The sequence below is a fragment of the Paramormyrops kingsleyae genome, chromosome 21 (genome assembly GCF_048594095.1).
Source record: "Paramormyrops kingsleyae isolate MSU_618 chromosome 21, PKINGS_0.4, whole genome shotgun sequence".
Lineage (NCBI taxonomy): Eukaryota > Metazoa > Chordata > Actinopteri > Osteoglossiformes > Mormyridae > Paramormyrops > Paramormyrops kingsleyae.
In genome coordinates, this window is record NC_132817.1 from 18,031,202 (window position 1) to 18,092,149 (window position 60,948).

Below are 60,948 nucleotides of genomic sequence, written 5' to 3' on the forward strand. Positions count from 1 at the left end.
TATTTCCTCAGCCATTTAGCAACCGAGAATGCATTCCTTTATGTCTGGGAATAATTCATCGACCCCGGGGTTAGGCGTTCTCGGGATAATCCTTACCCTCTGAATCCTATATATCTACTCATCTTGTCATTTGGGATGGGCTGCTAGTTTATATGAGAAACAGATAACGACTCCATGCACCACAGTAGCTGAAGAGCAACTGGGCCGCTATGAGTTATTTAACTGCTTGGAGGTCAGGCTGTGGAGGGATCCAATCCTCAAGGGCAACTCGGACTGCAGGCATTTGAGACAGATTTCGGCCAGTGAGCGATTTGTACCTGGAACGCCAGGTGACATAAATTCCTGTCCAAAAAAGTTTCGTGAGAAAAACTGGGAGGTAGAGTAAAGCACAATATCCAACATGGGCATCGTTTGGCGTGAACATGTCAACCTTGCTGGCAGGGACCAGACCTCACACCGTAAGCAGGAGCGTGATTGGTCATCGTATTGCTCTTATGCCTGATCATTGGACAGCTTCCCTCTTTGACTTTTGCTCCATCCATTGTGTTCCAGTACTGGCTCAACAGAGCCAATGATGGTGAGTGACTCTGACATCCTGCCCCCCCCCCCCCACACACACACACACACACACACACATACACACACATTGAGAGCATACGAAGACAGTGAGGTCATCCTCACTGAGCTCCCGTTTGGCCTATGAGAACACCATGCCTTTTGTCCAAAGTCAGATCAGAAGAGTGCGGGTGGGGGTGGCATGGGAGAGGAGGCCTTGGGGGGGGGGGGGCGGTTAGGGTAGGGACAGGGCGTCTAAAAGCAGACATGGCTGGCTCCGTCTCCTTCACACCCCCGATGCATGCTCCCGCTTGCGTGCGCATGAAATCAGCCACACTCCCGGAGCAAATGTCACGCAGTCCCAGCGCCACAGGAGCGGCGGCTCCGATAACGAGGGCCGCTGGTCTGCCGCGCGGTCTGTGGGGGGGGGAGCCGTGGCCCCGAAAGACAGCCCATCTACCCACTTGGAATTCCTCCCGCGCTCAGAGATAGATGCTGGGCCTGGCTGGAACGGGCTCAACAAGCAGCACCCGGTGTCACGGAAAAAAACAGGCAGCAGAAAATTCCCAGCGAGAAAAAGGGACTGGCAGAACGAACAGCCCGTCAAAGGGGGAGGCCAGAAACCCTGAGGTCAAAGCCTGAGCGGAGAAGGACACAGAGGGATGAGGACAGGGAAGGTTCAAAACAATCAGCGGGGGAAAATCTCTCGGAATGAAGGCTGATTGAACTCCGGGACTGACGGGTGTCTCCTTGTTATTGCAAATACAATACGCCGCTCGCCCCTGACAGTGGAGATAGGTCATGCACCGCAGAGAGACGGCGGTTATGGTCTGCTGAGCGGCGCTTCCATTAAGGAACGGGGACAACACATGCCCACCAAACAACCCGAATCTTCATCAGTTCTCCCTCACAACCTCCCTGACATGAAAATAATCAAATAAGAGAAGTAACTAAAATAAGATGCGGGCCGTCTTTAACCCTTTTGCCATCCTGCCGGTATTTCCTTCGCTGTCTGATTTCGGTTCTCCTTCTGGCACAGCTGCACCTGTTCCGTGGCTCTCCGTCGCCGTCTCCAGCCCCTACTGGGAGTAATGACAGACCTGTTATCAGCGGGACAGATGGGCTAGCCTCGATTACCTGACCTCACCCCAGTGGAGCTCTGTAGCTCAATGAACCCTGTCTGCTTGGCTATAGACTCATCTCGTACCACGCAGCTCTTGCATTCCGCATCCAGGAAGCTTTCATTTATACATATTTATATTGATTTGCTAAAGTAGCCCTTACCATTACCCTAAGCGTTAGGTCAACAAGTGCGATAAGTGCATATAAATTCCATTTGATGGCCCGACTGCAGCACTCCAGTCATTTGACTAAATTGTTGACAGTTATATCTCTGATTTGTATATGCTGTACATATAAAAATATTTTTGTTGCTCAATCACCTTCAGAAAACAAAGCTTCATTTGCCAGTTGTCCATGTCCGAGTAGAGGTACATTGGGATGTTTATTTTGTGCATATCCCACATGCTCTCCTACAAGACATGCACACATATACAGGTGAGACTGAAGCATAGAGTCATAGCGCAGGGTCAGTGATTTATTCGGTGCGCCTGGAGTAATTTTTCTGAAGGGCCTAATTAGTGTCGTGCTCAAGAGCCCAATAGCAATGTCACTATTTGGTGACCTTCTGATCACAGAGGCCTAACCCCCTCACACATCACTACACCCCTGATACTGGCTATATACGCTTCGCAAACTCCTGGAAATAAAGATCTGTCTGTCCATCTATCATCGACAATTTGCCCCTGGACCAATAAAGTATATCCTATCTGCTAAAAGTTTTGCCCTTCTGAAATCGAGAACATCAGAATCTCTAATTAGTATGGTGGACGTAAGCGGTCGACACTGCTGCAAATTCTGATATACATTTTCATCAGTATTAAATTTTTAGCACAGATATGCAGCTTTTTAACTACGGACATACACGTTTGTTGACGGTCCCTGATAAGGTGAGGAAGCATCAGCTGCACATTGCATGAACATATGCAGAGTTTAACCAGTAATCATGGACTGCCTGCCCGTGTTGAACCTTCTGACATCTATCACATGGTATACTGGGCTCGAATCCTGCTATTTAGGCATGAGTTCGTCTAGTTGACAGATCTACTCCCTGCAATACACAAACCCTGTTTAGGCAGAATAGGATCTCAGCGGCAAGCTGTAGGATTACACTGAACACTGCATATTCACACACACATTGCTTTGGGGGATTGCGGGGGGATTAAACGCTGTATGTACTGATACACATATCCTAACATCTTCAGTATGGTCCAGTAGCCCGCATGGATGCAATGCATTAGGGGTTGACGTTATGGAGACTCACAAATGATACATTCAAGCATGAATATTCAAATTGGTCCCAAAGAGGCATGGCCTGCCGGGCTTAGAGTCCACGTCGGGGACTTTGGGCTTGGGTGTGGGTGTGTGTGCTGTTTGAAGCCCTGGAGCTCAGAGAGAGCCGGCTGTGGGGCGTCTGATTCCCACAGCCAATTCCGACCCTCTTAATCCCTTCTAACACGCATGCAAATCTCAGCTTGGTCTCTTCACAATGGCCGGCCTCTGTGCGCAGTGTGAAGCGCAAGGCAGGCCGTCAAAAGTGACAGAAGAGTGGACCGTAGTTTCCAAGACAGACAAACACTGGCAATCTCTATATACTTCTATTCTCCCAACCCCTAACTTGTTACACTTCCCTTTAAATGCGTGGAAGGCAACAGAATCCCCTACTGTTAGCACCAATACACTGCTTCAGTGATCAGTGATATTATCTTCCAATTGCAAAGAAGGTCTCATTGTCTGATGTCGCGAGAGCTGAACCATGGAAAACTGTCCTTTTCTTTTTTTCCATACAACTGCATCTGCAGTCGTTAAAAAACAAAGCCCGACTTTGCCTAAGTCGCTGACGACACCTGAAACGCTAGAGGTTTTGCACCCTCTGAATAGCCGGTGGACCCCTCTCCCAAATTGAATTTCAAGATTTCCTCGAGACAACTCCTACTGTGAGAGCAAACACTTTCCGGTATCGCGACTGGCCAGAATTCCACTGATAGCAGAGGCCGGGCTACTTAATGTGCATGCCAGGGCTGAAAAATACCCAGAACCTTATCAGAAAGGTTATCAAAACATTATCCGACAGGAGAAGTCGTGAAGCTGAAAAAGCTTATTCACACTGACAGCTAATCTTTCCACTTTCGCACAACAGGAGACAGGCTGTTGTTACAATCGTATTACATATCGTACAAGAAACGCTTCCTGCTGTTTGGCGGAAAAACCAGTCCTCAGAGGTGCCCGTGAACTTCTGCCAGTAACTGAGGGAAGAACGAAGAGACCTGCTGAATGGTGCGTATGCATGCCACAGCCCATGAGCTGACATCGAGATCTGGACGTCTTGGTCTCACCTTGAGATGAATTCTCAATGACAGATGGGCAGAAGCCATTACTGACTATTCCGACATGATGGACCAATCCGGAACAATGCGACTTGCTATGCCACGGGATTCTTATCTCGTCAAAGGGACACGATTGCTACTTTAAGCGTCAGTCAAATGTAATGTGCTTCCCTTCGGCCTTTCTACGGCCCCCGCATAGCTGGCTGATAGTATCCCGACACAAGATCACGGAGGTTTTCAAGGCTAGCTTGGATAATGACTTCCTAATCATCAAGTGCTCAGATAAAGACCCGAATAATCTACTGAACCCCATAATTTTCACTTCGAACCCAGAGCGTTCATAGCAATATGAATTACTACAATAAACAGCACTGCATATACTCTATTGTATCTTTATTATAAGCCATTGGTATTTCCCTTGCTTTTAGAATAACCAGTATGAAACAATTCTCGAATCACAAATACAAATAATGTCGAGTTATACCTTAGAAAACTGAAGTTTTAGAGGACTAGTTTAATTGATAAAATAAACGCTTAAGGTTAGTAAGGGGAGACATTATTGGTGAGGTGTCATAATTAAATTGATCATCTTTTCAATACAAAAATAACTTGAGCCTACATGAGGAAAGTGGCAACAAGATGAGAACATAAATGCTTCTGTTGTGAAAGGGCCTGCTACCCTGACCAAGATAAGTGGTTAGAAGATGTATGGATGGGTGGATGAGTGGGTGGATGGATGGATGGATGGATGGATGGATGGATGAGTGGGTGGATGGGTGGATGTTTTATTAGGGAACATCTTAAGGCAGTTAGAAAACGTGAATTTTGTGGAAAGACATCTTAGAAATATTTTTCATAGAAAAGCTAAAAAAAAACTCTTACAAGTCCTTACAAGCAGTTTTCCACAGCATCCAGTGTGTAGTCCACAGTGAAAAGCTAATGGCTTTCATCTTCTGTGAGGACCATGGATATCATTAGCTATATCTCAGCACTGCCAATAAAGTGTCCCTACATCTAGGGAAGCCATGAGGAGCTACAGATGGATCCGTAATTTATGTTTTTTTTTTTTGGAGAGAGACAGTAATTAGTTTGTACAAAATACACAAACTGCGTATGGGGTCTCGGCCTGTGTGAGATCTGCTGATGTTCATATCACCGCCTTCTGGGACTCCTGGGCCTGTAGCAGGCATGATGTCAGAGGATTCTCATAGTGCTGGCTGTCATTGTCATTCAGGGTGTTGTCTCTTTTGTCTGTCAGTCCCAACGGAGGATGGGAAACTTTTTTTTTTTTTCCTCTTGGTCTTTGAGGCTCTGCTCATGTATCAAGAATGAGACCACACTTTTGTCGACTATGAGAACTTCTGGTAAACTAGTTTCAATTAGTTTGAATCTTTGTGCGACAGCAGGAAATGAATAATAAGAATTATATACATTATACATTGGGAATTGAAGGATACTGGCACTCTTGATGCGCTAGGCAGATGTATGCGTGTGTCTGTGTGTGGAATTGAATTCTTGCGTAAATTCGTGCCATTTTGTGGGGGCTGAAAACAATAGAACAAAAATCACTATGGGAACACTGCCACAAGACTAAAGCAGCAAAAATGTGTATATTTTAATGCCTTTTTTGAGCTCTTTTGGGATAAAGGTATAAGACATTAGTGAAATGCAAATTACTTAAAATGGGAATCAATGGAAACTCAAAATAAAAAACCCAAAATACTTGTGCTGCTTACACTTGCTCCTTCTCTTCTTCTCAAACGGACCAAGCCCTCAATTGTCTGGGATTCGAGGGTCTCAAACACTTCTCAATAATGATTTGACGACAGCAAATAACCAGTAATAAACATTTAGGACAATAACAATTTTTTGGAAATGTAAAAACTATAATTTTAACACATTTCATTTGCGAGTCAAACTGCGGCATGAATTCAGATAATTAAAAATCAGCCTAATTGCACAAAGAGGCTGTCTAGGGAAAGTTTCATGTATACTGATGTGATACACTTATTTGAATGCAAATAGATTGTTAAAACTTAAAATTAAAAAAAGAAAATTATGTACATATAAAGTTTTTTGTACATATACAATTTATTCCATTTATAATTGTTTTATTTGTTATTCTGTGCTGCACCGTCCTTTCTATTATATGTGTACTTCTGTATACTAGAATGACAATAAAGTTGCATTGATTTGAAATATTCCTCATTAAAAATTCTCTTCTGAAACCTCAGTACATTAAGAAAGATTGAAAAAATAAAATCTGCATTTAAAAAGTGATTTTTCTCCATGTGCGGAGGACTTATTTGTTTCAGTGTAATAATTTTGGAGCGCTTCGGCCAGCTCTGAGCAAGGATATGTCGTGCGGTTAATACAGAACAGAGTTTGGGCCTTTCAGACGATCTGGGGCGGTTTGGCCTCTTCTACACTGGGACATATGCCCGCCTGACAGCTGGCACGCACCGGAGTGGCGCAACGGGCCGCCGGGCAGGACGGCAGGCAGAGCAGCTCCCGGGCCATCTGGACCTCGCCGGGCCGCTGCTCGAACCGTTGCCAGGCAAGGCCCTGGGAGGCGCGCGAGTCAATCAGCGGTGCCCCCTTCGCCTACCGTGCCCAGCGTGTGCCTGCCTCCCCGTATCACCCAGTCCAAGGTGCCCTCCCCTAACCACTCCACCCCCCCAGTGATCACCCTTGGCTCCCGATCCTGCTTTTTCTGGAACGCAGACTGCAAGACGCAGCTGTTTATCGGCACAATATGGGCATAACAATGGAATGAATTCCTTGACTAAATTAAATAGTCTGAATCCGGGGGGGGGGGTCGAATCTGGGCCGGAATCAGAACCAGCGGTCTTTCGGCAGCTGGGAAGAGCCGGGTGCGAAGAGGAAGGAGTTTCCACCTGGAACCCATCATAGCCAATCACGTGGGGCGATTAAACAATTACACCCAATCGTTGCTGACTGCCTCTCGGCCGGGAAAACAGGAGGTCGCTGCCCGCTCGAATCCCTTGGTCTTTGCCTCGTCACACGCCAGTGTGATGATTAACCCGGATCATTTGCGATAATCGAACCCCAGGTCACTCACCACCGAGTCATTTGTAGTTCACGCGGCCGGTTAATCAAACGATCTCATTAAGACAGGGGGGCCCGCGCTTAATTTCTTGGATGCATTCGGGATCCGCTGCGTGTGACAAATGACGACGCACTAGCGAATGCTAACAAGCGTGTCGTTCCCGGGATCTGAAACAGGGATGCTCACGATCATGTGGCTTTCCCGGTCATCTGCAAACTGCCAAGGTATAAACACGGCATGCTGTGTCCGGGAATATCCAACCTGACTGGACTGGAATCCCAGTCAGAGAGGGACCCCTCAGGTCCAGCACAGACTGCAATGTGTGTGTTCCAGCAGACAGCGTATAATGCTATACACAATGGCTGATGCAGAGCTGAGAAGGTCGTGTGATTGGCTAGTCTGTGAGTGTGTCGGGTGGGGGTGCACCGCTATTGTTATTTGTGAAAACCCCCTCGACACTAGTGGAACATTCTTCTGGGGCATTCTCGACTTTTCATTATAAACCATTAAAAGCTGAGAAACTGAAATTTCTAAGTTTGTCGCTGTTACTGTTGCTGTTCATTCTAATTAAACTAAACATTTTTTGTCAATGTTAATTAATTTAAATTTAATTTGTTTTTTTTAATTATTATTTTGGGTTTGCAAAGACATTAATAGCATCAAAATGAGACCCCATCCCAGTACAGAGAAGCAAATGTATCTGCTGATGTGTCATTCATCATTGTCTCAAGTTTCTGTTTTTGGTATTTAACTGAACTCATTTAAATTCTGTTCGGAATCCTCTAGACTGGGGACATAAATGTTGCTTGCATTATCAGTGATGACCACATTTTGTTTTGTTTTTTAAATAATCTGCATTGGGAAAAGACCACCGAACACCCGTCTGATCGTCCCGCGTTTCCTCTACCTTCCCTTGATGTACTTTGTTTTTGATTAATTTAAAATGGGCTGATACGAAGTGGACAGATTTTCAGGATTTGGAGCAACTCCATACTAAAGGAACTTCATTACTTAAATAGCAAGAACAATTTTCAGATGGCCGTGCACTATTAGCCAAGGTTATTTAAAAAAAAAAACAAAAAAAACAACACACCTTGTTTTCCAAGAAAATTTCCAGCCTCAAACAACAAACAAGAGTATTGAACTGCCTTGCGTGTACAGAGCAGCCTCACAAAACAATTCCTCTTAATCTAATCCCAAGAACCACTCTGAAGATATAAGAGAAACCAAATTAGTTTGTAAAATCCCAGTGTTTTCTAGGTATATCCGGGAGAGATTTTATTTCCTCCACAGATGACCAGATTGAACACCAAATGAAAATGTTTGAAAATTAGCTTGCAAGAAATTTTACCATCGCAAAATACCACGTTATACGATATTACCATAATATCGCCCAAGCCTTGCCGGCACCTCACTCTCGGTTGTCCCTCATCCGCCTCCCTGAAATCAATATGCCTAATGTAGGGTAGTCTTAGATAGCTGGAACTCACACATGATCGCATGGTTCACAGACCTACTACGCGGGTTGAAAAGTGCTGGTTACTTTGGTATTCTACGCAGACAGTATCTGCACGGTAATATTCTTATAATCCATATAGATTACTTGTGGGCACCTGTGCAAACCTGCCTGGGTTACCAATGAACCAGCATCACCTGTAAAATATCCCAATAGTGCCTTTGAAGGTTCTGGCAAAGTCTGCTCCCTGTTCTATGTACTGGACTGTAAACCAGTGTTTCCCAACCCAGTCCTTGGGGACCACCAGACAGACCACATTTTTGGTCCCTTCCGGCTTCCTACTGGAAAAAAAAAGTGGACTGTTTGGGGTCCCTAAAGACCACTTTGAGAAACATTGCTCTAAACCAGGGGTGGGGAACCTGTTCCTTGGAGGGCCGGTGCGGGTTTTTGTGATGACCTCTCAATCGGCCAATAATAAAGCAGTGGTTCTCAACTCCAGTCCCAGGGACCCACTGTTATTGGCTGATTGAGAGGTCATCCCAAAAACCCGCACCGGCCCTCCATGGATCAGGTTCCCCACCCCTGCTGTAACCTATGGCCACCACCCCCAGACCATCTTCTAACCTGTATGGTTGAAAGCTGACTTGTGTACCTGATGTGTCTAGGGAGGCACATTATAACCCGACTGATATTATAACCCTTTGCATTTCCTGTCTCTTTGTGTGTTTTCAGTAGGCCCGTGTGACAGAGCAAAGGAGAAATACAAAGGGCAACTGCAGAAAGCCATTAAAGCTTTATTATTATTATTATTATTATTATTATTTTCCTAAGGACCTGTATCACAAAGCTGGATGTACGTACTTTACCATACTGTACTGTATCATACTGTATCGCTCGCTGTGGCGCTGAATGAGTGGACCTGAGTTCCTTCTGGGTGTTCTTGGCACGACCCACTCCCCACCACCCCCCCCCCCCCGTGCCACCACAGTACATTCCAGGTAGTCTGAATAAAGATAAAGTCCGTTTAAACTGGGGTACCTTAAATCTGAGAATTTATCTAGCAAACCAACTATTCGGTCATTGTGATGAAGGCCACATGTACTACCAAAATGCATCATTCCTTTCAGTCATCTATCTATCTATCTATCTATCTATCTATCTATCTATCTAATCAATTTTACTCCCAAAGTTGTACATGATGACATAACCACCGTTACAGTTATATTACAAGACACCACAGCACAGTGCTACATGTAACCATAGAAATAGTTCTCCAGCCGTTTCAATCTAACCATATTTCCTCCCCATTATTGCCCCTCCCAAACCAACCCCATTCATTTTCTTAAATCAGCTGCAGTCCTTTAAATCACCAATTATTGTCTCATATGCACAATCCTCAGCGACCCCGGTTTCCTGGTTACCTTAACCCTAATCTCCAGCGCGCCCCCCCCCCCCCCCAACTTCTCATCAGCGATGCCTGCTACATCCATTGTTCAGGAATGACACCACTTTGAGATGGAGCCTGTGTACCAGGCCTGGCCTAAGTGTGTGTAATTAGCACTATTATCAAAGCAATTATGGGTCACAGGTATCATTCTGTCTCTTCTTCCATCGTTTAGGGAGTATCTGTTTCTAAAAAGTCCGCAGTATAGCTATTTAGAACCCCATGACAAAGTACAACTTGACCTCTGAGGGCAAACCCCTTTAAAAACATCTGAAAAGCATAAATTCTAATATTTGTCCTTTTATAGAGGGCTATCTGTCCAAAACTGTGTTGAATTGGACACTAGGCCACCTTGGGGATATAAACTAAAAACCCAGAAACCTGAGAGAGCTACACTCCACTCCCTGCCCAAACCTTTGTTTTTCTTTAGTTATTTTTAAGTAAGAACATTTGCTAAAGCTTAAAAAGACACCAAGGACAACACCAGGCCTCAAATCATTATTATAAAAACTCCCATGTGAGGCGGCCAGTAAAGTCCCAGTTAAACAGCTATGACTGCATATTCAGTTTAAATTACACAATTTGTAGCCCGTGAATGAAAGAACCATAAATGTCGTACTTGGTTGCCATAATTCTGCCCAGAATTGAAAACATTCCCCCAGACATGTTGTTTAAGGGGCAGCAAATTACAAAAAAAAGTGTAATTATAGTGTTATGGTTGTCAGACCCAATATTTAACACAATAAAGCTTGCTCATCTCCACAAAAGACAGCACCAGGAACCTATCAACACTTGCGAACTGCAAGTACTGAGATACGCATGCAGGTTGATGGGATCAGTAATCCCACGGGAAGAGGAAACACCAACTTTGGAACTGCAGAAACATTTTTTACTAAACTGTTTCACCACAGAAATTTGGGCAGAAGGAGGACGGGGGAAGGAATGGGGGTAAGAAAGGTAAAACACAGAGGCTGCTGGGAACAACTGATTTTTTTTTTTGTTCTGGAAGAAAGAGAATCTGAACACCAAGAGGAACATAAATCTGAGAGGAACACTGGAACGGCTTACTCTGTAATCTGCTCAAGGCCAATCCTGGAAGTTCTGTAGTTTGCAGCAAACAACTCAACATGACTTATTATGGGTGAAGAATGCAGATCTCATGCAGCTATTGGGTATGCTAGTCATGTGACGCTAGTTTGCAGCTGTCACATTAAAACGTTTGTTTTTCATTGGCACTGTGAAATCTAAATTAAAACAATTACATCGAAAATAATAATAAATTAAAAGCCTGCTCCCAGAGCTGCTGTGTAAACTGTCCAGGGAAAAAAGGAATCGTGGTGATAAATTCCAGCATTTTGGTTGATTTGACCGCTCGTCCTGTCTGGCGATGAGCGATCGGTGCCGCTTAATACCTTTTGTATCAACTTCAAGAAAAAAAAGACTTGCAGAAAATATGAGCTGCATGAAATATAGCAGTGCTTGAAATGCTTTAATGCTTTACGTCCTTGTTTCGAAATTTCCCCCGATTCATATTGGGATCTACTAGCATTATAGCATTTAGCTTGAGAAGCTTGTGAGAAGAGACAGATCAGAGCGACAGCTAAAGCTACATCTACAGCGTAGGCTTAGCATCAGGTCAGGTTTGGCTCAGATTCATCTGCTAAGACTGGGGATCCACTCGCCCCCCCACCGGTATTTTCCTTAGGAATCATACTGATACATCTGGAGCAGTATACAGCATTGAGTTGGCAGGGACTGAGCTATCGAAAATTTCAGGAGAACATAATGGAAACCATTAGCATAACATTAGGCTGTCCAATGGAGATTGAATCAATGAATTACATGATAATTAAATGTTAGCTTCTGCTCTTGATTGCAATCGTCATACTAAAGAGTCTTGTAGGTCCTGATTTAATGGATCTCTAATCTACAATCAATTTAATTGCAGTGCGCCGTCTAAAACATCTCGAAAACGTTGGCCCTTTTGCCAGTTATTTATTCAATAAACCCCCTTCAGTGACACGACAGAATCATTTCAGCAGTGAGACTGGGTAGTGTATTGAAGAACAAAGCCTGGAGGAGATCGATTGGTTGTCTTCCCCTGAGCAGGCTAAGGAGAGAAAGGGTTCATCTATCTATGTATGTATGCTCACACATGTACATGCAATCATGCAGGCCCTCTGGAATATTCCACTGGACCGAATTCAAAACCTGCCAGTAGTATCAGTGGAAGCTTTTCAGCAAAATGTAGCAATTTTTTACAATAAGCATCTTGAATATCACTGTGCAAAACATTTGTCATTGCAGGGTTGGGCTTTTGCATGTCAAAATACATTCAAAGCATTTTATATCATAAATTTTAAAGAATAAATATACTGTGGAATATACACATACATTGCATCGCAAGTAGACTTCCAAAAATTATGGGCTGAGTCCTTAGGGCTTAACTGTAAGACCCACAGCCAAGAGATAAATTCTGGTTGGCACCCAAGTGTGCAGATGGGTGAAGGATAAGGTACACAAGTCACTTTGGATACCCGAGAGATGTTTTACGTTATAGGTCACGTCTGAAAGAGATCGCACATTCAGAAGAGCGCAGAAATGCCACGGATCCTGTGACTAATCAGCCACAAATGAAGAGTCCGCCTTGGTGGTCAGGGTGATGCTTCTGTGGACAAAGAGCCATTCACATGCGATGGATGCTATTCGAAATGCCGTCCTCCAGAAGGCGTCGTTGCCGTTGTTTGTTTGTTATTATTATTCATTCAGGATAAATTGCGTTGAAAGACTTGACAGGGCGTTAAGTCAACTGCACAGCATGCTAACATGCTCCATTACACAGTACGATAACTTCTGAATAAATTTGTTTTCCTTAGAAATGGACCAAGTTTGATAAATCACCACAATAATCTGAAGCTTCTTACAGCCACGTCGATACTCCAAGGTCAGTTCTGACTGCACCAGAGTTTCCAGGGAAAATTTCATAGTGACATCACAGAGGTCAATCCATTCATTCAAATGGGATGATTCGATACATAATTATGAACAGGCTGAATAGTAACAATCGCAGAACCTCTGCAAACTTTCTGTCAAGCAGTATGTTGGCATTACCGAAAATAATCTCCATCCAGCCTAATAGACTCCTTCTGAGAAGTTAAAAATGGTTAAGGATTTTAATAATTATGTCATGACTGCCTTTGTGAATTAATACATATCCAGCTAATTAGCATTATTAATTTACAACCAGGCTGCTCAGATCCCCAGCTCTAAGTAGACTGAAACTTTTTAATAAGACTGGAATATAGTACTTCATTTATGTAGTTGGGCAGCTTTGGGGACTTGATTCCTCAGCACAGATTACGTTCCAACAGAATCGTCTATAAATGTTTAAGTCTAAGTCACCAGCCACCCTGTTCCAGTGCTTGGCTGAGGTCCACCGAGAGCAAAATAACTCTCCCATAGGAAGAGGGATCTGTCACTTTCTTATTAGCACTGCTTGGCTCCCCATGTTAGTATTGATGTCTGAGATGATGCCCACCCTCCCATTGACACTGATGCTCACAAGGCAGAATCGATGCTGGGAACTCAGAGGCGGACTGGTCATGAGAAGCAGGGGGAATCCTGTCGGTCATTGTTCTCCGGTCTTGTTCCCCCGTCACTGTTCCTTTTTTTTGGGGGGTCCGCAGACTCCATAGGTGGACACAAACTGGGTCAATCAATCCAATTTTCCCCTCGATTTTAAAATCCCTGAGAGATAAATAGGCTGAATGGTTGCAGTCTTGCAAAGAAGAATGTAAGTGCTCCATGTAAGTGGGATGGAGCATGTTAGATTAAATGGTTATGAAAAATATGTTTATTTTCTCTGCGGGACCGTAAGCTCATAGCTCGCAGCAAAGAACCCGATAAATGATTAAACCTGAACATGCCGATGGCTTTCTCATCCTCACCATGAAAAGGCTTGATGTATTTGTAGACTAGGACAAAAGTCTTTTCAGAGCTCTAGTATGTTAGAGGGCTGTCTGCATAACATAAGGCTCCAGGTCATGGAGTCACTCTTAGGGCTGAATGAAAGGCAGGTTAAATTGCACGTTTCTATAGCAATTAATACTTGGTGTTTTGTGTTCTCTTTTAGTCTGACATCACTGTGAATGCATTGAGATTGTCAAAGGAGCCCATCCTCATGTAGAACATGGGGAGATATAGTTGTCTACAGGCGAGAAATTGAAAGGGTACGGAATCAATATCAGCATGGCAGACGTCCAGCACGAACACGTCTGGAGACAGCGGGAAGCAGACACACCTGCCTGCAGCCTGTCTGGGGTCAAGCCGGCTTAGGTGCCACTTATTTAAAAGTATCTCTGCAGAGCTGCAGGGGAGAAACAAAACCAAATCATCAGGGCTTAAGCAAGAAGGAAAAAAACATTTCTAGGCTGAATCTGAAATTGTGTTTTTTTTTAAAAAAAATTACGTTCTTGTTTATTGCTGATATGATCAACTAAATCCTTCAAAGGGATGAAGTTTCTAAGTTTACCGAATCCTAATCCAAGCCAAAACCCTGTGCATCAAAGCCATCTATCTATCTATCTATCTATCTATCTATCTATCTATCTATCTATCTATCTATCTCATTCTGGAACCGAAAGTTCTCGTCATTTGATTTTAATGTGACATAGTGACTTCCCCCTGTGCCAACGTCGTTCAAAAGACACGACCAAACAATGCGCACAAGTAACAGTCGGAGTGTGATGATGGCAAGGAGGCCCAAAAGACATTTTTCCGCAGCTCAAATATGAGATGATACAGCACTTCTCATCTGGGAAGTCAGATTAGTTTCTCATGAAAGTATTTATGACCTCTGTTATTAGGCGAGCGAGGGAAATTAATTGCTGGGGTGAGCTTGCCGCAAAGCTCCGTTATGCGCACGGTTTGCTCCGTGTGAAAAGGGAATATTTAATGAATTGTAAGAACCACAAACCTCATAGTCAACAGCGTAATGGATGTTGGGGGGGGGGGGGGGGGGTAGCAGTGCGTGACCAGAGATTTGGGGAATGCGAGGCCAGATTCTGACTCCAAGAACTGCCAAAAACTAAAAAAACAGGACAGCAAGCATACAGGCCCAACATAACTTAATCCCACTAAAAAGAGAGACTGCCAGATCTGTGACATAATTGCATAGAAAAACATATTACAAGCCATAACAGTTTTCTATCAGGTTAAAACTGTTCTAGACGCAAAACAACTGGTGTCAGTGGGAAATGTGCAAAATGGATCCTTTAAGGCAGATTCATTAAGCCTGGTGTCAAAATATATGAATGATTAAATTTCCCAGGTTTCCAAATCAACACTGAGATAAAGCCGTAGTGCTGTGACTTTTACAAAACACAGCCAATTTAGAACATGTATTAGTAATTGTGCAAATGGATAACAGAGCCTGAAAAGGGATGTGTCTATGAGTTCTGGAATGTCTTTCTGGCACTCTGGGCATGTAGCATAACTGTTGATTTGCTTATTTCACTGAGAGCATAATACCACAGTATGGACGTGTTAGAGACTGGGCCTGCATTAAATCAAAACCGAAATCAAAACAGAAAAGATTCCTGTTTGTTTAGCTGTAGAACCGTAAATCTTTGGCGAAATGAGGTTTCAGGAAGACGTAAACCTAGACGGTGCTTGTTGTGCTGATTGTATATGTCATGTTGGACCAAGATCTGGAAGCAGCAGGGTTGTCGACTTCGTGCGTAAGAATCTGTAAAATCCCATATTTACGATGTAATATTGCTGGGCTATTGGTTGCTTCTCTTGATTTGGTTACAAAAAAAACACACGTACTGGAAAACATCCAACCGAGAAATAAAAAATTGTTATACTGCCTGAATTTTGATTAAAATCTGAAAGCACTATTGACTCATCGCCCGTTTAACTGAAGCTAGCTTTTCTTACAGGAGGAAGAAGTTTATTATGATTTCTTCTTGTTATACCAGCAAAAGTTTCTGACTGGCAGTGAGTGTTTTAAGCATGCTGACAGCCACATCAGTACTTAGTACTTCTAATTCTGACTAATGAAACAAAGCTTACGTATCTCTATGATTATTGTCCCTTAGCAAGCGTGTCTGATGATGGGGGCTCTTGGTCCATCCTCTGCAGTCCTGCTCTCTGCAGGAGGGTAAAGACATTAGATTGGTAGATCGTTTGACCCTAATCTTCCTTCTTAATATTTTCTCTACTGCACCGGTAATAATTTCTTGTTTTTTTTTTTTTTTTTTTAATATATTTCAGTGCTGCTGACAGAGGTAAATTTTAGTAAAATTGAAAGCGCAGATGACCAACCTTTTTCAACTTGGGGAAAAAAAGACAGTATAGAAAATATATATATAAAAAAAAGCTGTCAAAGTCCAAACTCATTGTTTAGATGTTTCAGATCTGGGATGTTGAAAATGTACTGGGTCCCCCAGCAGGGGTCAGGGGGCTGGCTGCTGCGTCAGCGTGGGAGAGATGGAGTAGGAAGGTTGGCTACAGAGCAGTTGGGTGGGGGGGACATGAAGAGAGATTCTGACATGGAGAGAAACACAAACCTGCACCTCCTCCGACTCTCAAAGCCCACGTGCTCCAGGTCAGAGTTCAGGGTAGGGGAGATATAGTTCCTGCCTGCCTACGCTGGGGCACTTTTAATAAGTGTGAAGGTTCCCACAAATCCTATAAATCATAATAAATGCATTTCATCAGCAGCAACATGGAAACGGGTGCTGCGCAGTCCTTATTAGTTTCGGAGAGGCAAGGAAGCGAAAGACGGAGCTCAGAAGTAATTATTTCAACCTGGTCTCGGGTTGATTATTTCATAGTTCAAAGCGCCGATGAGGTGTGAGCAGATGTTGTTCACTACAGCATCTTGTGCCAGCCGCTTACTTGGCCCCGGAGGCAGAATTGGACGTGCTGCTGGAGGACATTTTCTCCTCCCCATACACACACACACACACACACACACACACACACACTCACTCTGAACCATCACATACCTGAAACATAATGGTTCAATAAAACTTGCTGGAAAATTCCAAAAGAAGCAGAAAGTAGAACCCTAATTCTCATTGAGACATCATTTCATTTGCCTTCTTCGGCTTACAGTGGGACTTACTCTGCAAGCTAACTGGACATACTCTGCAAGTTAACTGGATCTACTCTGCAAGTTAACTGGACATACTCCGTAAGCTAACGGGACATACTCTGCAAGCTAATCGGACCTACTCTGCAAGTTAACTGGATCTACTCTGCAAGCTAACCAGATCCACACTGCAAGCTAACTGGATCTACTCTGCAAGCTAACCGGATCCACACTGCAAGCTAACTGGACCTACTCTGCAAACTAATCGGACCTACTCGGCAAGCTAACTGGATCTACTCTGCAAGATAAAGGGACCTACTCTGCAAGCTAACCAGATCCACTCTGCAAGTTAACTGGACCTACTCTGCAAGTTAACTGGACCTACTCTGCAAGCTAACCAGATCCACTCTGCAAGTTAACCGGACCTACTCTGCAAGCTAACCGGACCTACTCTGCAAGCTAACCGGACCTACTCTGCAAGATAAAGGGACTTACTCTGCAAGCCTCATACTTTATTAACCAAACACCAGTTTGGTGAAGCAAATCTGACCCCAGGACAAACCTCAGTCTGTTTCCTCCTTTGAAACTGTCAAGATCAAGAAACATGACAGTTCTGTCAGACAAATTTAAACCGATTTGGAAGGTGCCCAACAGAAGTTTACAGGTTTTAAATTAAGCTGTCATTGGACACAGCTGCAAGTTGTTTTAAAATCGCAAATCACCACTCCCGGTCAAAAGTCAGAGAATTGTTACATGAAAAAAGATACTTATTTTCACTGCTCAGTTAGAATTTCAGAGTGAGTTTTCATATAAGTCTACTCCAATCAAAATTCATTGCAAATATCAGCAAATATGTTTTTCTTGTTGGATTGCAAGTTATTCCTTGTGCTTCACAGCTGTAGCCTGAATTCCTGAACCCTTTGATAAATGCATCAACACATTAAAATCAATTAGCTAGACTCCCCTGGATGACCCAATCTTGCTCATGCTGTATACAAAATGCCTGAAGTGCACAAAATACTCATTGTTAGTTAAGGCCACATTTACACTATTTCAGGCCGAAGCAGGAGGGCACCCCGGAGAGACACGGAGCTGTTGACGGTCTATCCATCAAAGCTCAATGAACGCTCTACTGTCATACTGTTATACTGTCATTAGCTTCACTTAAACTTCGAGGGGTGAAATGCTGTTTATTCAGGCTATCTCCATTTTAGGTAGTGTAACACTGGACCGCAATTGCAACACAATGTGAAGTAGCCCAAAAATATGTGTGTATGTATGTATATAGACACACATACAGTATATGTATATAGACAGTGTGTCTATATATATACACATACACATACAGCTTGGAGAAAATAAGTAAGTTAAACACGCAAAAGGGCTTTAACTTTGACGTAATTAAATCACAATTACAAACGAACCTACAAGCGTGTGTCATATTAAGTTGAATGCAAATGAGCTTTGGAAAGACCCAAAGAGTCGTGTTTTAATTTCCATTGTATCTGTCTCAAAAACTGCTAAATCGTTTAATGTGTCAGTCACAAGGATTGTAGCAGCATATCCCAAATGGGGGGGAAGGGGGGAGGGTGATTTTAATGGCGAAGAGGAACAGTGGTCACAGGTCAAAGCACACTAACATAGACAGACACTTGCTAAACACCACAGAGATGCCGCCTCAAAACTGAACTGAATCAGCACTTCTGTGAAACAGTCTCAACAAAAGCTGTACATCGTAAGCGTCATAAAGCTGGGATTTATGACTCAGCTGCAATTTGGATACCTCTTATAAACAAAGCCAGGGCACAAAGATGTATAATCTATTGTAAGTCGTACAAAACTGTTACCCTTGAGTAATGGAAAGAGCAATATGGTAATATGGGCCACCTTTCACTCTTTTTTCGGAATTTGGGTGGCTTTACCTTTGAGGAAAGCCAGTGGATGCTTCCAATCCGCAATGCGTTTTGAGATCCCGTTTTGTAGGAATCATCAGGGACAATTTATTGCTCAGCGTGGTCGTATAACAGCCAAGGAATATGAGCTCATTTTACAAGACCAGGTGAACCTTACTATACTAGGGATGGTTTTTTTTCTCAAAATGATAAACCCCCCCCATACACTCTACTAAACAAATTCAAGAGAACTTTCATTAACACTGGGATAAACTCAGACACCTCCCGTGGTGGCCCAGATCTAAGCATTGATGCCATCTTTTGGAAAGCAGAGAGCACCAGATATTTCCACTTCCTTCGACCCACAAACAACTGGAAGTTTTTCTTCATGAAGAAAAGTTTTATATCCCACCACTTACGGTTCAGGTCTTACATGCCAAATTCCTGAAGATATTCTGAAGGCATAGTCCTTCTTAGGTATTTGATATTAATATATTTTTAGCAGTTTTACTTGCCAACCGTACAATTTGGGCAATTTAAAGACACCAATATTCTAATTTAGAGACACCAATTTTTGGGCTATGCGAGGAAACCAGAGAACCAGGAGTGAATTCAGGGGAATTAGCGGAAGATGTATCAAGGCCACACGTAGACCTAGATTCAAACCCTTACAATTCTTCTCAGAGGATTCAACATGAAAAAATAGGAAACGCAACATAAACATAATCGTGGAGGTGAAAAATGTAACCGTCTCAAGCAAATGACAAAGTCATGTCGAGCGTTTCAGCTATCCATTATTTATTCAGATTACCAGCACATTTCTTCGCGTTTTCTGCGGGAACAAACACATCTGCTTCTTAATTACCGTGTGATCGCTTGATTACACTAATTTACAGCTATATGAAAACAGGCTGATGAACACAAATGTGAAATCCCCCTCAAATTTCATTTTTTCTGGAACTCGATATCTATTCAAATGAAGGTACAATTTTGAATAACATCCACAGGAAGTTAACGGGAGATTAAATATTGATGTGCATCCTCAAATTAGTGTGACAAAGGATGAACATACTGACTCCAGAAACATTTGACTTTGCGATATGTGTTTACTTGAATGTAGTCAGCGACAGGACATGAGCCTTAATTCATACGTGACCTTATTAAATTGCGATAACATGCTGCATTGATCAAAATAAGCTGGGTCAATCGTTAGATGTTTAATAAGTCATTTCTCCCAAGGTCAGCAATTCAGCTCCCAGGATCCTCTTTGTTCAGTGACATATTCCCTGCAGCAAAACCCCATGCGGCCTTTGTGAGTGTGTGACAGCAGAAATTTACAGCCAGACGTCATTTCCCACCAGACAATTTCACAGCATCTCCGACCGGGTGTTTAGTTAACAGAACATCGACCCCACATCACATGACTTGAGAATTATTCAGCATTGTCATGGTTGATGCTGTTGTTACTGTAGGAACGATCATGAATAGCGAATTGGCATCTCGAAATTGCTAATAGCGTGTGATCGCGCGTGGGAATCTGTGCCCCATGCCTGCCTGGCGTGCCATCCTGAGTGTTCATCTTCCCTCTGCTGTATGATATAAGCTCTAGGCCCGACTCCCACGACAAGCCATTAGGAGACTGATGTAAGGTTGGATGGATGGAAATAATAATGGGATCTATTATAAAATGCGTGTGCAGTCTCTAGGCACGGTGCCTATGCATGTTATCGCAGAGATATTTGCTTAAGGTTTCTTTCAGTTCATATTCTGCTAGTGTACTCTCAGTGTTACGGTAGGTAGTGTTGTGGCCCCAAGCGAGTGTTCAGAGGCTGGTGTCGGCTTTGTGCCAGAGCTCAGGAGCTCGCCCCCCCCCCACCCCCCCCCCCACCCAAATCTGAGTAGGTTTCCTCTAGCTACTCTGCTTCCCTTCCATAGTCTGAGGCAGGTCAGGTGAATCGCCTTCAATGTGTGATTCTGTGTGTGTGTGGATTATGTCTATATTATACTTATACTCATATATATATTTTTTTTTTTTTATTTTTATTTTTTTTCTAATTATTTTATTCTTTCTTTCTTTACTCCTAGCCTATAACTCTCGCTGCCTTTTTTGACAATTGGAATTTCCATTTATTTTAGTTTGATAGTCTGTGCTTATTGTATTGTATTCATTGGTATGTTTGTATGACTTTAGGTGTAAATATTACAAGTGTGTAAGTTGTTTGTTTATGTTGGAACTTTTGTAGCTTATTGCTGCCACCTTGGCCAGGACTCCCTGGAAGAGGAGATAATGTATCTCAATGGGACATTCCTGGTAAAATAAAGGATAAATAAAATAAATAAATTACATAGCGGGGACCGAATGTCCGCCACAATGTGATAAAAACGTGTCGTTCCGACGTTGTGGGGATCATTTTCAGGTCCCCACAAAGATCTGTGAATGCAATGAAAAAACTAAAAATGCCAGAAGTCTTTTGTCTGCTTACTTACGGTTAAGGTTAGAGCTGGGTAGGGGTTAAGGTCGTCATGTTGTGTGTGTGTGTGTGTGTCCAGGTATACGGTACCTTTTGGGGACCAAAACTAAACTAAAACTAAAAATTCCAGTGGTAACCTTACCCATAAGTAACCAAACAAAATATGACACTTTTGGAATTTTTTGTTTTTTGATTGCAGTATAAAATTGAGGTGAACCTTGTGGGGACACACACACACACACTCGCACACACACACACACGCGCGCGCTTTTATACCCACGTGTTGGTATAAGTTAACAGTCTGGCTTACAGCAGCTATCCAACATCATCCACTACATATCTTAAGTGAATCATCAAATGACTTAACTGTTTAAATATGTAAAAATCATAAGTTTAGCAAATATAAACATAAACCTAGGAATAAAAAAAAAAAAAAAACAGTGTGCAATTATTATAGAAATCATTTTTTTTTTTTGGTCTTTCTTGGGTAGGGGATAACCAACTATGCACATACTGCAGGTTATCTGGGGGAAATTTCCAGAAAGCCTGAGATGCTGACTTCCAGTCCTGTCACATCAGCAGCTATATTCCTCTGAGGTCAGACTCTGGCTTGGCGAGATCCCCCCCCCCATCCTCCTTGACATTCCCAGCCCACCAGCCCCCCGACTCTCCTGATCTTTGACCCTGATACCACCACTTTTCCAGATTTAGTGTCTGGCTGGATTCAGCTTTAATGGCTGGATTTGGAGTAAAAAGCTATTTTATAGGTGATATTTACGATACCCAGCACTAAAACAAACAGAAAAAAAAGTGCACGGTTTGAGATTAGGTTAAAAGATATGTGTTCAGTGTCCACTTTGAAAGTAACTTTTAAAGGACAATTAAATTTTATGCATCTAAAAGAAGATCAATATCCAGGTATAAACAAGGTGCAATGAATCTTTAAGTGCCACTGATATCAATTCAAAGGTTGGCCTCGGCCGGGACAGAGACAGGGATTATATATGGCAGTCGTTAAAATTTTAAAGTCTTAATGAATTAATTACATATATGGTGTTACTTAAATAGTTTCAGTGGTGTTATCTGCTCTCAGTGACATGTCCCCTGGTGTTCAGGCAAACTAAGCCGATCGATACGATACAACTCACAGTAAGATGCAATGCAGAATTAACACAGAGTAAACAGCAGATCGGGGGAAGTAAGTCTGTATTTTATAAGATATTTGCCCCTTACTACATTGCTGTCCAAGGGACTTAATTAGAATGCATCTCACCTTTATACATGGCACTGATTCTGAAAACTGCGTCCATCTCTCTATGCATTATCTTGGCATATGGGGCCTTTGGCATTTTCTGGTCTGACAGGCTTGAAGTCATCCACAACACAACCCTGAAGGACACTAAAATAGGGCAGGTTTTTCCCCTGAATGAAAGGTAGGCATTACAGGTCCCAAATGCTTCCTGTGGTACTTTTAACAAAAATCCGCCATTTAATTAAAAAAAAAAAAACCTTGCTAAATTGTCCAGTTACCATTGTGTCCCGCAATATGGATTCCATCACAAAACCGCAGTTTTCCATCTCTGGAGATATCAAAAGCTTCTTTTTTGCCCTGTTTAGTTTTAGCTGCATGTCTTTTCAGCTACTATCATCCTTTCATCTCTGCAGTCAGGAACGAATGATAGGATCAGGATGGACAAAAGATCTCTGTCCAGCTGCAAGCTACACCTAGCCAGTCATGACAACATGGCAGCGTTTGCAGATTTCACTGCTTTGTCTAGGTTGTGTCAATCATTCATTTACTTTCAGGCTATATTTGTACAATTCCTTGTCTCCTTCTTGTTCTAACAGAGTTTTTCAACGGCTTTGTAGTATTTCCAAAGTGCTGTCTAAAAATTACCACTGCAAAGATGTTTTTAGTGTTTTGCCTAATGTAATTAAGGATTACCCATGCTGAATAATATCTAGAAAAACATCAGAAGACTTTAAACCGTGCTGCGTGCTCAGCATAGCATGTCAAACAGAGCCGCCAAGTCAACGTTGTGACAAACTGACAGTGTGATAACCTCAGTAAAAAAAAAAAGTGTTTTATGTTTAACAGCACAGAAAAAGGGAATTCCCAAGCCATACCGGTGCCATTTTAGGAACCAGTTCCCAAAGGCCTTTTAGGTGCCGCACGTGGCCAGAGTTTCGCAGCAAATTGACTCAATCAGGATTAGCTACATCACAGGATATTAGTTGAAATTAGTCTCCTGTTGTAAAAATGAGGAACACCCAGGAGAGACATCTGTGTCATTCTGCCTTCAACGTCCTTTTTGGTTTCGACTCTGAAAACGTTTATTCGCGGTATCATTTTTGTTTCTTCTTCTTCTTTTTCCCAGAATGCAACTGGAATGCTTTTCCTTTCTTTCGGCTAAGCCTTCAGACGCAAAGGATCAGTAGGGAAATTTGATAGAACACGGGCCCCGGAGCAAGGGCCTCAGTGCTGAGAGCGGCTCCCAGAGGGGCCCGGTAATTGGGCCTGGCGAACAGGTCGGCAGCCGGACACAGCAGGTTCCTTGTTCCCGACGCAACACGGTCCATTGTCTATGCAACAGAGAGGGACGATTTTATTCAGGAAGTGGGGCCAGGGTGTGTGGGGCGGGGGGGGGGGGGGAGCGACAGGCCTTTAATTGTGGCCAAGGTAATTGAATATAATGCAGAGTAATTGCAGGTATGCCCTCGTTGGAGATGGAGGTGGGCCACAACACAATGGCTAAGTGTCCTGCTGAAAGAATTGCATTTGTCCAATTGAGGAAACGGCCTTTCAGGATATCAGTGCCAATGAGAACAATATATATCTCCTAATTCAACGTATACCTATGGGACAGCTATTAATGATGGTACCTTTAGAGACATATTTAAGGCTGAGATGACTTTCTAAATATTAGGAAACTGAAGGGCAAATTTCCAAAACAAACTCAGTATGCAAGACACATTTTCCCCCAAAAAAATTATGTGAACAGCTGAATTTCTGTAAGTTTTGCAAGTTTACTAAAAGCGCTTCGTCGGACTACATGAAGATTGGGTTAGTTTTGGTTCCTGATACAGTAACATATGATGAGGACACCTGACTTTAGGTCTCACCTCAGAAACGACAAAAAATGGACTGAGAGTTGTGAATATTTCTAAAATAAGCTTCTTGAACTCAACACCAAATCAGTTTCCCCCAAATTGTCACCAAAAACCTGAATTAACTATAACTATAATGTTAACTAAATGGGTCATTGTGACAACAGCCAACACATTTTTAAACAGAGGATAATAGTACCATTATAGATTGTTTGTCTGCCTCTTTTTGTTCTCATTCACCATCCTCCAACGCAGATTAGTGATTGACTTGCTTGCTGTAGAATAAAGAATGAATTCTTCACCAAGGCATATTCCAGCATTCATGGAGGGAGTGGGCGGGGTCAGGGCGGAGTGGGCGGGGTCAGGGCGGAGTGGGCGGGGTCAGGGCGGAGTGGGCGGGGTCAGGGATAAGGGGCTGGTGGGTGTTTTGTAACTGGAGGGCATTTTTATATGTCATTTATTTTTCTGGCCTTAAAAGAACCACAGAGGAATTTGGCATGGAACAAAAGCCCAAATGTCTGGCCACAATCACGCCGGTGATGAGGCATCATGCAGGTAGGCTGGGGCGGGGAGGGATGGACCAGGAACTGCAGAGACCACGGGCTTGTACGGTTCGCTCTGAAATGTCGTACCATGTGTTTGTACCCTTAATAAGTTCCATTTCAGAAAGCATGCAACTCTTGACCTTAAGGCCACACAGCGCAAATAAACTGGTACAAGCCTGTTTCTTTGGCTTTTACTGCATTACACACCATATTTCAGGCAACATGGTTGAATAAATAAGTGTTTACGTGGCATTTGACAGATTGCTGTATACTGTGTTAGATTACATTCAATCACACCTGACCCTTTGCAGCGCAGTACATAAGCAAGGCCAATTGCTACAAATCACCAAACAAAACAAAGGCTGCTGCATTATCCCTACAGTGCAGAAAAATCACCTGCCTCTTGTTTGATTTTCAGCATTTTTACGCTGGATTTGCTCAGATGTTTTGTGGATTGCAGATCTCAAAAGTAGCTGAGAAAACAATGCATACGCTCAATATATATTGCTTTTGGCCTTGTTTTTGGTGTTCAGCATGAACGTACAAAAGTTATGACCTTCTCCAAGTAACTTCACCCAATTAAAGGGATGATCAATTGTTTTAATAGTTAGGTTAACAATCAGGCCTGATTTTGGCCACCCCTTTAAGATAAAAATCCATAAAACTCTGGCCTATATTGGTGGGAAGGTGCCAGTACCAACTGGATCTAAAACTGCATCATGCTCCAGTTAAATAAACAAACAAATAAACAAACTGGATAGAAAGTTTGTTGATGTTCATCCATCTGGGACGTGTTACCAAGCCATTTCTAAGGTTCTGAGGGCAGCGGTAAATCTGCCCAGGAGTGGCAGAGAACGGGCTTTTAAACCATCCAGGAGGCTAAAAATCCGGGAACAAACCAGGAGCTTGCAGGCTTCTGTGCCTCTACTGAGGTCAGTATTTATGACTCACACGTCAGAAAACCCTGAGCTAGAACAAATTACTCAGCAGAGTAATAAGACCAAAACCCACTGCTTTCTAAGAATATAAATGCTGGCCATCTGTAATGTCCTCCAGAACAATATTCTATACACAGATTCACCAGAAGTGGGACTTCTGGACTGAGCTAAACCCTGTTATGTCTGATGAAAACCAAAGTCACGTCAAGCAGTATGAATATACCATGGCTGCTTAGGTCGGGGTGGTGGTGGCAGAGGTTTGTGATGCTTAAATGCTGCAGGACTTGGATGTCTCCTCAATCGCTGCTGGGGCAATGAATCCGACTCCGCAGCAGAGAATTCCACAGTCGGATATCAGGCGTCCTGTCTACCGAAGCGACACTAAGCTACGCGCCAGGAAATAATCCAGGACCAAGCTGAGTCTGCATCAGAAATACTGAGGAACAAAGGAAATTCAAGTCCGGGACTGGCTTAGTCTTCTTGTAGCGCTGAGCGAGGTGTTGGAGATCTAGAGCAAGTCGTTCATACTCACAAACCCACAAGTGCCAATCAGTTCTGCATGAAGAACTGTGAGAAAATTCCTCCACCAAGCTCTGACAGGATCATCTATAACTACAGGATGCGTTGGTGTCAGCCATTGGCAGGGAAGGGGGCTACGCGATTCACTTTAGCAGGGGCAGATCGGGACACGGGGAGGGGAGGATGGGCCAGGGAATGAGGAGCGTTTAATTATCAGGGAGTTCCACAAATGCGGGGGTGAAAAATGAACGAAAGATTCTGCTTTGGGAAAGACACAAAATGGAGGGAGTAGGTCTTGGGGAAAGTGTAACTTGTCCTGGACTATTGGATTGTGTGTTTTATATCGATACATAGATATTTGTTATTAATTTCAAAGGAAATTTCAGGTTTATAGTAGTACAATATACACATTTAGAATAGGCAGTAAGAATAAGTAATAGATAACAGCAAACGGTAATAGTGTAAAGCAGGGGTGTCAAACTCCAGTCCTGGGGGGCCAGAGCCCTGCACAGTTTTGGGTTTCCCCTCATTTATCACACCTGATCGAACCCCTTGTGCTAATTACCACACAGCTCTTGAGCTGAATCACTTGTGGTGGAAAAGGGAAAGAACTAAGCTACACAGGGCTCCGGCCCCCCAGGACTGGAGTTTGACACCCCTGGTGTAAAGAATTCAGGCAAAGTAGAATATTATTAAAGACAGTACTGGTCAAAGACCATGTGGCACCCATGGCAGGCTTGACCACCCCCCGTCTGAAATAAAGCGAAATTGTCTGGCTAAGTGGTTCGGCCCAGAAGATGGTGCCCTAGGCGGCCGCCTATGTCACTTAATGGGTTGACCGGCAATGGATCAAGGGTAATTTGTGAATGAAAGTTGGTCTTTTATTTTTTGCCCTCCCTCAGGTGTTCATACGATGGAAAAACAAGTGATCGCCACTTTAAAAGGGGTGTTTCCTTTTTGAAGTTGCGCACTAAGAGTTGTGCAAATAAACCTTCACCCAATACCAAATTTCATGTTACTTGAATATCAAATTTCTTGTTGCCCCGTCTGATATTCGGATCTGATAACATACAGAATCAAAAAAAACATAGCCACGCCATCAGATATAGGGTGATTAATTTTCTCCCCATGGTTACTTCCTGCCGTACGTGAAACAATTCATTGCTCCTGGCATTCAAAATTTTGAACCTAACTTGTTCCGAGAAATGATGAAGTAAAAATAGCTGCCAGTTTTTTTTCCCATGCAAGAATTTTTGAGTGTTAAACATTTGACACGGTGAAGCAGATAAAAGACCATCGTGTTTCATGAAAGCCGAACACATTTTTGGGATTAAAATGCATTCTAAAGAGTCATCGCAGGGTCCTTTATGCCATTACTGCGAAAATGCGCAGCCTTTGTTGAACCAGCAACTCCGCAGCACTCATGCACTCCTACTTAAATCTTCTCGCCAGGTTGGTGCTTTAAAGGACTATGCAAATGATATTCTTCTGTTGCCAAATTGCGCCTATTGTACTTTACAATGCAGGATGCAAAAAAAAAACTTAAGTACTTGGAAGGGCTCTTGTGTCAAAACTGGTACTGGCATTAGCATTTGGCTCGAGCACTAGACAATACCTTCATGGTTCCTGTAAGTACTCCAAGTGTCACATTTAAAACACACTACATTGGCCAAAGGCAGCAGAGATATGCACCTTGGTAGGTTCTATATATAGATCTGCACCTTTGTAGATGTATGTTTTGAACCAAATTGCTGCCCAGTGAACAGCTCCATGTGACATAGACATTAAAAAGATTTAAGTGGGATTTTATTAAAGGTTGGTTTTTGACAAGGGGGAGGAGACCCAAACACCTCAGAACCATCTCTCTAAAGCAGGGGTCTCCAACTCCGGTCCTGGAGAGCTACTGTCCAGTAGGTTTTCTATCCTACCTGGCTTCTGATGAGCCACACCTGTTCTCAGGTAAATACCAGGAACAGGTGTGGCTCATCAGAAGCCAGGTAGGATAGAAAACCTACTGGATAGTAGCTCTCCAGGACCGGAGTTGGAGACCCCTGCTGTAAAGGCTCTGTTTTATACCTTTCACACATCCTGAATGATCATAGGTCAGTGCTAAGTATCCATAATTCAATTAACGGTCAATAGACTGCTTACGGCTTTGCCGTGTGGGACTCCCCCCCCCCCCTCTAACCCTCCACCCCGTGTCAGTGGTTCTGCGGCATGAGGTTCCCATTGGTACTTTTGTACAATCAAAGGTGGCCCCAGTAGCCAGATTGGTTTCTGTGAGAGTCACCCTGCGATGAATGAGATGATTGACGGCGTCTGTGAGCGCCGTGGCGGCCACCTGGCAGAGCACAGGAAGCTGTTTTAAGAGTGCGGCGCTTTTTTTCCGAGCGCAGGCGGAGTTAGAATTATCCGGCCCTCGAGCTATGTCACACATCGGTCACAGGTGTCCGCGGGTATTTTTTTTATATTTTTTTTTTTAACTCATTAACACTGGAGCTTTCCATTTTGCTGAGGAGGGTGGAGGGGCTGCGAGAGAGAGAGCCCTCTGGGGAACTGCTTTAGGAGAGTATTTGGGGAGAGGTAGCACACTGTGTTGAGTAAGAACTGGCCTTTTTATGATGTCATCCTAGGAAGTACTTCCCTGCACCTGTACGCTATCACCAGCACTAACAACAAGGGTGGCACAAACGTGCGATTACCGAGTTACCAAGCTTAGCTTATTCAGGCGGATATTTAGGACCACAAAAATTGAAACGCTAACACTTAAAGCAGTCATTATAATGCATTATAGATACCTTCATAATGCATTACAATGCATTCATAAGGTATTACAAAGATGGCTATAACTATTTATAAAAAGGCATAACACATTATAGCTATGTTTATTATACATTATAAATACTTTATGAAGCTCTCATCTATAATGTGTATTTTGTTCCAATGTGTAACATCAGGTCCCATTTCGGGATTTACCTTCAGGTTAACTCCTTGGTTACTAGTTAAGGTTTTCCCTTAACTAGCAAAGTGGAGATTCTACTATCAGCCGGGGCTCAGAAATCCACAGTGGCTCAGGAAGAAAAAACCTCAGGCGGCCGCAGATCTTTGAACCTCGAGCTGGAGCGGGACCTGCCTCATTAGTGAGCGCGGCTCCATGCCGTGGAGAATGTGAGTGTGAGTAGATTACTTTAAAATGGCAAGATATAACACTGTTGTTGTTTATGGTGCTGGACGGCTGCCTCTATCCCAATCAGCATGTTGTGAAGGACAGCCATAAAAGTCAATTGAGTCGAACCTACTGATCATACTTTATGCGAACGGTCTTATACAGCTGATATGCTTTGTTAAGCAATGATAATGATGCACTTTGCTAGAACGGCAAAGAATCTTCTAGAACTGGAACCTACAACTTTTATAATTGCTGCTGAGGGTTTACAGTCAGAGCAGTAAGGTTTGGGAGTGAGAGAATAAAGAGAACTTTATTTTATGTCGCTAGTAATTATGAACAGATGACTGAATAGGTTTGTCACATGACTTCGCCTTGCCAATAACACGTTCACTTCCTCCCATGTGTTAAATCATAATTTACAGTTAAGAGAACCCCCTCTCTTTTGTTATTCATTTATGTGCCACTCATTTCCTTCACTTCATAATCACGACTGGCATGCACATTTCCAAAACTCAGTCCAGTTTTTGTCGTTTTTAAGAGGAGACCACCAATGAAGTCAAGTCAGGCTTCCTCATCATATGTTACAGCACTGGGAACCAAAACTCACTCAGTCCTCATGTAATCCATTGAAGCACTTTTGTTAAATTTGCCAGAACCATAGAAATGGTACCTACTTACAAACCATACTGAGTGAGATTCGTGAAATTTGCTCTTCAGTTTTCTTGATCAGACATTGTGGATTGTAACAAATAAGACATGGTTATAGTACAGCCTGATATTCGCCCAGCAAGGCAGAGTGTATGACTTGCCAAAGTGAGCCAATTTAATGATCACAAAACACAGTAAATGGTAAAAGGCGCTAATCTAGAACTCGTGGATTTCTGCTGACACCGCTTGGACTGTGCACTACATCTTGTCACACCTGTAAGTGCTTCACCTCCATGCTGGGTCGAGTCCGGTGCATCCGAGAACCATTTGTCATCGTTCAAGTGGCCTGGGAACGCCGGGGCGCAACGAGACGATGGTAATGGAGAACATGTGGGTCGTAAGCGAAAATAACGAGAAAAAGACTGTAAGAATAAATAGAGAGAAAAATAAATCACGGAAAGCGCTGAACGCTGAACAGCAGATAGCCCAAAGAATGTTCGATGTTTATTTCCATAAACTCCGAAACAGACGGTTTACCGGATTCGTAAACAGGTTACGGCTGTTCGGCTCCATGATTTCGCCGCACCGCTGCCAAGAATTAACTCCTCAGCAGAGGTAACATTTCAAACAAGCTTCTCTAGCGCTTTGTTGGTTCCCGTCTGCCTTGCAAACAAAAAGCCTCACAAATGCATGTCTGTTTATTTACAGAAAAGCGGCTTTTAAAGGGCGGCATTCTTTTAATTTCTCCAGATAAACTCGATGTGGTCGAGAACGTCAAATTGGGAACGCGAGAGCCTGTGTTCTTGGGTGATAGTTTATGTTCCACATCCTTTAAGCTGCCAGGTTTTTAAAAATAACCTCTCTATTCTCTCTTACTAATTGCAGAATAATTACCATCGTGGGAATGGAGTTCCACTTATACAAAGCCTTATGTTACAGCTGACGGGAAGGATATACACTAACTGACTCTGCATAATTCTGTTATCATAAAGTATTTATATTCTTGTTGTGATTTTGGTTGGTCTGTTTGCATAAAGGAGTGTGCCAAATGAATAATTGAAACATCACAGCCCACTGCAGCGCTAATCTTTAGGGGGAAAAAATAATTTAAGTTTAATTAAATGTTCCCAAGTCATTGTATATAAGCGGTGCTCCAAAAATTCAAAACAAAACAAAAAAAATGCTAGCATTTGAAGTCATTTTTTACAGAATCCCTGACACTAAGTTTGCAAGTTTAAAGAAAAAAAAAATACACAGCAAAGTTGACTTAAAATGTACAAAGGAAATTTAAATTAAACTTAAATTGCAAACTAAAAATAAAAAACAGGTCACACTATTTTCAGCAGGGTGACACTAGAATGAAACTGAAGGGGTTAAGGACTGATTTTATTTGAGTCATTTTAATCGGGGCAGTCTGCTATAAAAGTTAAATTCTGAAGCCTTTAATGAAAGCTTCAATCTTAGCTTGAAGGTAGTTGGCCGCTGTAAGTTCCTCACTCATCGCATTACTTATATTCTCGTCCTGTGTCACTTTCCGACAGTCCAGGAGATGCAGTGGTTGCATGTTTCCTGACTCTAGTTACAAATAACAGATAAAAACTGTTTTGTTCTTTTTTTTTTTACAGTCTCCCTGTCAGCGTTGATGAGAAAACAGGGCATTGATATTTCTGCAGGACACTGAAGAATTGAGTCCATCTGGAATATCTCTGTAGGTACCTCTGCTCTCCTCCTGTTGTTACCATGCCCGGCAAAGAGCAGAACCGTGCCCCCTTCGTTTTGCACAACCGGACATCAATCCCCTGCGTTCGCTTCACTCGAGGCTAACACCATTGCGCCTCCTACAGGCGGCCCCAAGCATCACACGCACACGAATGGCCGTGAGTGAGAAGCAAGTCAAGCCATCCTGTTAATCAGGCACGTCGCCAAACTCGAAACATTAACCGCAGATGTAGAAATCGCAATAAGTGGCCAGGATGCACACTTCCCAAGGAAGGGATCCGATTGCTGTTCCTTGGCGTCCCTTGCATTGGTGCACGGTCAGAAACGATGGCGCCACATTTGCTGCCGTTTAAGAATCTTCAGCTGCGAGTGATTAATCTCACGCATGCCATGCCGTTCTGAGGCAGCCGTCCTCTTTCCTGAATGACACAACTGTGGTGGAACAAACGTCACCCCCCCCCACCCTCCCCAACACGCCTCGTCCTTATCTCCGTCATTACGGAAGCAGGATCCAAAGTCGCACAAAGAGCTTATTGAACACAAAATGACACGGCAGAAGAAAAGCAAGCACAGACTGCCCCCCCGCTCATTAGGAGAGGAGATAAAGGAAGAAAAAAGTGCCAAATTAATCCCTTATCTCTACAAGTTTAATGTAGCGGGAGGATTATTGATGTTTGAATGTGCAACTGTAACTCATTCCTGAGAAGCCCAGGCTTTTATTTCTGGCAAGATCTCCTTTTTGATCATTTTTAATTAATTATCCACTTATATTCGTATTGCTGCAAAAATATCTTACAGGTAAATTCTGATGCCCTTCAAAAACAGTCTAGATAACACCATCCATCTGGTGTCCAATCACTCATCTTGCACAAGGTTGCAGAGTAGATCAGCTGAAATTATGACTCTTTTGTGATGCACCGTGACACTTGGCGAGAAAAACGGAAAAACAAAATTCCCGGTTTCACTTATGGTAGCGCTGAGGTGGTAGATTATCAGTGATGTTGTGACACATTGTGACACTCCTGTCACCCAAGTGAATCTGTCACTCTCAAGTGCCCCTCAAAGGTGACACTGTGTGCATGAGCTAGTGCATAAAGGCTCAGCGATGTCACAAAATTAAATATCAAACAGCATCTGTTTGTGTGAAACGTCCATCTAGAGACAGATTCCAGTTTGACAGGAACCTTGGTTATTGAAAAGATACAGGTTTGAAATATCTAGGAATTCATTTTCTATGCACAGTTGTGTAAAAAGCACTGCATAAAAGTTTATTAATGAGACCATCAGCTGATGCGTGACGTATATGTGTTTTTGACTGTGTGTAGGGGTGCGTTGGTGAAGCAGATTGTTATAGACACATGCAGAGCAATGTAAAGCAAAAGTACAAGTTTGTCGGTACTTGAAAGAGATCGGAGCTGCAGAGTGAGTGCTATTCCATATATAAAATAACATCAGGTTTTATTACTCAAGATAGAAAAAGTCAGAAAATTAATGCAAATGTTTTTTTTTTTTTTCCCATTCATTACGTATATATTTTTTTTCTCTCAGAAAGCCATTATGTGAAAATGTAAAATATTCTGATTGTTTACATGGTTAATGGTTACTATTCGGGGCGGCATGGTGGTGCAGTGGTTAGCACTGCTGCTTCTAGGACCCGGGTTCGAGTCTCCACCTGGGTTACATGTGTGTGGAGTTTGCATGTTCTCCCCGTGTCGTCGTGGGGTTTCCTCCGGGTACTCCGGTCTCCCCCCACAGTCCACAGACATGCTGAGGCTAATTGGAGTTACTAAATTGCCCATGGGTGAGTGAATGGTGTGTGAGTGTGTCCTGTCATGGACTGGCCCCCCCACTTTGGGTGGTTCCCCACCTCGTAGCTTCCAGGATAGGCTCCACACCCCCTGCGACCCAAAAAGCATAAGCAGGTTGGAAAATGGATCGTTAATATTCTTAACCCCATAATTTTAAGTATTTATCTCAGAAAAAAATATTTGCTAAAGAAAAGAACTGGTGCCTCTTTTAATGCCTTAAACAGGTTTACATTGATCCATTTTGTATGCTTTGTGGCATTAATTACTGATATTTCCAGAAAATTTACTCAGAATTTTATGCACATAACACCTCATATATGACTACAACTTTCCCTTTTCCCTCTGTGTAAAGCTCCTTCTTGCCTTCTGGATTTAATTACTGTCCAATCTGGCTTATAGTGTTAGATATCGACTCAGACTCTAATCTACCATTATGCAAGCTGTATTTTTTATTAACTTATTTTCAATTTGTTCACGCGAGGATGGTGTTTTATATGCTATTTTATGAATATATAAATGGTCCCAGAGCAGAATGTAATGTGTTTTTTTCGCCTTTTTCGTAATGTCTGTTCTCCATGTTCTTCTCTGTCAGCTTTGTCTTGCTTATAAGCTGGGAAAGTTCTGGATGATGGAGTTAGACATGTATTATACACATGGCGACTAACAAAATCTAGCGACGGGTCACGTTTGTGTTCCACTGGAAAGGGAAACAAACAAATTTTCTTCGTACACGCCCAGACTCCGACTGACTGACAGGTGAGTCGACTTCAAAGATCTAGGTGTGCCATCTCTCTTTTGTCTTCACCTTTCTGTCTTCTTTCATTCCTTTTGCCATAAAATTGCAGTGTGAACAGTTGCAATAAGAAGGATAAAGAGTCATAAAGCAAGTTTTGTGTTTGTATATTATTCTCAAAAACACATAAGGCCTTACAGATGTAGGCCGCTCCACACACCAGTACATCCACAAAAGCACAATTAATTTACAGTTTTAGGATTATTATGACAATGTGTTGGCTTATGATCAACTTTCACAAAACAAGGCAGCTTCATGAACCACAGTAATTTGTAAAATTCTAAATGACGGTCTTATTCTAAATGGGAATATTGAGTCAGGCTGTAACCAAGTTTCTCGCAAAATCTCAATCACAGTTTCCTAAAGGAATGCCGCGGATCCTCTGGAAATTGAAAGAAACATCTTCTTCGCGTTGCTGCGAAATTACTTCAAGAAAGTAGAATCTTGGCCTAGGAAGACGTTGATGATGACAAACTGGTAGCTATTAGCATCAGCTCTCCGATTCCCCATGGTGAACGCTCAGGGGCACATGCATGTGCACGATGGAGCAAATGTTGTCAAATCTGGAGGGAAGCCTTCCGGAAGCCATAGTGGGGTTAAGGAGAGTAACCTTGACCACATGGGTACCCTTTAGCTCTCTGCTAACCCCACCAACGACGGCCGGCTATGGTGATTGATTACCGAGGAAACTTTTCTCCGCTTACAGATGCGTGACAACCTCAGAGCCTGGATAAAAAAAATAAAATAAAATAAAAAACGTGAACAAAACAAGCTTTCCCACTAATCCTTAACACGCTAGTCTTCAGCTTAAGAAAGGGTGCGGATCGAATGTTGCTCAGGGCTCAAATTACAACATGCGATCATGCGAGCAAAATGTCTACATCTTCCGTTTGAAAATACAGCTTAACACAAGTCAGGAAAAATGGGCCGACACACACACACGTGATTGGAGCGCGTGCGCCAAGCCAAGCCCCCACAAAAGTTCAAAACAGCCCCTTGCAAGGCACCTTGTCTGTCAGACCCCCATCACGGTCTCCTCAGCTCTTTGAAGACTCTATTGACGCTAAATGAGGTGAATCCACTTGCCCGAAAATGCGAGAAAGCAGCCAGGCGACGTCTCCGCCGGCCTCAACGTCAGCACGAAAGCGGCGGGGCGGAGGGCACGTCATGCCCAACTGGCGGTGTGCGGTTTCTGTGGGTGCACAGAAGAGTGAAAAAACACACAAACAAACGGCAGGCCCTCCCGCGACTCCGCACGGACGTTTGCCGGATTCCGCTCGGATGACGAGACGGCTCCCAGTGCGAGGGCCCTGTCATCACCTGTGTTACGAAAGGGAAAACATGCTTATGCAATGATGGGATTTTAATGCTCCAAAAGAAAGAAAAAAGGAGAAAACGTGAAGACACGTGGAGCTAAAGTTAACCGTTAATAAGAAATGAACACATTAGCTGCGCCATTGGAAATTTTAGCATGATCATTATCGGAGCAATTCTACGATGTGACCACTAGGGGAGGTCAGCTAGAAATATGGGATTCACACCCCCCCACCCCCACCCCCACCTTGGGTGTATGAAAATATAGGATAAATCGCTAAATGGATTTGGAAAAATAACTTTCCATGGGGGCTGGGACAACAAAAAAACAGGTAGCCAGAACATCCTAAAAAGGGTCTTGATTCACCTATGATCATTATTCTAATTCTCAATATCTATTCCTTTACCCCATTACTTTCATCCAAACGCTCAATGCTCCAGTATGTCGGGTAGCACATTTTCTCCTGAGGCGTGGGGGCTGATTACTCACCATTGGCCTCGCAGAGTTAGCCTTGGCTAGCTCCAATGCTAGCACACTCCTTTGGCAGCCTGTCCACCAGAGCGCTGCTAAATTGGGCCTGTGTGCTGCCAAGACTGGGGGCCACATCCAAGAGAAACACCACTGCTCTGATTGACTCCTTTGGACTGTCCCGTAAGCCAGTGCTGGCCCTGATTAACTCAAGGTGTGCTATGACTTAATTAAGGCGCACAATACATCTCAATAATCATATATAGTATAATTTTCCTCGGTTAATTATGTGAACGTTGTATAATTTATGCACCTCCGCAGTCTGTCTTGATTCATTTAAAAGATCCTTTTGAAAACATTAGTTCCCTCCAGTAAATCTCTGCAAAGTATTTCAGTTCCTGACAAGAGTCTGTGCATGTCTGAGTGTCCCAACCAAACGCAGAGAAATGAGAATGACAGTTTAAAGCTACTTTCCTTCACATAGCAGATAGTTCCTTTGTAGCGTTTGGACTGAAAGGTTGGAGACATCGAAGAGGATAACAAATAAAAGCAGGACCTAGTTTGGGGGGGGGGGGGCGACAACATCTGTCTGTCAACGATTTCCATTCAGTGTCTCCAGGATCGACAGGAAGCTCATTGCAGAGCACCCAAGCAAACAAAAAAAATTGGGTCCGTCCGTCCCCGCGGCCTCAGTTGACCGTAGTGACACACGTAACCCGACACCACATGACGCGCAAAGATCCACCTCGATCTCCTTGAAAAACAACCAGTCAGATGGAGACTGGATTAGAACCCAAAGGCTGCATAGCAGAAGATATGCCCAGGTTTTCTTCCCAGCTTCCAGTAAGTTCTGTATCCTTTCCTACCTTGAACACTGTGGTTTTTCCCTTCAGCAGGCAACTCCCACACAAAAGGTTTCATAATTCAGGGCAGCTTAGCTTCCAAAGAGTCCTGCACACCAGCACTCCTCTCTAAGACCGTCATGGATCCAGGGAAATGGAAAAAAAAATTGTAACTTTAAAATAAATCGTAACTTTACTTAAAGCTGTCTTGTATAATGCATTGCAGATACCTTCTTAATGCATTATAAGGGTCAGTATAAGAAAGTGTTACAGCATCTTCTATTGACAGTCATAAGGCATTATAGTGTTGATTATAATACTTCATAAGCTCCAATGAAGCTCTCGTCGAAAATGCACTATAGATACCTTTGTAATGCATTGTAATGGTCAGTATTAAAAATTTTAAAAGCATTACTGCATCTTCTATTGACAGTCATAAAGCATTACAGTGCTTATTATAATACTTTACTCGAAGCGCTCATCTATAATGCATTATAGATACCTTCATAAGTGTTACCAAAAAGTCCTCACCATATCGCTAGCCAGCAGTTCCGTCATTAATTTATTTGGTCTGACACCCTTGTCTGGTGGGAGTTGCATGATTATTGCATCCCAGGTCATCAGAGCGATACTCTCTCCAAACCCAGACCTCAGCGCCGGCTTCCAGAAAGCGATGGAGCCCATTTTGGCATAAACAAGAACTTCACAACACTTTGGGGATTTAGTCAGATAATTGACTTGACAAAGGTCCATCCCCCCGGCTCCACGGAGTAAGTACCTGATGTCGGGCGGCGAGGATCAGAGGGGAGACGCTGAGACTGGGACTGCAGATGTGCTGAATTCCTCGGGATGTGGAGTTTTTGATTATGGAGCGAGTGGTGAACGGTGAAGAAGGCCGACTTTGAGCCCAGCATGCTGTGTCTCCTGTACGAAGCCCACGTGAGCTTCGCATGAGAAGAATGCATGAGAGCATCGCATGAGACATCACGTCACCCTGTGAACCACAGACCGTGTCGGCCATGCAGCACGCTGTTTCAGGACGTCATTTCAGAGAGGATGGTCTTCATTTTTAAGCGACTGACACTTCACAACTAAAAGGTCATTAAAAAACCAGGTCAATAGTCTCTAGTTCCTGGATCTTGAAGGAATACATGAGATGTAACTTCAAATAGACAGTCAGCTTTGATTGTTTTAAATACATATACAACGTTAAAGACACCAAAAACTGGAAAGACATCATTTTAATTGAAGGGTTAAGCTTATTTGGTATTTTTTTAAGATAATAATATACAACGAAAGCCAAGCAACTTAATTACTTTAAAATTTGAGTCTTATGTAATTTTCCATGTTTTTTCATAACAATACCATACAGATAAAAAAATACAGGAAGTGCTTTTAATCAAGGGTGGCACAGCGGTTGGCACTGCAGCCTCACAGCAAAAAGGTCCTGGGTTCGGTCCCAGATTCTTTCTGTGTGGAGTTCGAATGCCCTCCCCATGTTCGCGTGGGTTTTCTCTGGGGGGCTCCGGCTTCCTCCCACAGTCCAAAAGCATGCAGGTTAGGTTGATTGGTGAGTCTAAATTGGCCCTGTAGTTGTGTGACTGTGTAGGTGTTGGTTCCCACCTGCACCCATTGTTCCCAGGATAGGCTCCAGTCCCCCCCGCAACCCCAGTTAGGACTGAGCAGTTTCAAAAAATGGATGGACTTTAAATCAAGTCAAGCTGGACTGTCTGTTATGAATGACAAGGATTGGCTGTTTAACTTTTAGCCAGAAGTCATTTTTATACTGACAGTCAAACTTATCTACTAAACTTTGTCGACAGTTGCTGCTATAATGTGGATTATTGGATGCGCAATAGTCTTACAATATAAGTCAGACTCTTTTTTTTTTTTTTTCCTTTAAACCTGCATTTGATCAGAAAATCTGCCAGACGATATCTAATGCCTTGAAATGCGGAGCGTCTCCGGGGCCTTAAGGCGAGAAGCCCCCCCCCTCCTCCCACCCATGCGCCTCGTGATAAACCATCTCGCTCATCAGGAGGACCCGCCGGAGATGCCGTTCTGCAGATGGACCCGGCTGATCGGTAATAACCATAAAAGCCCATAATCTATGACAAATTTTTCAAGGAGGATTTAAAAGTGAGAGTCGGAAAGATAGTAGGAAAGCACGTGATTTTTTTTTATTTTTTACAGGGTGATACCTTGGGCTCTGCATCCAAAGCTCCTGACAGGAGAAGCACGAGGCTGGCAATTGGATTTAAAAAGTACATGTTTCTTGGCACAGAGAGGTATCTACAGAAGAGATAACTAATCCTCACAGAGGGGAACTCGTTTTTTTTCTTCTTCTTCTAATCCTCCCCCCAAAAATAAAACCAAACTTAAAAGCAAATGGCCCGTGATAAAAGTTTGCTTTCAGATTAAAAAAATCTACCACTGAGGAGAATTCATCCATGGTGGGGTCCCTATAGGCACATGCAGCCAAAAGCACCCCCCCCCCCCCCCCAAAAAAAAAAAAACATGCTGGTAGCTGCCTGTGTGTCCCCGGAACCTCCCCCCCCCCCCCCGCCCCCCCCCTTTCCTTATCCGCTCACCTTCGTCTGTCATGTCGCCACAGACCGCTAAAACTAACAGAGCCTGCCGATGTTTACCATCAGAGAGGCCAAATGGTCCGTTTACTACCCAGGGCCTTCAGGGGGATGGAGGGGGGGGGGGGGGATTTGAGCTGGGAACAGTCTATCACTTCAAAATGAGCCGTTACGGGGCGATAGCTCTCAGGTGGAACCGCTGGGCCAAATGCAACGGCTCCCAGATGCCACCCACAACACCACTTTGACACCCGTGCTGGATGTTTACGCCTATTGCTATAATTCCTTCAATGTCATTCCGGACCCCAGTGGAAGGAATTCATTATCCCAGCCACACACATGCTCAGGCAGTCAGAGTAACCTTACCAGGTATCAGATCTCAGGTATTGCACTTAAGCTCCCGCTTAGGTATTATTTTAATGCTAATATTGCTTGGTGAATTGCAGTTATACTCCCAAGGACTGAGTTTGACAGAAAAGCCACAATATTTCCTACACTGACGCTCTTAAAGCTGCGGGAACGATTTTTTTTTTTTTTTAGCCGAGCTTGTTTAATACAGGATAAAGCAGAGCGGCGTGCATTAAGCTGTGGTCTAATCAAAGCGGAATGCCAGGACAGCCAGTGCCAGTCTGCCACTTTAATGATGTCTGAACCCATGATTGATTTCAGGCATCTGTTCGGACACCCCCACCGCCCGAACTGCTTCGCCTTCTGTCAGCCGGGCTCGTGAAACGTTTTCTTAATATTGCATGAAACGCAACAGAATTTTTGTTAAAAAAAAAAAAACACCCAGAATAATGCAGACAATACATTATGTGCTTAGCTGCTGTTTGCTAAAAGCTACACGATAAAAGTAAATGATTATCTGGAGATACTGGTACAGAAAAAAATAATATCATTATTGGTAAACGCGATTGTAATCTGACTTCTGTCGAAGCTCTCATTTCTGTATCTGACTGTCATTGTGTTCTCAGATTTTGGGGACAACAGGAGTAAAACAGGGAGATAAAGTGGATCAGCAATGAATAAAAAGTCAATTTTCCTGGTAAATAAGCAAAGGAAGTACAAAGCAACGGTACTGAGTTGTCTGCAAATATTTACTATTTGGGCCTGGACTGGGGTAGGAGGAGTAGTGCACCAGGCGAGGTGGCAGGGGGTCAATTAAGGCCATTAAACGGTGTCCCCCTCCCCACATTTGGCCTGCCTAGCAAAACATTTCCTTTTTAAAAACCTGTCATTCACCCCCAGTTAAGAGTACCCACTCATGAAAGGCCACTAGAGGTCAAGGGTCAAAAGCTAACTGCTGCAGTCCGGGCTGGAAGGAACTTTGTTAACAGGTCATTAAAATTGCTTGTTTTTTCAGCGGGGTGGGTCAAATGATGGAGTACAAACGTTAACCCTCCCGTCGCCGTAATTGTTAGCAGGGCAATCAATTTGTCAAACGGCAAGGGGCAGTGAGGGGACTTGCGACAGGCTAAAGAATGAGCCGCATATCAGCGACGCACCATGGGTACAGATGGGTGTAGATGGATGCATCATTATTTACGTTCTGTCTCTTTAAATATCAGTGTCAAAGTCTATACCTCAACAAAGGGCAATTTGAATGTACACTAGAATCTAGAACCTTGATTCAAGATCCGAGATTCTTCATTTGCCTTTTGTACGTCTGTATTTAAATATTCGCACTGTCAGCTACATACATCTAACAGTGCAATGAAAAAGGTTGGTGTTATCATCGTTTAGTCGACTTGACACTGGTACTGCGAACTTCAGGGCTTCGCTGTAGAAACTCAAGTCTTGCAGTCTTTGTTGACTGTGACCTTTTGGTTTACACGTGTTGGAGAGAATTAAGTCCTTGCTCTGCTTAGCGTTGCGAGAAATGGGAACTTGCATGAGAAACCAGCCCCCGGCTCCCATCCTAGTACCCTACATAACTTACTCAAGGCACGGCCAAGTTGCACATATATGGTATAACTAAAACCGGCTTGAAAAGAAAAGCAGTTATTGAGATCAAACTTGGGCTTGCTGTTGGATTTATCATTGCAGCTGATAGCATCATGAGCACAAAGGCACTGTGCTTATAAGGTTAGTTTATAGGGGGCTGATTAGAAGCACATTAAGCCTGTTCAGCTGTTGGATTTTCTCCACAACCTCCCAAGTTTTCCCAAGCCCACCCAGATACTATATTTATTTTTCAAACCGCCACACCGGTTTGTTGGATCAATTCTGAAATGTTACTGACTTTTATTTGCGTGTGAACATTTGTGATAAAGGCGTTTCTGTATTTCGGTCCTCCTCGGTAAAAGGTCACCGTTGTTATACATGTGCGCATTATCTCCGTGTTTACGTTGTATATCACCAGAGTGAACGCCATCATTGTGCTTTAATTTTGACTTGAAATGGCTCAAATTAAATAAAAATCCATTTACATTAATGGGCAAGCTCAGAAAATGGCTTGTGTCACTTCTGAAAACATTTTTAAGAGAGTTTAAAAAGCATATAATTTGGAAATAAAAATAACAAGCAAAGCTATCTTGAGTGATCTACTAGACAGTTTGGGGAAGCCACTGCCGGTTGGGGGGCCACATTGCGGCTGCTTCGTCTACTTATCCTGCCCCCGACCTCATTCTGACTCAGGAGCCCCATCAGTCAATGGCGCAAAGCGAGCGAGTTTTGGGGAGGACCAAGAAAGAGGCAGCCATTAGCCTCGGAGTCGCATAAACCTGCTGCATGAAACCCCACCAACGCTGGTCAAATATTAATGCGGCACTGAAATAAACATGAAGTGTCACAGCTACAACAAAGCAAATGTAAACACATGTCTTTAGGTACTTTTTTAACGAATAAGCATCAAAATGTAGTATTGGTGATTTCCATAAACAACAGCGATGAACACTATAAAATAAGGTATATATTTTTATGAGGTAATAATCTGACCCAACAATGGAATATAATGAATGAAGACTTGCTTCTGCCTGTACGGAATATATAAATTGGTTATTATCCATATTCCCAGGAGTGTCCCGGACCTACAACATGTGAGTTCAAACACCTCCCCTCCCATTCTGAAGTATTACACCATTCACTTAAATTGCTATTAAAATGTGTTTCCAGAGAGACCTTTGTCAGGATTATCTGAGGTGGCAGGCCTTACTCACCAGCCCATAATTGTAGTGGCAGGTGGCCCCCGGAATAAGGCTTCCTCTGTCTCCGGCCAGGAGGATCGCCAAAATGGGGCAATTACGGGCACCCCACGTCAGACTCGATGTTGTTATGTCACTAGCGGGCTGAGCCGGAGACACGCTTGGCCTTCTGGGAAGTGAGCGGTGATTTAGGGGGGTTTTAGCCCGCCGCACATCCCCCGCTACGGCCACGTCCGTTTCACAGAACGTCGCGTTTCTCTGCAAGGGCGGGGTCACTCCTGTGAATTCAGGTCAACTACCAGTAACAGCTCCTGCCTCTCCCTTGGCTCCGGCACGTTTTTAAATGGACGTCTCGTTAATGGGGCCCACACGGCTTCACTGTGCGGATCTTTGGATGGGATCGAGGTGACCTTTCGACATTAACATTTATCAAAGCGCGGGCTCACAATTAAACTCTCGTCGGAGCATGCGGATGATCCTCCGCCCTTTCAGATGACTGGCGTTGCAGTGCCTCCATGGATGGCCTCAATATCCGCTCCACGAGATTTGAATCCATGTGGAATTTGCACGTTCTTGCCATGTTTCTGCGTGCTTATTCCATGTGTCATGTGATCCGCCCACTATCCAATCACACGCTGTTCAGGGCAAACTGGGTGACTGTAATTTTCTCAATGTGTTGGTGTGTGTTTGCATGTTTGTGTGTCTAATTCATAACCCTTGCTTTTAAAGGGTAGGTTCTGGGTCACGGTGACAGTAAAAGCATCTGCTGAGAATGTTTGTTTTATTTTTTCGCAATTTTTTACTATTACCCTGGCTGCCAGATAGAAGACCTGACTTTTTGCTGTCATTAGGACGCGACAAACACTGGGGGAAGGCAAAGATTGCCTGGTGTGAGAGAAGCTTCAGAAGGTACTGGAGAAGGGATGCTATGTTCTGGGTGACAGGGAGGGGGACAAAAGGTGGAGGAAGAGTGAGCGTGAGTGGGGACCCTGTAACCCTGCTTGTGAACTCCCTTTATGACTCTGTCAGCACGGGGTCAACCATAGTGCCAACCAGGGATGGCGCTTTCGGCTGTGGGGTTTGCCCGTGGAGGGAGGGAGAGGGGCGGCAGTTGGCTGGTGGGGTTCAAGCAGAACAGGGGTTTGAGTGCAGAGGAGATAGAGAAGCGGAGGAGCGTGGGAGGCCGGGAGAGGTGGCACGAGGAGTAAAAGAGAGAAAGAGATGAAGAAAAGCCACGTCTGTGAGTGTGGGTGTGGAGGGGAAACCAGGCTTCTGAAGGTGAACAGGAAGTGAAAGTCGCCCGAGAGTGTCGTCCTGCTAGACGGCAGAGTGTTCCCCGCCTCATCCAGCGAATGGTTTGGACTGGTGCCAGTATTTTTGTTTGTTTACGCCTCCATCAATGATGGAGAGTGACTTCCCTACAGTCCATGCTCTCCTTCCGTAAGAAATAAACAAAGAGGAAGCCATAGCTTACACTGCAGCGTTATATTCTACAGAAAAATATTATCTAAGGCATCTGTTACTGACAAGATTTCATACAACCACTCGACATACCGTTCTTGTGCCTTAAAGCGCCAAGCCCACATATATCTGACGCAGGGAAATTAAGACTTGCTTGAAGTCCTGTTATATGAAGGAAATATTTACGAGCTCCCACAGGAGATAAAGCACGTTTGTTTACCTTGCCGGGTGACGTTACGCTGGACTTGACCGAGACGGTGACGGAGAGAGAGTCGGGGAGATCAAAGCGAACCCGAGAGCTGTTTTTGTGAGTCACAGGTTATCGAGATGCTGCTTTAGCACAACCGTGTCCTCTGGTGGGTTGGGGGGGGGGGGGGGGGGGGCAGAGGCACGCAAACATGTTTTATGGCCCAATAAAATCACAGAGGAGGTCAAGCATTCCTCCGGCTCACTTCTCTTTATGACAGCGTCTGCTCAGACCCCTTGCCGACACGGTTAAGCAAGCTTTCGGGTGACTGGGGAGACGCAGCAAGCTAGCTGACTTTAGTTTCGGCATAGAAAAGCACAGCTGGTCCCCCCCCCCTCCACTCCACCTCCACAACGATACCGGTGAGAGTGGGAATCCGAAATCTCCTCCGCTAAGCCTTTGGCTTGAAGATGGCCATCATCCACCCACAATACAATCCTTATCAGCAAGTGGGGCCTTTCTGTCGTTTCCATTTTGTCCTTACAAAACACCTCTGTGATTTCGCACATCCTTCAGACCGCGGAGAAAAATCTCACAATGGAGCCTCATAAGTGGATCTGTCAACGTTGCAATAATTCTCGCGAATCGAGTACCGCCGGTGATAGCTCGCTAAACAATAGCGTTGATAATAACGGCGTCGGTCTGGAGCGGCCGTGAGCGGCACAGCGGCGACCCAACCGGTTATTCACATCAGACACATCTGCAGAGGGCCCGTTCGGAAGCCCAGTGAGGCCTCCAAACACGGTCAGGGAGATGTACCCAGCATGCCGTGCGGCCTCAGCGCATTGGGCCGAAATTACCGTCTCGTCCTTGGGGGAGGTCTGAACTGTGGCGCTGTCATTCCCAGGGCCCAAAGGCATGTCTGTCCCTTTTGCTTTTCACCACTCCATCCTTTCACTACGTCCTAACCGCTGGATGACATGACATAGCCACTTCAGAGGCTCTGCTGTTTTGACGCCTCCGGTGGCTCTCCTTCCCAGAATGCCATGCTGTTGTGAGTTGCCGTTAGCTGTGATGTGACTGAATCTCTAAGGAGTCATTTTAAGACGACATGCCCGGTGCAGATTTTCCCCATTTATTCGCATCTGTGGATCGGTTTGCCCTGATTTTAAGTAATTTAATCACCTAAATGACTTAGTGACTTTCATTTCTGTTCTGCCAGTTTCGTGTGCAGTATTCTTAAAAACCGTGTTTTCATTTCCATTTTCATTTTATTATATTTCTTGCAGATCTAGTAGAATGCTTATAAAGGCAGAAAAAAACAGATTATATTTGTTATCAGTTTTTTTTTGGCATGAAACGACAGTCCGCACTGAGAAAATGCTGATGAGCGCATTTGGCTGAATTATGACAGTTAGGGGTAAAAGGTGGAAAACAAATACAACTGGACTCATGAACAAACGAGCGATTCAGAGGACGACCGCCGGCGTGATGGGGCTCACCCAGGGATGATGAGGGAAACAGAAAGGGTGATTTGGAGAAGCATTTTCTCCCAAAACTGTGATGCCTTATCTATCTATCTATCTATCTATCTATCTATCTATCTATCTATCTATCTATCTATCTATCTATCTATCTATCTATCTATCTATATATCTGCTTGTTTATTTATGTGTTTATTTGTTTGCTTGTTTATTTGTTTGTTTATTACAGGGGAATGGACAAGAGGGAAGAGGACTATCTTGTTTCACATACATGTATTGTGTAAAGGTCTTAGGCATATTTAAAAATTATATTTATATGATTTTCATGTTGCTGGGATACATTATTTTGATGAAAGTCTGTCAGCTTTGGCATTTCAAGACCTCTCCCAAAGTCACCTCAGTTTTTGCAATAACCATCCAATACACCCGTATATTTGTTGAGCCGACCAGTAGCATACCATGTTTGGCCAATCAGTACATCATCAAATGATTTAATTACGCTGAAAAATGCTGTGAGTTTGTGGCGAAATGTAACAAATAAACGGATCGGCTGTGGTGCCCCTGAGGAGAGGTTAGGGAACCGCAGCGTGTTCCTCTAGCCATCCAACAACACATCAGTAACATTTTGGAGAACAGATGAAATTCTTGTATTTTTTCTATTGTGTCGCTATTCGTTTGCATATATTCTAGTGTTAAATTCCTTTTTTTCTGAGCAAATATACACGGACTACCAGAAAAATTGCTTTAAACATTTTCTTTGACTGCTGGGAAACTCAGACTTTACCAGCAACTCAATCAGAGGAATCAGTATTCAGGCAGCGTTTCTTGCTCATCTAAGTATGTATATCCTCCGAAATCCTTGGAAAACATCATTATTTATATGTATTGCGTTTCTATCTACCTTGTCTTTTCTATTTCACCTACAGCTGATTTTACCTCTCTGTAGGAGGCTACTGCAAATGTTATGGGTACTGTTAGTATTCATGCTCTTAGTTTTTATGTGTAAGAACAGCAGTGGTGGAGGGGGGGGGGGGTCGCAGTGACCCCAAATGGCAGATCAGCACCAGAATCGGGGCCCCAGATAACACTATAGTCGAAGCTGAAGGATTGGCTCAAAATCATGGCGTGAGCATCTGCTGATCAGGTTTGCAGTCCTACCATTGACGGTTCGGGGGAAAAGGTAAGTAGACATAGATTGGATTGAATTTAGCAACCAATGGACAATGTGTAGGACTACAGCTTCATGAATATTTTAATATTGACTGTAATATTTATAGTAATGACTAATATATGATCAGGTCTGAAATTATGCCCGGGGGGGGGGGGGGATTGAGAGGTCACCTCAGGTCGAAGATCACAGGTTTGAGTCTGCTAACCCAAAGCCAGCGGTAGCACAAGTCCCCGCTAGAGCGAGTCACTCCTTCCCACAGTCGCCACAAACCCCTTAAATGCTTCCAGGCCTGTGGCGAAGGGGGCGTCCACCTTACATGTCCGTGCCTGGAGATGGATTGACCATCACCGTCTCTGCCACGTCTGATCAATCTGTGCTGCCCACCCGTGTTTGGACAGGTGCGTACGGCTTCGAAGGCAATCCATGGGGAGGAGATTGGGGCCGGGGGGGGTGTCCGTGCTGCCTGAGGGGGCACGGGTTATTTTATTTCAGCTGCAGTACACTTCAGTCCAGCTTTCTCTTACATTGATGTAGTGTGGATTAAAGCCGCTCGAAGAATTCAGGGTCGTCTCGTCTGAGGAATATTGCTTATCTTGCTTTGTGATACGTGTTAGCTTCCCTCACATCCCAGCCAACGCGAGCTCTGCCGGGTGGAGAGCGTTGCTCTTCAGTGGACCTACAGGAGGCGTCTGGCGAGAGCGGTGGATGAGGCACCCCCCCCCCGCCAGCCCTGACAGACGGTAGGCAGGTGCGCACGGATTCACGGCTGTTAAGTAGAGAAACCGCAGTCTGGCGGGTCACCCCCCCCCCCCACCGCGGGCTACGCTCTGTTAGCACTCCCGGGTCTGCAAGTGTGTGCTGCCCCTACAAACCCCACCCCCCCAACCTACCACCTCACCGACGTGTTAACCACCAAACAACATTTGTTCATCGGTGCAGCCAAAGCAGGAGACCAATCTCGATACCCAAAAAAAGAGCACGACTGGAACACACACCTCTGCCGGAGCCGGGCCATTTGACGCATATCCACTACAATGTTCTGCACTTTACCAGACACAGCACACCACCCCCCCAAACCCCCCCCCCCCCCCCCCCGCCTCAAGCCCCCACCTCCTCCACAGGCTCTCTCCCTCTCCACCGGCTGACTCACATCCACGTGTTAATGGATGGGAGCTCGATGCCTCTGAGGCCACAGGGAGTCATCAGTCTCGGAGAAGACACCCTCAGACCAATCACAGACAGGCGCAGGGGAAAACACGGCCCCTAAAAATAAATGCCTGGGAAAAGACCAGAAACATCTAGAACGTTATCCAAACCGAGACAGTCGGACAAATTCCTTGACAACCTAATTTTCTTTTGTTTTTTTTATAGATCTGACTCCCCACTAAGCAAACCCATCCTCTGTTCTGCTCTGTTTTACAGACGTGGAAAATTCACAGTAAAAAAGACTTCCTGCTCGCTTCTCAGAAATCCTCCTTATTGTCTTGAAGGCAAATAGCCAGAGGCTAATATAGCTGAGGGCTAATGGAAGCTTTCTGGCAGATGTTTCTGAGCTTATTCATTCAGGCATGACGATTGCCGAGCTTCTCTCCCCAACACGGCATCTGCCACTCCCTCGCACTGGTTCCTTAATATTTCCCCCTACCTTCCAGAAAGAGTGGGCCGTGTGTGTGTGTGTGTGTGTGTGTGTCGAGGGGGAAGGGGGGCAGGGAGAGGTTCTCCATTGCCACCTGACCTCTCTCAGCTTAGTGGTGCACTCCCAGCGCGAGGCACAGGAGAACAGTGTTGTAAGACCGTCGCCCACCGTGTTAAAAATCACCCTGGAATTTTAATCCCCTTGCTACCCCACTGCACACTTTAATAATACAAATAACAATCTTTCCCTTTAGGGGATTGTGTTACCTCACTCCGGGTAAAACACACACGGCAGAGGGGGGGGGGGAGCGGGACTCCGCTCAGCCTGTGCTGAAGTGACTTGGGTCGCCGCAGGAACGACGCATCGCTCCCGGTGACGAGAGCAGCCTCGGAAAAGCTGAACACCGCCGCATCTCGAAATACTCAGCCATATCCAAATGTGCGCGAAAAAAAGGAAGAAGGAACGCGTGGCTTTCTTACGCCAAAGCGTACACAGAAAATCGGGATGCGTCCGAACAGATTTATGACTCCTGATCGATAACATGGATTATTATAGTGGTTCTCAACTGGATCGACTTCCGGATGGTAAAGTCACAAGCCAGATTCACAATAAGAATTGGAAAGTTGTTGATTATTTTCTACACTGAACTGATACTTTTACATTAGAGGAAAGGGTTACAGTTTACATGTATTCCTTGGGATTGGAACCCATGATAACCCGTGGAACTGCAGAAGCTTTTCTGAACCACACTCTCAGCAATCCCAATGAAATCGGAATCGCCAGCTGAGAAACCGGCCGATGTCCCGGCCTTCAGACTGATCAAGCCTGGAATTCACCAGGAATCACAGCCTTCCACTACAGCCTAGTCCACTCCAGACAAAGAGTCTTAGACCAGCACAAACCGAATCAAAATTCCCAAGTCACACGGCGCTTAACAAGAAGCAGTGCGGCCATGGGCCTGTACCGGAATCGGCGGCAAGTCTTACTCACTTACTGACCTCCATCACAAAGACAGAAAGTTCCTTCTTGCCGTCTTCCCGATGGCAGCGAAGTCGCCGCACTCCTGAGCGAGGACATCGACTACCTGGTATTTAGTTTCCTGAGGGATGGGGGCTATCGCCCTGGCTGCTGGTCCATGAGGAGGTGGCAGGATAAAGGTGCCTGTTTATGGTGGAAGATGACAGGGGCATTGACAGCACTAACAGCTAAGAGACTGAAGTGAACAGCTCAACTACACATGGGCCGCACAGCAGACACAGAATTTTATCCTTAAATCGTGGTCACTCTCTCCCTGCAGGGGGCGATATGAATCTAAAACCAGCCCATTTCTACGATCTGAAAGGTCAGGCTTCTCATTTCAGACAGATCCGGAAGGGGCCCGGGTCTCAACCAGCCACCATACCGTGTCTCCTTCTGCCTCTCTCTCCTCTGGGCCGGTGTGAGACTGGACCAGCGACATTGATCGGATTTTTCTGTCTACAAGAAACAAATAACAAACACGTTATGGCACCCAGCGCTTGCCTAGAGTTTTCCAGATTGATGCTCTTGAGATCCTTCCAGAAGGAGCTTTGTTTGTGTAGCGACCTGCGGCACGATGTGTGTAATACTCATTCACAGGGTAGGGATCATTACCCGCGACCTGCCAGACATGGAAATCCAGTGGTTTCATGCCTATTATTTTTTTGCATTAAGACACATGTATCACTTCATGGGTAAAATCAAACACAAGGACTCAAACTTTTTCTTTTCTTTTTGCAAGTCTATCCCGCATCCTCTCCGCGCCTTCGGCAGAACGTCAGAGGGCCTCCACCAGCTTATTAACGTGCAGCGACGGAGGAGCAGATGGCTGTGGAGACCGGGAGGGCTGCTCCGCAGATGTTTACCTCTGCTTGGGCGTGTGGTGGCTGACGCTGGCCTCCCCCCTTGTCTTTGGATGTGCCAGTTAGGGAGGAGAGGTTGAGTCACGTCGGAGCATCGCCGGGTTCACCGGCCGCTCCCTGAACTGACCGAGGCTTCCTCAGCTTGTCCCGTCATGGCTGCCCTTAAGTCATCCTAATTTACCTTTATCGAGTTAAAGACGTTTTTCAAGAACAGAGCTGCCGAAGTTGTCCATATGTGGGAATGGTGTGTGTGCCCTGCGATGGGTTGGCACCCCATCCTGGGTTTTTCCCTGCCTTGCACCCGTAGCTTCCAACATAGGCTCCGGACCCCCTGTAACCCTGCACAAGACAAGTGGGCATAGAAGATGAATAGAATACATAAGTTTTCCTTTAAGACAAACACGGTCAAATATATGGAAAATAGTGGCATTGCTTTTAATTTGATCTAAGAGAAAGAGACATTTGAATAAACACATTTTCAAGTGCCCATTTATTCCCTGTAAGCAGGTAACTGGTTAGTTAATGGTTATTTGTGATCATTTAGGACGTGTGAAGGGTATGAACCAGGCTTCCTGTTCCTTGAGAGAGCTTTGGGTGTGTGTTGGTTCATCTTCCCTAATTTTAATAAAACAGCAGATCTATTTGTCGTGCATAAAAAGCGATTTATTGCATTGTATAGACGTGAAGCGCTTTGTTTGTTTTAAGTCCTGATCGCAGGTCCCCTGTAGAGCCCACCTGCCTAATAGCATGTGTGTGTGTGTTTTTTTTTCCAAGGCGAAATGTAAACACTGTGAGTCCCATTAACGCGCATCCCCTGACCGACGCACTTTGTGTGGTGGTGCCACGGAGAGTGCAAATGAGCTGAGGTTCTCTGAGCGATGTTGCACTCGCTTTGGAGACGGGGATCAACACTAAGCAGGTGGGGACCTCCGAACATATACGGCTCGCCCAGCCGGAATCGAGGCACCGGAAATCCATCCGGAAGCCTTTGAGCTTTTCAAATGACTTATTATGTTTAACTGGCTTCCCCTCGTTTTGTGCAAAAGGTCAAACTCTGCAGCGACGACACCGACCGCAGGAGCTACCGTAACTTTCACATTAACCGTAACTTGAGTTCAGAGGAATGCGGCTTGTGATCTGAGCGGCTCATCGCCGCCGCACCCACTCAGCCGAAGACACATTATAATTTGACTCAAACCTTTCTCACTTTCCTGTTCGGCAAGATTTATTTGCAAAACTTCTGACAAAGCCGGCAATAAAAAAAAAGTCTGGTGCTAAGAAAGCTTTAGAAGAAAATAACAGGTAGAAGTGGACCATCAGCCCCTTCCCCTGAGCCGTATGTTATTACATGACTTGTACGTACATGCAGACAAACTCCATCCTTGTGCCTCACTGCTAGGCTTCGTCATGCATAGTTAGATAATTGACCCTAATAAGCTCGAATTAGGCATTTATACGGTAACAGGGAGGATTACTTGGCCTGCTGACCAAACTCAGATCCCATGGGATGGACAATAGGAACATTGGATGCAATGAAAGCCATTGGCATTGTGGGACGGTTCCTATGACATCATGAGAGTGGGCGGGGCATCATCCACACCCCACACTTTTGAGAAGCACAACTGAGAGGCCCAGCCCATTAGGCGAAGCCTCCATTCCTAAAGGTCTGACCCGGAGTCCTTTTAAAAGGTATCGGCTGGAAGATTGAGGTGTGGTACCGGGAAATTCCGTGAAGGCCACGCCACGCCGCAGAGGCCGTGAGAAAACAACGCGGCATCCTCAAAGACGAAACGGCGGAACGCAAAGAAAGAAATAAAGGAGAGAAGCGGTCTGAAGCCGCCATGTCATTCCCACACCAGGCTGAATACCATGGCTATAAAAACATTAAGTTCAGCAGTCTGCTCACTCAATGTTCCCAATGAGAAGTTCAGGAGATCTTCTGGAGGCTGGAGAAAATCTGCTGCAAAGGATCATGTGACAGATCGCTTGTTAAAGTGCGGTATTGAATACGCTTTGTTTGACCGACCTAATGTTTCTATTCAGAGCTACAACTTTACCCATTTATACAGTATAAACGGTCTGCGTTTAGTGCGTTACTCAATGATATGACTTCCTGTAGCTTAAACTGTCAACCCTCTGGTAATGACTATATATTCTTGGTCGCTATACCACCAACTGGGCAGACTCTGTAAACCTTATATGGGGAATATGGGAGAAAATAATATAACTGGAAAATTATATAACTAAGTACAAATACAAAACAATAAGTATATGTAGATATAAATATTATGATTAAACAAATGAATTAAAGATATCTGGTTATGTGATTATAGAGCTAAATTATTATTAGTTTCACAGCAATGCAGCCTGGATGCTTAAGAGAACTGGAATTTTTGGAAGGTGCATGGGGCCTGTTAGATAGGTATCATGTGACTGTCCTGGGGGGGGTGGGGGTGAATGAACATCCCCTCAGGGCGGCAGTAGGTAGATAACGTGCTGTGGACGTGTTTGCCCCGCAACAACGGAATTCTCCTTGGTAAACATGGCTTGATGGATCGGTCGATAATGAAGAGGTGATGGATTCCACTTGCTGAGTGCATCCTGAGCTGAGGGGGTGAGGGGGTGAGGGTGGAGCTGGGGGGGAGGGGGGCACCCACTCTGCCAGTGAGTCCAGAGACACCTTAATCACGGTCTGATGGGCACATGCAATTATGGGCCCTTCCACGATTCTCAATGGGGTCTGAGATAAAACCTCAGGAAAAAAATTAGCTCTGTTTTATCAGATTCTTCACTTAAAATCATAGCGAAGAAAAATATTCCAGCCAAGCCCCAAAGCGCAACTGTAGCCTCATGAAATGAATGAATAAATACGACCATAGATCCATATAAATAATTTCCGCGCATCTTCGGTACAATTTAGGGCCACGCTTCCAATGAAATTAATAAATAAGTAGGATTTGTAATATAAACAGATGTTTAAAGATGTTTAAATCTGCAACCTGAAAACAGATGGTTTGAGACTGGACTACGCTGGGATAACTATATGGGGTAATGGTAATTACGGTAATTAAAGTTACCTGCACACTAAACGGATTAATTAATCGGGCTTCTCGAGTCCACCAACTCAATTTAATTTCATAATTATATATATATATATATACGCACACACACTCAGATTGACAGCTCAGTTAAATCACTCTGCTGATCAGTTAGTGTTCAGGGCATAGTTGCAGGTAGCGCCGTCATTGCGCCTTTCTGATTGGTTGATGGACAGATACAGACAGTCCATTTATCCTGAAGACACAATGTCCCAGTATAGCCCGCATGTTTAACTAGACTGAAATTTGGGATTTAATCGGCAGAAGGAGGCTTTTGGTGAGCGCACAGCAGGCATCTTCCAAACGGCAGCAAAGAAAGGAAACGGAGCTCCTTCATTTGTTGGCATATTTATTCGGTAACTTGCTGATTCAGTGCGGAATCTCTCATTTGGCAGGAGGAACACAGTCAGCAGGACCTGGGTTTGCAGGAATTCTGCTGCTGGGAGAGGGATTCCTTTCCGAACACAGGTTCCCAGACGGGAGGCTAGAGCAGGGTGAGTTGCTGTGAAGTAGCGGCGAGTCCTGGCCAAATTCAGCCCCACCTTCCCTGCCCTGCTATGCTGTACATCCGTCTCATGTGTGTGGGTGTGTGCGTGAGAGCGTTCGTATGTGTGTCCTTTCCGAACAGCGGCTCGCCTAATTAAAGGCTGGATCTGCCCACGGACGCACGCCTCCTGAACTTCCGCCGTGACCCCATCTCTTCTTCAGGCTTTCGATTAAAGAAACAAATTGCCGGATTAGCGGTTTTGGAAGGAGCCAGTGTTCCGGGATGGAACTTTCGCCGCTGGTGTCCTAGCAACATGAGCGTGGAGCCGTTGCCGGGAGTTTGGGGTTTCGCCGCGGGTTGGGCTTTCGCCGCGTTACCCGACGTCACATGAAGAAGGGCCCGAGCGCAGACCGAAAACTCAGCGGCGATTCAGCGCGGCCCAGAATGCACTTCAGCTCCAAGCCTGAGCCTCCTTAATTCACGACGAGGGTCATAAGGTCCTTCGCTTCTGCACATACCTCCCAATGACGGCCCCACTACTTTAAAACCGATGATTATATATGCCCCCCTAGCTGTATATGTCAGGACTCTGCATGCTTTCCCAGTGGTCACACGGGTCCTGCCCTGCGCCGTCCTGGGATAGAGTCCAGGCATTAAATGAGTGTTTTTTTTTTTTAATCTGTATGGGGGATGTAATTAACCTATGGATCTTAAAGGACTGTGGGATTCTGGGTAAATTCATGGTTGGGTGGTGGGGATGGAGGGGGGTTGGTGGAGGGGTGTGATGTGTGGGAGCGTGACATTTGTTCTGTCAGGCAGGAGTCACATGACCCCAAAGGGAACGGATGAGGTCACCGGCCCCAGTGCACCTGGCTAACCCCTCCTGCTCCTTCAGTTTCTCCGAGCCTCGGTGGCCGGGGGCCGGTGTCGTCATCGCGGGCCGCTTCGGTCACACGGCCTCCCGGTCCCCTTTTCTAATAAAAGCGAAAAACCAACGGCAGAAACGTGACCTTTGTCCATATCTTTTAATGAAATGCGTCGCGTAATTCTAGCATCCTGTCCCGGGCCCGGCTACTGGCGTGCCCTCCCCAGCGAGAGCGCCTCGCAGTCGGCCTTTCAGCTGCAGCTTGGCATTAAGAGAATGGATCTTGGAATGGCATCAAAAGAATCTCTATTCGAGCGACGTACCGCTGGCAACGATTCACATACAAACTGTCGTAATCAGATGTCCACGGCCGTCTGGCGAACGCATTAGCCAGCCGCAAGATGGAAGTGCTACTAATCGCATTTAGATACGCTTACAGTCCCATACATTACGCCGGGTGGGGGGGGTGACGGAAACGGCATTGAGCTCATTAGCTATTACCATTATTACTGAGCGCCGTATTTTTATTTTTTTTGTTCTTGCGCCGGATGACATATGAAGTAACGCGGATCTCATTAAAGCGAAATTATGGGACGTCGGCTGGAATGGCGAAACGTTTAAGTTCAGCGGCGTTCCGAGCGGCAGAACGGCCACGGAACGTCAAGCACGGGCAGAGAGCTTCCCACACGGCGCGACCGGTGTGAGATGGGCCCAGCGTAGCGTTACCGCCGGTGACTGGGGATTGAGCGCTCGCAGGAAATACCCCAAGCTCCCCTGCGGGTTCGAATTCTATTTATTTAGATGGCTGCCAGATCGAGGTGACATTATGGCTTTAGTGAGAAACAGACACCCACGCTTCACACACCCGGGAGAGCAGCTGCCGCTGCTCGATCTGCTCAGCCTCAGCTCACTCCTCCGGGAAGGCGACTGTTGCCGTGTCCTCCTGACTTTCTAGCACTTTCTCGCCACCAGAGGTAAACGCGCCGCGATCTGGCCCCGCGTGACTGCAGCGGCGTACCGGCTCGTGTCTCCCGCCTCACAGGATGTCTGCACTTCCCAGAGTGGTGACACGGTCTCTTAGAGCGAGACCCACCCCACAGCGGTTGGGAGAACATTCCGGAAAGGCTCCTTATTAGTTAACCCAACCGTGGTAAAAGAGAGGGAGGCAGCATGGTAAAAGGTTAACAAGCGGGGGAAGTGGGTGAGGAGGAGGAATGGAGGGAGGCTTGGAATTCTCAGGCGCCGGAATGAAACCCCAGCACCAAGCTGGAACTGTGAGTCTCCTCAAGTTCCCCGTCATTATTGGAGCTTGGGGGGTGGAGGTGTCCTGTCACGGGTGATACATGCCAGCGGAGGTCGCAGGCTGACACGACTGACTCATAACACCCAGTTCTACTCTGGCGACTCAGTCGGACGCTGTTCTCTGCTGGCGGCCGTTTGACTCACTTTCGCTTACACCCCCGAGATCCAGCTCACGCCGGCCGTCGAACTCCATGCGAGTTGGGGAGGGAGGTCACAGAACGCTGCCCGTCACCCGCCTGTCACCCTCCTACCGCTGCACAAGCTCCACGCAGCTTATTGTGACCCCGTGACCATTGTTACCTCCTCGCTTCTGACAGACTCAGACAAAACAATTCTCATTTTTTCCCCATTACAGTCAGTTGTCAGACATCGCAGTCCACTTCCTCATGCTTTTACTACCCTCGTCCTCGTAGAGATTTATGTTACTTACACTTATTTGTTTAGTGCATCATTCAAGGCGTTCACGTGTCGAACATTTAAACGGCTGCATATTTTCTTAAGAAAAGTCCCTTGTTCTGGGGATCAGTTCTTTAATCGCCTCAGAATACTCTCAATTTCCCATACAGCTGAGGATGATTCTGTCTGCGTTTGTTAAACTAAACCTGACATAATATGAGACACAGGATATAGGATTTACAGGAATCTTTTTACATCGATTCATTTCTTTCCGACTTTGCTTTAACTGCGAAATACAGTTCTTTTTTTCCCTGCATCACTTTGAGCCAATCGTATTAGAGCTCACCTTTGTTTATTTTTTTAAGTGCAGCGAAGTCTCATGCACTCCAACCCAAAATGCCAGAAAAACGAACCTGCAGCATGTTCTGGAAAATATTCATCAGGCCCGGCGTGCGTCTGAGGCCGAATCGCTCAGGTGTCGCCTCCCATCGTCGTCAGGTCGACAACTAAGACAGCCAAATTACCGGAGTTAGCAATGTGCCGCGTATTCCATTCCTCCTTCTATCTCCTTCTCTCTCCCATTTTCCAGATCAGGCCTTCCCCTCCGCCTTTGCCTCTTTCCCCGTTCCGAATCTGTCTGCAGCACTAGGAAAGATTGCTTTCTCTCGACAACCACACACAAAAGAAACAAGTTGACAGTAATAAAGCGGGAGGAAAATGAGGATAAAAACGGTAACAGCGGACTCTGGGGCTTGTGGGTACTTTATCAATAATAGACAGGTACTGAAAGAGAAACTGTATGGACTTTTTAATCTGTTTGTGGGTGCATGGTTGCGTGTGTGTGGTCGTTCACACAGAACCTCAAGTACTTACAAAGGGGTTTGGGGAGGTAATTATTTTTCTTCTCTGTCCCACCAGGCAAAGTTATCATTGGAATTCAAATTCTGGAAGTATCTGGTTTGACTTCCAGTTACTTACTGATTGACTGTGCGAATTCCCCAGCTTTAAGATTGTGCCTTAATTATGGAGGAAGTCTGCCCAGTTAAGCCAAACACGTACGGCCGTTAAGATGAAGCTTGAAAATAAAATAACTTAGGTAAGGCCAGATCAAGCTGTGTTTGGACTACAGATCAGCTATTTTTAATGCTTGAGGAAACACTTGTCTGATTTCAGAAGATGTTGAATGAATGTGAACCGTCTGCTGAGTTCTAGTGTAATGAACACCGGCGTGTCTCTCTTAGACGATCCCGTCATTTCTGTGCTCATCAGAAAAGTGGTCAGGTTTGGAAAAGATTCGATTATCGGCTTTGCTCGATTTCATCAAATGGCTGGAAAAAATACATCTGGATTTAAACCAAGAAGGGGAAATAAAGAAGTAATTTCAAACTGTGAGCTGGGTTTGCACTCTATACTAAACCAAGCCCCAAGCGCTTTGAATCTTGAACCGGGCTATTTTTATCCCTGTGCATTGAAGTTGTCTAACTGAAACACAGCATTTCCCGCTAGATCCGGAGGGTTATTGTTGAAAACATGCTTGACAGTGTCGGTAGGCATACAAAAAGGACAAATTGTACACCTGCTATTTCAGGAGAAGCTTAAATGAATTGATTTGTTAAGGATGTTTGTGGGGGTGTTGAACACAGGCCACAAGGCTGTCTCCCCTGATGCCAGTGAACAGCTTAGTTATTTATGTATGTCCATACCTGCTCAGTCTTGCTCTTTGTCTTTTAATCTCCTTTTCTAATAATACGAACTATACAATATTTTCAGATTTTCGCGGAGTCGACGCTGGCAAGGTCTGAAGCTGCCCCCTTCTGCTGGCGATTGGCACACGGGCAAACGCTGAGTTCATCTCACCCGGTGCTGCCGACAGCCCGACAGGAAGCATTCTCTAACGAACCCCCCCCCCCATGTGATGCATCATTCTGTCACTGCTGTCGGAGGTGCATCCCTGCTCCACCCTTTCCCTCTCCACTCCATCTCTCGTCGGTGTCTCTCCCCTGCCCCCCCGCCACCCCCCACGCTGCTTTGTCGTCCCTTCCCCTTCCAAACTAATAATGTGCTCTTCCGCTTTCCTCTTTCAGATCCAAAGTGCTGATTGCAATGTGAGGCCTTCGGTTATGCTTTATGTCACTCACACAATAAAAGGGGATGCGATTGCACTATGGAATTACGTTAAATACTCACTGAATCGTTATACGAATGGTCTTTTGTTCGAGATAAACAATGGAATGCCTGGGAGTTTAATGTATTTACATATGCTGGTGAATTACTCTTTACACTACGCATTAAGCTAATCCTAAACCGCCTGACCTTTGCTAAGGTCATTAATGCTACAATTCAATTAAATTAATACAATAGCTTTACCAAGTCCTTTGTGTTGCTTGTAGAGGAATAATGTACTCAATTGTATTACGTGGATTTTAAAAACCGAAAGCTGCTGAATTGCACACAAAAGTCATATATGTTTGAGTCTTTTCCTATGACTCCTTATCTTCCAACTGCTTATTAAGAGGCATGGGGGGGGGGGGGTCTGAGGCATCATAGAGCAGTGGTCCCGGTCCCCCGCGACCCCCAGAGGGCCCACATTTTCGAACCCTGTCTGAGGCAGCTGGGAGGGAGCAGCAACCCCAAGGACCAGGTTAGGAGACACGGCCATGGATGGATACCCTGCATGGTGTGCCAGTCTGTTGGAGGGCATACCCACTACGGGCAATTTATAGAGCCGAAATCAGGGGTCACCAACCTTTTTGAAACTGGGAGCTACTTCACGGGTACTGAGCCATACGAAGGGCTACCAGTTTGATACACTCTTCTTAAATAACAAATTTGCTCAGTTTACCTTTAGTTATATATTACTATTAATGATTAATGATACTATATAAATGCAAATATGATTAAAGAAGAATAGCAACAGGATAAAATTAAATTTTAGACGCTGCTCACTGGTGAGTTGTGCTATATTTAGAACAGGTCCGCGGGCGACTCGTGTGGTCCTTGGGGGCGTCCTGGTGCCCACGGGCACCATGTTGGTGACCCCTGCCCTAAATCAACTGACTGCAGGGAGAGACTCATGCAGACTCGACACACATTGCAGTGGTACAATTCAAATACAAGGTGTGTGTGTGTGGGCGGGTTTACCTATCCTTATGGAGACATAATGTCCCCATAACGTGATAAATATCCATTTTTTATCCCTTATGGGGACTGGTTTCCTGGTCCCCATAAGGGAAAACTCTATTTTATAAAAATTGGTGACTGCTATGAAAAAACTCAAAATGCAAAAACTCTTGTATTTTGTTAGGTTACTTATGGTTATGGTTAGGGCAGGGTAGGGGTTAAGGTTGTCATAGTTAGCGTTAGCATTTTTCCCATTGAAATGAATGAGCGGTCCCCATAAGGATATGTTTACCCTACATGTGTGTGCGTGTGTGTGTGTGTGTGTGTGTGTGTGTGTGTGTGTGTAGCTCAGCACATTAGCCTGCTATTCCCATGAGCTGAAGGCTGGTGATTGAAATCCCAAGGCTAGCAGAGAGATCTTACCGTTGGGCCGTTGAGCAAGGCCCATAACCCCCAGTCGCTTCAAGGACCGTCTGACCCTGTCCTGTCAATTGTACGTCGCTTTGGATAAAAGTCTCAGCTACATATGTCAAAATGTGATGCGAAGTAACCCTGAAGTAGGCAGTTGATCTGCTCAATAAGCTACCGCGCTACTATTTCATATATTCATGTGCATCTTAACCTCAGATGTGAGGACTTTCTGTGTTTTTTCTTATTAACAACAATTTAGAAGGGTGTGCAGAAGAAATTTCCAAAAAAAGTTTTCCCAAATCTGACATAGTTGAGTGTCTGTGCATCTAAACACTATTAAACTACCTCAAGTTAAGTACTTTAACTTAATTTACTTGGTGAACTGCAAAGGCGTTTTGTACTTAATAAAACAAGACA

The 60,948-nt window shown here is 44.6% G+C and overlaps 2 long non-coding RNA genes across 4 annotated transcripts; both read left to right on the forward strand.

The window, feature by feature from the left end:
• The first annotated feature begins 30,589 nt into the window (after positions 1 to 30,589).
• LOC111853576 (uncharacterized) lies at positions 30,590 to 35,404 on the forward strand. 2 transcript variants are annotated; one of them, XR_002840488.2, is made up of 4 exons: positions 30,590 to 30,736; positions 31,986 to 32,068; positions 34,480 to 34,643; positions 35,037 to 35,404. It is a non-coding gene; the product is annotated as an uncharacterized lncRNA (long non-coding RNA). The 2 variants fall into 2 exon arrangements; XR_002840487.2 differs by having other exon boundaries at positions 30,598 to 30,975.
• A 17,253-nt stretch (positions 35,405 to 52,657) lies between these two features.
• Positions 52,658 to 59,303, forward strand: LOC111853575 (uncharacterized). 2 transcript variants are annotated; one of them, XR_002840486.2, is made up of 3 exons: positions 52,658 to 52,846; positions 54,346 to 54,444; positions 58,771 to 59,303. It is a non-coding gene; the product is annotated as an uncharacterized lncRNA (long non-coding RNA). The 2 variants fall into 2 exon arrangements; XR_011984597.1 differs by lacking the exon at positions 52,658 to 52,846 and adding an exon at positions 54,166 to 54,227.
• The last annotated feature ends 1,645 nt before the right edge of the window (positions 59,304 to 60,948 follow it).